The 72,089-nt window shown below is 31.5% G+C and overlaps 1 protein-coding gene, 1 long non-coding RNA gene and 2 pseudogenes across 3 annotated transcripts; 3 read left to right on the forward strand and 1 right to left on the reverse strand.

The window, feature by feature from the left end:
* Window positions 1–13,558: 13,558 nt before the first annotated feature.
* On the reverse strand, window positions 13,559–28,276 carry LOC120215281. The gene is made up of 2 exons (XR_005524928.1): window positions 28,246–28,276; window positions 13,559–13,757 (listed from the first exon to the last, which is right to left on the reverse strand). It is a non-coding gene; the product is annotated as an uncharacterized LOC120215281 (long non-coding RNA).
* LOC120215278 lies at window positions 13,640–14,955 on the forward strand (annotated as a pseudogene).
* On the forward strand, window positions 21,487–24,626 carry LOC120215279 (annotated as a pseudogene).
* A 20,108-nt stretch (window positions 28,277–48,384) lies between the features above and the next one.
* LOC120215386 (homeobox protein knotted-1-like 6) lies at window positions 48,385–55,769 on the forward strand. Of its 2 annotated transcripts, XM_039213103.1 has the most exons (6): window positions 48,385–48,693; window positions 49,200–49,319; window positions 49,426–49,561; window positions 55,085–55,326; window positions 55,455–55,617; window positions 55,696–55,769. In XM_039213103.1, the coding sequence occupies exons 1-5, from the start codon at window positions 48,400–48,402 to the stop codon at window positions 55,614–55,616; spliced, it is 954 nt and encodes a 317-aa protein (XP_039069034.1). In that variant the 5' UTR covers window positions 48,385–48,399; the 3' UTR covers window position 55,617; window positions 55,696–55,769. The 2 variants fall into 2 exon arrangements, with proteins under 2 accessions (XP_039069034.1, XP_039069033.1); XM_039213102.1 differs by having other exon boundaries at window positions 55,455–55,769.
* The last annotated feature ends 16,320 nt before the right edge of the window (window positions 55,770–72,089 follow it).

Here is a 72,089-nt window from a genome sequence, read left to right on the forward strand (position 1 = left end):
CATCATCTGATCGACCCGACTATACACCTCCACAACGACAGCCATCACATATTCTGTCACATCATCGAGCTCTTCTCCACCATCACCGCAAATAGGCGACCGACAAAGATGCCACGAAGTTTATCTCCCTGTTCTCCACCTCCACCTCAACGGGATGAGTTAGGGGAGTTACGTATGAGGTCAATGCCTTGCGTGAGGATGTCGATACTTTACGCAAAGACGATGGTGCATGGCGTGTTGAGGTGTCTACATTACGCGGTGAGGTAGCCTACGTGAGATGGTAGCACGTTGCAGAATGAGGTTCATACTCTACGCAACGAGGTAAGTTTAAGATTTTTCATACTCGTAATTCATTCGGTTGCTGCCAATACTGCTAACTAGTTTTGTTAGTATTTGTTTTTGGTTTTGTTTTTGTCTTTTGGTTGAAGTAATGCAATCCATTCAAGTTTCAATTTGCAGAAGAAGAATAGTTTACTTTCGCAACACGAAAATGACTATCGCAACGCGGAAATGGCTATCGTAATGCGAATTGAAAATCGCAACGACAAATCGCAATGCGAAATGAAATCGCAACGACAAATCGCAACGCGAAATGAAAATCGCAATGCGATTTGTGTTTCGCGTTGCGATTTTGTCGTTGCGATTTCATTTCGCATTGCGATTTTGTCGTTGCGATTTTCATTTCGCATTGCGATTTTGTCATTGCGATTTTCATTTCGCATTGCGATAGCCATTTCCGCGTTGCGATAGTCATTTTCGCGTTGCGATTTTAAGTTTCGTGTTGCGAAAGTAAACTATTCTTCTTCTGGAATGTTTATATATGTTGTCCTTTTAAATGTTTATATAAGTGTTTACTTCTGGAATGTTATCTGAGCATTTTGTGAACTATGATAGAATAATGACTTGGGTGAATACAATGCTAGTTTGAAACATATTTGTCTTTGTTTAATATCATGTCTATTTATTTACTGATTTATGTATTAATTTTTTTTAGCGGCCCGATAAGGTGATGCTTTACGTCGGGTTTTCCTTGCACGACGAGTTCATGCATCAGACGGTGTGGACGTGCTATTACGTCTCCGTTCACCCCAATGGTACGAAAACTCCGCAAGAAGAAGCCCGACTCACCTGTCATCCCTCAAGAGTCCCTCCAATCGTTCAAGAGGCCCCTATCCTCCCTCAAGAGTCCCCCCACCGTTCAAGAGGCCACTGTCATCGTTGAAGATGTCCTTCCCACCATTTCAGAGTCCGATTCACATGGGGTAATATATCGAAGTATTGAGAAACCCCCACCGGTTCCGGACATGATGGATGAGAGTTGGCTCTCGTATGAGTTACCGGCTAGTACCCTTCCGGTATCTGAAGTGGAGAGGAGACAACTACCGGAAACAATTGTGGATAATACCGATCGGTCTTGGTGGGGTGTGCTATTAGGGGTTGAAGACAGTGGCTATTTCGATGGGGAGGTAAGTCTTATATTTGTCTTATATATGATTTTGATTAATTTTTTTAAAAATTAATGTAATTCACTAATATGTATTTTTTTGTAAAACTCATATCGATGTGTGGGTGTCACGTCTACTAATAATAAGGAAGCTTAGGAAAAATAAAAAAAATTCGTGATATACAATAATGCCGGCGACTTTTCACGCAGTTCACTTGAAGAATCAACGAGATGAATCATTTTCGTTGGGCAATGGACAAGCTAAACTTTATCCTGCATGGTGAGAGGTCGATAAGGTTAGTGTTTATTTTTTAAATTTTTTAAAGGTGTTCATAAATAAGTGCGCAAATAAATGAATTATTACTTATGATTGCAGGTGTTTATCCCTGTTTTGGAACGTCGTCATTGGCTTCTGTCCAACTTCAGCTCCCATCCCTGAAGATAATAGTGTTGACAGCATGATAAATTACATATCACTGTCTGATTTGAGAGATATGATCAAGGGATGGAGCTCTCATTGGCTAAATTCTTGGATAGGATTAATTATTGGACTCATTCTGGACACAAGAAGCCAAAGAAGTTCAATGGCACAGTTGTCAGAGACGAGACCGCGCCACAACAATCGCCGGGAGCCAGAGGGGATTGTGGTCCTCTCGTATGCTTGTGCTTGGCGCGTTTGACGACGGGAAGCACAGAGTTTCTACCTCCCACCGATAGAGATAGAGCTGCAGTAGGCTTGTGGTTTCGGTATTATATGGCTAGAGCAATATATTCGAGATGCTGCCTACCTGCATCCGCCTTATGAAAGTTTTCATTGTTAATTGGTAAGTCAAATGCAAGTTTTGTTAACATATATACTCCTTTTGGTTTGAAAATGTTTGGTTAAGTACCTAGAATTCAATAATTTGATGTTTGTAGGTTTTAGATGTGTAGGAAGTCTTGTTTGAGCAAATGTTTGGTTTCTGCAGGTTAATCCTTAAGTGAGCTGCGTGAAATGGATGTACGGGGTCACAAAGTTGTTGATTCATTGATTCAATTATTTATGAAGAAATAAGAATTATTATTATTTTTTGATTGTTTAATTGATTTGTAAAAAATGATTTGTAAATGTTGATTGTTTAATTGATGTGTACATAATTCTTATTTGTGCTTGTTTAATTGATTGAAATGTAATAGTGATTTGTTGATTTTCAATCTGCATTATGTTGAAGGCAAAACAGACTATCGCAACACGAAACTGACTATCGCAACGAGAAAATCGCACGTGAATGAAAAAATCGCAATGCGAAATGAAAATCGCAACAATCGCAATGCGATTTTCATTTCGCATTGCGATTTCTAGTTGCGATAGCCATTTCGCGTTGCGATTTTTCATTTCGAATTGCGATAGCCATTTTCGCGTTGCGGTAGCCATTTTCGCGTTGCGATTTCCCCGTTGCGATAGTCAAATGAATGTCTAATAAGTGATAACAACTGAACATATCATAGCAATGTTCAAACTCAAGTTACTAATACATGCCTAACTAAAAATGTTAAAAGTGCACACATAAAATACACATAATACAACGTTTGCATTTAAAATCACCTAAGTTAACAGTCCCAAAAGGTGAAGCCGGTTTTGATTGGGATTTTGAAGATGATTGCGATTTTCAGAATCTCGTTGCGAAATTCAGAATCTCGTTGCGATTTTGTATTATCTTGTTGCGATAGTCAGTATCGCATTGCGATTTTCCAAATTCGCATTGCGATTTACTTATTCGCATGCGAATTAGGAAAATCGCAACGCGATACTTACTTTCGCAACGAGATAATACAGAATCGCAATGCGATTTTCAAAGTTCGCAATAGGTTTTAGTTTCAACACAAATTTTTTGTGTATATCTACGCAGAAGCAATAACTCATAACATAATCCCTAAACCGCAACTCATTCCATCTCCATCTATCACTCTCTCCGGCGACATCCGTTCCTATATCCGTTCCTACATCCTTCCCCATCCGGCAACAGGTCTTAGTTTCGCAGCTCGTTTGTTAGTAAATTAATTACAACCATGAAATCATCTAATGTTGATCATGTTTGGATAGATTTGTGTTTAGAGGGTCATGGGAGAATGTTCATGGTGTTTTACAAATATATGCCTTTACCCATGAATCTTCAACTAAAACTGTCATTAAAAAAGTTAACTTATGAAACTCTAATGTTACGTGTTTCAAAGAATTGAATTTAGAGCCCCTACGTGGATTTAGGCTATCTTATCAGGAATGGTAAAGTTATTTGTTACGACAATGAAGATGTTGAACGATTCATTGCTTACATTAGTGTTTCAAGTGATGATGTCACATTGTATGTGTTGAACCTAGAAGTAGTATTGTTGGGTCAGTAGCGGGTAGTAATCAACTAAGTTTTTCTCAAACCCACAACCTTTCTCTAATCCAAATCCCAATCAACTTTCAGCACCAAATTCCGGTTTTCGTATTAACCAATTAGACGATGATGAGCCAAGAGAAAAAATTGTGAGTACTAGTCAGTATTCGAAATTTGATCTGGTCAATACCCGGACTTTGATATTGGTCAATACTCGGATTTTGATGATGTTTCAGAAGAAAGAAACAGACCCTGCGTGTAATTTTGATATTGATCAATACCCAAATTTTGATGATGAAACAACCGTTGCCGAGGAAGATGTTGTTGATGATAATGAGGAGAATTGGAGGCTGTGAATGAACATGTTGAACATCCATTTGTAATTCATATAATCCTGAAGAAGAAAAAGAAGAAGAAAAAAGTCCCCGAAGAAAAGAAAATGTCACGGGAGTATAATGGAATATGCCAGAATTACTTCAGATACCGGAAGAAGAGTTGGTAAAGAAAGCAGTTGATTGTTACACAAAAGTTATTCGTATCAAGAAAGATGATTGTTTTGATACAAAGAAAGACTTGATAGCTTTGTATACGAAATGTGTGGAAGATGGCTATCAACTAAAAGTTAACAAATCAAGCAAAGATCGTTTCGAAACAAGGTGTATGATTGACAAAAACTGTACGTGCGTATGATTGCAAAGAGGATAAAAGATTGGAAATGTTTCAAGTTAGGACTTTTATTGATAAACATACATATTCAAGAACCCAAGTTTTTCCTAACCATAGACAGGCAAACAAAAAGGTGTTGGGTGGTTTTCTGGCTGAGTTAATGTTTTGAATGGCAGGGTATATCGGGGACATGAAATATGATGACATGAATGCTCGGTTCAAGATTAGTATATCATATTCTCAAGCTTGGAGAGCAAATGTTATGCCTTGGAATTGTTGAGGGGGGTCGCCAGAAGCATCGTTTGCCCAACTGCCGGCTTATTGTCACAATTTAAAGCTGAAAAATCTGGGTCGGTAACTCATATCAAAAACAGATAGAGATGGACGCTTTGAGTTGTGTTTAGCGCTATTGGTCTTGCGGTTAGTAAATCAATATACTTGTAACTCATTTTGTTAGTTACATGCATTTCACATTTAAATGATTATATTTCTTGTGTATATTATTTTGTAGATTCGTTCGTTATTACTATGCGCCCAGTATTATAGTTGACGGAGCACATTTGAAAGTCGATACCTGGAGTAAACTTATTAGCAGTAGCCATGGATGCTAACAATGGGTATTGCCAATAGCTTACGGGGTTGGCAAATCTGAAACCTCTGATTCATGGACATGGTTATGGGGCATCTTAGGGAATTGCATAGGTCTATTAGCAATCTGAAAATCATATCCGATAGGGCAAACTCAATGACACACTGTTAGAAGGTGTTTCCAGATGCTTTTCATGGACTTTGTGGTGTTCATTTGTATAGAAATCTAAAATCAAGGTTGCTGGTATAAAAAAGCACAAATGGACATACTGGAAGGTTGTAAAGGCTTATCCGGGAAGTGGATTTCAATAAGCATATAAACTGTTTAAGACGTGTTTGCCTCAGTGTGCTCAAACACTAGAGATGTCGTGTTTAAAGATGGTCAAGAGTACATAACTGGAGCAATATGGTTTCATGACGTCTAATAGTGCAGAATCAATCAACGCTCTAAGTCGTCATTCCCGGAAATTACCCATTACTATGTTAATGGAGTTTTTTCGAGCCTCTATTCAACAGTGGTACTACAAGAAAAGAAACCATGCAGGTATTATTCTTGAATTCGTAACTTATCATATATTTTACTAAGTATAGTTATTTAAATTTACAGGAAAATTGGAACATCGTGTTACACCATGGACTGAAAAAAAGATAACGAAACGTGTTGTGAAGTCAACGTCATGGAGAGTTGAACCATGTTCAAACACTTTGTTTGAAGTACTGGATAATAACTTAAATGGGTTGTCGTCTAAATGCAAGGACATGTAGTTGTATGAAATGGCAAACATCTGGTTATCCGTGTGGTCATGTTATAAAAGTTGCTCTTCATCTAAACCAAGATGATCAAGCACATACGCTATGGATTGCTACACTACAGAAGTATATCGACAGAGACTTATGCCGAGATTGTCTACCCTATTCCACAATCCTTCTGAGTGGGACATACCAGATGACTTACAAACAGTTTTGCCACCAGCCATGGACAGAAGGCTACCTGGCCGACCAAAAAGTCACGATCGTATACCGTCTAAGGGTGAAGAGAAGAAGAGATCGACATGTAGTCGGTGCAAGGAAAGTGGTCATACAAGGTTGACATGTGGATCACCAGTGCCATCACAATCATCTTTTCCTCTACCAAAATATGGATCATCATCAAAACCAAAGCTCATATGGTGTCAAGAAAAAGGCAATCAAATCACATCATCTTTAAAATCCAATCACAACTGGCTTCACCTTTTGGGACTGTTAACTTAGGTGATTTTTAAATGCAAACGTTGTATTATGTAGATTTTATGTGTAACTTTTAACATTTCAGTTAGGCATGTATTAGTAACTTGAGTTTGAAAATTGCTATGATCTGTTCAGTGTTATCACTAATAGGCAATCATCTTAATGTCTATCGCAACGCGGAAATTACTATCGCAATGCGAAATTTTGGGACTGTTAACTTAGGTGATTTTTAAATGCAAACGTTGTATTATGTAGATTTTATGTGTGAACTTTTAACATTTTCAGTTAGGCATGTATTAGTAACTTGAGTTTGAAAATTGCTATGATCTGTTCAGTTGTTACACTTAATAGGCAATCATCTTAATGTCTATCGCAACGCGGAAATTACTATCGCAATGCGAAATGAAAATCGCAACGAGAGAATCGCAATGCGAAATGAAAATCGCAACGCTAATTTCGCAATGCGAAATGAAAATCGCAACGAGGGAATCGCAAGCGAAATGAAAATCGCAACGCGAATTTAATTTCGCGTTGCGATTCTCTCGTTGCGATTTCATTTCGCGTTGCGATTCTCATTTCGCATGCGATAGTACTTTTTGCCTTCAACATAATGCAGATTGAAATCAACAAAATCAACCATTACATTTCAATCAATTAAACAAGCACAAATAAGAATTATGTTAACATCAATTAAACAAATCAACTTTTACAAATCACCTTTTACAATCAATTAAACAATTAAAAAATAAGCAATAATTATTAGAGAAAATAACACTTCTACTATTGAATCAACTTTTGCAGCCATACATCATTTTCACGCAGCTCACTTCTGAGATTAACCTGCATAAACCAAACATTTTCTCAAACAACACTTTCTACACATCTAAAACCTACAAACAGCAAATATGAATTCTAGGTACTTAACCAACATTTCAAACCACAAGCCTATAAACATACCAATTGTTTATGGACATTTTATAACGCGGATTCAGGTAGGCAGCGTCTCGTATATATCGATCTAGCCATATAATGTCGAAACCACAAGCCTACTGCAGCTCTATCTATATCGGTGGGAGGTAGATACTTTATACTTCCTGTGATCAAACGGTCCAACGCCAAGCTACGAGGAGACCACAATCCCTCTGGGTCCTTTCGTTTGTTGTGGTGCGGTCTCGTCTCTGCTAACTGTAATATTGAGCTTCTTTGGTTCTTGTTTCCAGAATGAGTCCAATAAGTTATCGCATCCAAGAATTTAGCCAAATAAGAGCTCCATCCCTTAATATATCTCTTAAATCAGCCAATGATATGTAATTATCATGCTGTCATATACTATGCCTTAAGGGATGGGATCTGAAGCTCGACGAGAAGCCAATGGTACGTTCCAACAGGGATAAACACCTGCAATCATAAGTAATAATTCATTCATTGCGCACTTATTTATGAATACCTTTAAACTCATCTAAATAAACACTAACCTTATCGACCTCCCACCATGCAGGATAAAGTTTTAGCTTGTCCATTGCCAACGCAAATGATTCATCTCGTTGATTCTTCAAGTGAACGGCGTGAAAAGACGTCGGCATAATTGTATATCGTGTATTTCTTTTATTTTCCTTAAGTTTCCTAATTATTAGAAGAACACCCACGCATCGATATGCTGTTTTACAAAAAAGACATATATTAGTAACTTACATAAATTTACAAAAAAATAATAAAATATAACTTACCCCTCCATCGAAATAGCCTGTCTTCGACCCTAATAATTACGCCCCACCAAGACCGATCAAGCAACAAATAGATATCATCATTGAGCTTGCATATGTCAGTGAAACACCCTGGCTTCGCTCATGTAGATAAAAATCAACTGCGGTCTTGCCCAAAGGGTGTTATCAGAATTGTGTCGGTAGTTGTTTCCTCTCCACTTCAGATACCGGTATGGTACTGGCCGGTAACTCATACGAGATCCAACTTGAATCCATCATGTCCGGCACGTCAGAGGGTTTCTCAAGAATCCTACATATGACGCCATGTGAATCGGGCTCTTGAATGGTGGGAGGGACCTCTTCAACGATGACAGTGGCCTCTTGAACGGTGGGAGGGGACTCTCGAGGAATGATAGGGGCCTCTTCACGATAGGAGTGGACTCTTGAGGGATGACAGTGGCCTCTTGAACGGTGGGAGGGGACTCTCGAGGAATGATAGGGGCCTCTTCAACGATAGGAGTGGACTCTTGAGGGATGACAGGCGAGTCGGGCTTCTTCTTGCGGTGTCTTCGCACTATTGGGGTATACGGAGACTTAATAGCACGTGCACGCCATCTGATGCGTGAACTCTGTCGTGCAAGAAAAACCCGACGTAAAGTATCCACCTTATCGGTCCGCTAAATAATTAAATACAGATATCAATAAATAAACAGACATGATATTTAAACAGTGAAAACAAAGACAAATATATTTCAAACTTTCAACCAAAGACAAAACAAAGACAAATACTAACTTCACAGTGTTAAAGAATACACAGTTTAGCAGAATTGGCAGCAACCGAATAAATTTACTTCAACCAAAAGACAAAACAAAAAGACAAATACTAACTTCACAGTGTAATAAACAGTTTAGCAGTATTGGCAGCAACCGAATAAATTTACTAAGCAATCTAGTGAAATGGTTAATTTAAGTGAAATTACGAGTAAATTTATCATCAAGTTAAATATGGAAAATCTTAAACTTACCTCGTTGCGTAGAGTATGAACCTCATTCTGCAACGATACTACCATCTCACGTAGAGCACCTCACCACGTAAAGTAGACACCTCCACACGCCATGCACCATCGTTATCGAGTAGAGTACCGATCTCCTCACGCAAGGCATTGACCTCATCACGTAACTCCCTGATCATCCCGTGGAGGTGGAGAACAGGGAGATAGAAGTCGTGGCATCTTTGTCGGTCGCCTATCATGAGGTGATGGTGGAGAAGAGGCTCGATGATGTGACGGGATAGGTGATGGCTCTCGTTGTAGAGGTGTGTAGTGGGTCAGGTGATGGCTCTGGGTGAGGTGATGGCTCTCGAAGTGGAGGAAGTGGAGGCTGCTCATTATTCGTGCCATCAAGAAAACGCTGACTAGCTTGCCACCAATCGGTGCAAGCAGCTCCGGGGTGTCAGTCTAATTAATGGAATGTTGGCCTCCTAAAAATATAAAAACTCAAACAAAGTTAAACGTCTACTATTAATAACTTGTTATATGATGTATTTGTGTAACTTACATTATTTATTGTCGCATATGGTATTAAGTCTTCCCAATCCAACAGACGTTCCTCTTCCAGGAAATAGCCCTGGGAATATCATTTGAAGTTTTTATTGCATTGTCTTCATGGCGGGAAAGGCCTCGAATATCCAAATCTACAAACAATAATAACAAACATTAGTAATTGTTAAATAATTAATTATAATTTTGAAACATATTATAGAAATTCTTACCTAAAGGCCAAACAAAGCTGACAAAGTGTATTTCGACCCATCGCCCCGTAAACTTTTGCGGTCATCAAAGGCAGACGACAACTTAGTCTAGGTAGCTTTCCATATACGAACCCCATGAAACAGATTCCATGCATTTAGGTCCTCTACCAATAATATAGCTCCTGAGGAATATGTTGTCTGGCCTCTCTGCCTAAAAAGCCGGCATACAAAGTAGTATAAGGCATACTCGGACAACATCGACGTCATTCATCCGAGTAAAACCATCTTTCTTATTAAACAATTTCTTCATGTCGTCGACGTGTAAGTTCGGCTTCTCTATTGACTCATCAGGAAAAACCCTGGATAACCATGATGGGGGGTGATATGACGAGTGTACTCTCAGCCATGGCCCGAAGCAGGTTTCTTCAAACAATTTTCTTTGTGCAGTTGAAAGCTTCGAAGCAATTGTAGTGGCTAGGGTAACTTTATTCCTTAATGTCAATGAAGCCGAAAAAAATTTCTACAAAAACAATAAACATACCAAGTTAGATATACCAAAAACTACACTGTCAAGATATACCAAAAACAATAAACATAAATAGTAGTTTATTCTTGAAACTAAAATTTGCAACACTGTTTTGTCTTTTGGTTGAAATGAAAATCGCAACGAGATAATGAGAATCGCAACGCGGAAATGACTATCGCAACGAGAGAATCGCAACGCGAAATGACTATCGCGACGAGAGAATCGCAACGCGAAATGAAAATCACAACGCGAAATGAAAATCGCAACGCGAAATGAAAATCGCAATGCGATTTTGGTTTCGCGTGCGATTTTTATTTCGCGTTGCGATAGTTATTTCCGCGTTGCGATTTTCATTCTCAAAACTATTCTTCTTCTGCATTACTTCAACCAAAAGCAAAACAAAGACAAATACTAACTTCACAGGCTAAACAGTTTAGCAATTGGCAGCAATCGAATGAATTTAATAAGAAATCTAAGTGAAATGGTTAATATTATTGAAATTACCAGTAAACTTATCATCAATCTCAATAAAAAACCTAAAAATGCAAAAATTTCAAAATAAAAATAAAAAGAACTAACCCTCGGAGGTTGATTTTCCATTTCTGAATGATTGTGAGGGATTTTTGACTGTGAATGGTTGTGAGGGATTTCGCCGGCGATGGGGACGGAAATCTTCGAAGATGGGGACGGATTTCGCCGTAGAGAGTGAGAGATGGAGATGGGACTGAGTGTTGTGATTTTGGGTTTGAGGTTATGAGTTGCGATTACTGTGGACGGTTCAGTTTCCGATTTATTAAGAAAAAATTCGTGTTTGGAATTTGAAAAAAAAAACGCGTTAATACGAAATGGCGCTATGTAAATCGCGTTGCGAAAGTCAGAATCGCGTTGCGAAAGTCAGTATCTCGTTGCGATTTTGTATTACGCATTGCGATATAAGTATCATTGCGATAGTCAGTATCGCATTGCGATTTTCCCAATTCGCGTTGCGATTTACTTATTCGCATTGCGAATTGGGAAAATCGCAACGACACTGTAGACCATCGCAACGCGATTTCCAACTATCGCAACGCGAAATGCAACGCGAATTTGCGATAATGGAGATCGCGTTGCGAATTAGCGATCGCATTGCGATTTTGTTGTTCATTTTGACAAATCCGGAAAAAATTGGTTAAAATCGTATATTATAAGGCATTTTTGGTCACTGAGGCGATTTTCTCTTTTATTTATTATTATATTATTTCACACTCCAAAAGGAAGTGTAAAAATTGTATATATTTTAGATTAATAATAAATTAAAAAATAAAAATCCATATCTTATTAACTAAATAATTTATAGAGAAAAATAGAGTTGATGTCCATTTTGCAAAATAACTTTATGTAAGTAAAGGTTTTGTCATATTTATAAATGAGAAATAAAATATCACTGTTAAATTTAATATGTAAAAAAATTATATTAACAAAGAGGCTAAACTTTGGTGCATGCTATGGCCTATGAATGTATGAATAACAAAATATCATATCATAATTAAGACTTTGAAAATAAAACAAATAAATTAAAATAAATCCTAAACAAAATAAAAAAAATCAATTGTATCTCAGTCTCTAAAATTATATTTCGTTATCAATCTGGTATTTAAAGAATTTTTATTCAATTTGATTTTTGAATAGGTAATTTGATCAATAATATATGTTAGATATGATTCTTTTAAAAAAAATTATAAGATTTTGAAAAAAGTTCTTAATATTTTAAAATTTGAAAGATATTTTATAATTTTTTTTTTAATTTAGTATATATATTATATCAGGTGATACGCTTTTAAGTGGTTACATGAAATTTTTGTAACAAATAAAATAAAACAACATGTATTACAATTTACAATCGAAAACAATAACGGATTTAGAAATATTTTTTAGGTTGGGCGCATATATATTAATAACAGAATTTTTTTCGTATGAAACAGACACAAATAAAATTTGAGGATGAATATCATTAATAAAATAAACAATTAATATGAAGAAATTTAGATTTCAATATCTATCACTTATTATTGAAAAGTTAAAAGATTAAATTAAATTAAAAATATAATTTAATCCTTAAAAAACTTATCAAAAGATTCTTAAATGAAAAAAAAATCTATTTGGATTTGAATAATTTTGCAGGAAAAAAACAAGCAACCAACTACCTGCCATCTTCATTAACTAATAAGTCCCTCCTCACGAAGGTAAATTCTAATGTGCTTTGCTTTGCTTTACTTTACTTTTGCCTTGTCTCTCTTACAGTACGATACAAAGAAGAAGCAAAGCATATTCCCATATATCAACGTGTACTTACTTGTTGGATAAATTCACTCCTCGCCATTCTTATTCGTAAATTGTACCCCATCTTTCTTTTTCATTGATTTCGACCTTCTTTCTCCCATTTTTAATCTCATCAAAGCTTTATGGCAATAACCCATCCAAAGTAAGGAATCTCTTCTCTGTTTTTCTTTATTTTCTTCATTTTTCATGTTGTTTGTACTTCTAGTACTCCTTCCTCTGCCTCTGCCTATGCCTACAGTTTTCCTTTAACATTTTTCTGAATTTTCTTGCTTTTCATTCTTAAAGAAATTATTATTTGATTTTGAGGATTGCCCTTTTTTAGCTTTCATGTCGTGTTTAGTTACTTAAGTTGATTTTTGGGTAGAGAGGCATTCACTTTCTTCATCTGTTCATAAAGAAACTATGATAATCAATGGAGAAAGTAAGAGTGATTTGTTGAGTTTCTTATCAGGATCTTCAACACATACTTGGCAGCCGATTATGGCTGCCGATACGGCCACCTTAAGTTACTGGTTGAATTGGAGGTTCACACTTTGTGCGTTGTTCATCTCACCACTATGAAGCTCCTGGATTTTATATGAGATGAAGCTTGGAATACATGTCTCAGAAGCATTCATCCAGCTTGGCTACTTAGTTTTAGAATGTTTGCTTTCTTCATGCTGTTGGCGTTGCTTCTTGCCAATGTCGCCGTTGATGGGACTGGCATATTTTTTTATACTCAGTGAGTAATGTATCTCTACACCTATCATGAGCTTTCTCATGATCCTTCTTGTTGCTGATTCTTTTGTAGTAACAGATGTGTTTTGTTCCTGAACAGGTGGACATTTACTTTGGTCAATATACTTTGGGTATGTCTCTTGTACCATTTTGATCATCTCTATTGATCGTTTCGAAATATGATGCTCCTTCGATTTCAAATTGCAAGAATGTCCTTTAATAACCTGTTGATATATCTGCTATAATTGTAGTTTGGATCTGCAATCTCCATATGGATGTCAAAAGCACTGGGAAAAGTTGGTGGCGATAGAACTGATCATATAAGTTCGGATTTTGAAGGCACCTACACACCTCCCATCCTTGGAGAAACTGCAAATGCGTCCAACCGGTCCAAACATTTTGATACCTATGGATCACCTTATTGTCCTCCCAGAGCAGGTGCATGGACTTATGCCTTCAAATCATATCGTATGTCCTAGATTTGCTTATCTGATTCCTGGTTTCTCTTCTGTGTTCCAATGGTAGCCAACTTCGTTATATTTCGTGTATTCGGTAGCAGTTATTATATAGTTTAGATACATAGATGAAGTCATCGTGATTTTACATACCTATGGATCACCTTATTGTCCTCCAGAGCAGGTGCATGGACTTATGCCTTCAAATCATATATCAGGCATGTCCTAGATTTGTTCTGATTAATGGTAGCCAACTTCGTATATTCGTGTATAGCAGTGTTTAGATACATAGATGAAGTCATCGTGATTTGCCTAATGATTATGACGCCCTGTGAAGCAGAGTTTTTGAAATTCTATGATTTCTCCTGATTTTTCGTTATTTCGGTGTCTACCGATAGATTCTGCAGGTGCAGTAATACTCACTGATTCAGTGTTTTGGCTCATTCTTTTTCCGGTCCTAACGGCCAAAGATTATGGTCTGAATTTCGTAAGTACGAGGCTGCCAACTCTAGTTTCCTGATATGTTTCTTCTTTTATTGTATGACATCCTTTTTATCTTGATTTATGTCCACAATGTCGACTGCAGCTGCTAGTCTGTATGCACTCGGTCAATGCCTTCTTTCTAGTTGGTGACACAATATTGAATTGCATGGTAAAGTTTCCTTTTGCTGATCCTCTTTGTGGCATCCCATTTATAGTATCTTCTGATCATACAAAGCTAATTTTAGCTTTTACTTGCAGCCGTTCCCGTTCTTCCGAATCACATACTTTGTTTTATTGACCGGCACATTCGTCGTCTTCCAGTGGACCATCCATGCTTTTATCAACCTCTGGTAATCTCATATTACCATTTTACCGTTTACCTCTCTGTTGTAGAAGGCTTTATTCACATTGCGGTTCCCATCTCTGTGCAGGTGGCCATATCCATTCCTTGACTTATCATCGTCATATGCCCTTATGGTACGCATTCAATCGTCTCGGTACTGCATTTAACTTGCTAGTACGTCCCGCTAATGTGCTACCATCTCCGTTGCCATGTACGTTTGAAACAGGTATATGGGAGTAGGACTGATGCACATCCCATGCTATGGCATCTTTGCTTTGATGATTAAACTCAAGGATTTTGCTTTGTGGAGGTCATCCCCGGAGTCGTTTCGAAAAAGGACATGAACAGAGGGATCGGCGGTTAAAATTATACCGAATACATAATCGAGTTTGTATAGAAACCATTGTCGACATGGTAAATACACAAGATACATAAACCCTGGCTCATTGTCCACTCTCAGAACTCACATATGTTAGAGTAAATGGAAGGCTAAGCTTTGTCAAGCCGTAGGATTCTAGTTAGGAATCTGTTAGTGGTTAGTTACAATTTGTTGGTGGGTCGTTATTGGTTTTGTCGGTTAGTTATCAGTATTTGGGATACGAAACATTGTACTGGGTCTGGTGCCAAACAACTATTGAATCCAATTTGTTTGTAATGAGATTTTCATTCAGGGGCACAGTTCTCCAACCCAGTAGCTTTAACATGGCATCAAATGTTTTATTTCTCAATTTAAAACCATTTCTAGAAAACAAGAAGTTACTTTTTCTAAATCAAATATAAAAATAAGCATTTATAAACTTGATTCAATTGTCATAAGCGATAAAAAGGAATATTATACTTAAATCTATAGTATAAGAACTCATTATATACCTTCTAAACGTAATTGCTCAAATTCATGATATTTAAAATTAATAATATTACTTTTTGTTCTGAAACCACTTTAATAAGTTCTTATACTATATAGATCTTAATTAATTTACTTAGGCACTTGAAACATTATAAACTTTTAATCATTTAATATAGAGTTATGGCACCATATGTCCCCAAACTATGAACTATATTCTAAATTAGTCCTCAAACTTTTGAATATTTTAATTTTCTCCTCAAATTATGACTCTCATTTTAAATTAGTCCTTGAACTTTTGAGCAATCCAATTTAATCCCCAAACTATGACCTTCATTTTAAATTGGTCTCCAAACTTTTGAACCTTCCAATTTCATCCCCAAATGCATCCAAATGTGTAACTGGTTTCAATCATAATTTAACCTGAATTTTATTTTTTAAAAACATATAATAATATAACTTGGCCTAACGATTTTATTAACAATGGATGTGATTAGTATACACATATAGTTAGGGATGCAATTGAAATGTTCAAAAAGTTTAGGGGCTAATTTAAAATGAAGGTCATATTTTGGGATGGAATTGCAATGTTCAAAAGTTTGAGAATTAGTTTAGAATGACGATCATAGTTTAAGGATGAAATTGAAATATTTAAAAGTTTAGAGACTAATTTAGAATGAAGATCATAATTTGAGGACATGAGATACAATTAACTCCTTAATATATCATACATACTTGACCTAGTGATTTTTTATGATTAATTAAACATTTACCCTTTTATAAATACAATTTCTATGTTTCTTTTTCACATGAGCATTATATATATATATGTACATATTACGATAAATGCAAGACTTTTAACTTTTTAAGAGCATAGAGGTTCATACCTTCAGGGGGTGTTTGGTTCAAGGATTGTGAGATTCCCATCCTATGGGAATCCCATATTCTCATGTTTGGTTGGTTGGGAATCTCATTCCCGGTAATGTTTTATTACCAATAGTAGATTTTTTTAGGTATATTACCGGGAATGCCATTATCTCCCTTCCCTTAGGTATTGTAACATTATCGGCGTTTTGGACTAGAATGCCCTTAAATTTTTATTTTTTTCAAAAATATTCTTCTTCTGTCATTGAATAATAAAAATTCTAAGAAGGTTAAATTATAAATTTATCCTTAAATTATTTTAGATTTACAAAAAAAAATCTATAATTAAAATTTTATATGAAGTTCAGGGGTAATCATTAAACCTTTTTTATATTTTTAATTTTGTAAAAAAAATTATATAAATATTATGAATTTAATTTTTTTTAAAGAAAATATATAAGTATTTTACAATTTGTAATATTATACAAATATATAATAAGGACAATTTAGTCAAATATACATTCCAATAATCTTTTATTCCTTTAACCAAACACGGTAATCTTACATTCCTGCTAAACCAACCAAACATAAAATACAACATTCCCAGTAATCCTATTACCTGGTAATCTTTTATTCCCACTGGTAATCTTACATTCCGTGAACCAAACGCACCCTCATAATTTATTAAGTTAATATCTGTTAATTTATCTATTTATATTTTTTAATAATTCCAAATTTATACTATATATAAGTTACGGATTCAATAATTTTTAGATTATGCACTTATCAAAATTAAAATTTTCTATTATAATCTAAACAGTAATTATAAAATCTGTTGAATTATTTTTTTCCATTTTCTATTATTCTATACATGTCATTGAGTTGTTAAATATTAAACAGTTTTCTGAAGTAGAATATTTTATTGAGATATGATTATTTTATTTCTTAAATTTAAGTTAATTTTAAAATGTTCCTTTTGGTTTTTTTGTTTGTTTCCTTATAAAATTGAAAGGAGAAAGGAAGAAAATAAATATTATAAATTTATTGGGAAACATTAACGAATAACCTAAAAATAATTACAAAATAAAACATTAAATACTTATTTTAACAACAACAAAAATTCGATGCCTAAAGTGAAAACCGGTATAACTTTAACACCTACTCCATAACTAATCCCTTAAATACAATAAGAATTAGTTGGGTTTGGCGTCTCGAGAATTGTAAGTGGGAATCCCTTTCCAAAAAGTATGTGTTAGGAGTAGGTAGGGACAACTCCAATGTTGATTTTCTCTTCCTAATTTATTAAAGGGTAAACTATATGTTTAGTATCCAAATTATAACTTCTATTCTGCTGTGGTACTTAAATTTTATTTTATTTTTCAAAAGTATATCTTACATTTAGTTGAAGTTTTAATTTGGTATGTCGCTGTTAAAAAAATAATAGAACGCCTGACATTGTATTTTGTTTTATTTTTCAGTGATGACATGACTTTACTTTATAATGTCACAGTAATATCATCGTTAAGTTTTTAACGACATGATATTAAAATGAAATATAAACTAAACGTTAAGTATTATTTTGAGAGAAAAATAAATAAAGTTCAGAAACCGAAATAGTTACTAAATCTTTAATGGGTAAATTAAACATTTAGTACTTCAACTATTAGTTTTGGTCCGAATTAGTACTTAAACGTTCATTTTTTTTTCAAAATCATACCTAACATTTAATTTTTATTTTATTTTGGTACCATTCGTTAAAAACTTATCGCGTTTAGTACCTGAACTAATAGTTTTGGTCTGTTTTAGTACCTACATTTTTATTTCTTTTTCAAAAATTAAGTATGATTTAGGTACTAAACGAGTGTTGGTACCTAAACTTTCAAAAAATTTAACAATTAAGTTTTTTGTACTAAAAATGAAACAAAAACTAAACTCTAGGTATGATTTTAAAAAAATTATAAGTTTAGGTATTAAAACATATCAAAACTGATAATTTAAATACTAAATAAGTAGTTTACCCATCTTTAATTTTTTTTAAACCAACTTATTGGGAGTATATTCGGTATTTTGAGTGCCCATTCTCCGATGCAACAAAAATGCTTTCGGGTTCCGGGTTATATTATACCACACTCTTTCTATTTACACATTCTTAACATTATTATTATACTAAATTATATATTTATAAATCCAATCATTCACGTGTTTATGTTTTACTCATTTAATTATTTTTTAAAATTATTTTGATCATTCTTTATTAAAAATTAACAAAATTATTGACATAATATTTTTTTAAATGATGATGTAATATTATTTTATAGTAACACATTATTATTAACGTTAATATTTTAATGATAAATAATTAAAATATAATGTAAAACACATTTTAAAAAATAATTAAATGATTAAATTGATAGTGATATTGTCAAGTAATGTTGATTTACCTTAGGAAATGGCTGATTTAATTCTATAGTATTTTTTAAAGAAAAAAACTTATTTTAAATTGAAAAATTTAAGCCGAAAACCAACAAAGGGTAGGACAAGCCAAGCACGTGACCTGTCAAGAAACTTGCCTGCAAAAAAAAAAAATAGTTGTCCCTTATTCTCATATGTAATGGGGTAAGGGAAGGTAAGATAGTAGGTTGTCTCCAACACCAAGTTGAGAACAACTTTCGTAGAAGACATCCGAATTATGAAATACCTTCCATGAGACTCGATTACACGACCTCAAAATTAAAAAACTTACCTATAAAATAAAATATATATTTTTTGTCCAAACCATGCATCTCTTCAGTCCAATCACGGAACTTTCAACAACCTTTTGAAAAATAGGATGAATAAAATTAAATTTTATTTTAAAAATAAAAAATTTAAATTACTTGAATTAAATTACTTAGTCAATTTAAATTATAAAATTAATTTTGAAATTTGAGTTGAGTTGAGTTTGTATTTTACTAATGCGAAATTAAGAATTGATATATAAATTTTAAAACCACGTTGTTTTGACTTTTAATTATGTAATTTGATTATTTTGTGATTTATTCTTTTAATTTTTTTAATTTTTCTTTTATTTTAAATATATTTTTAACTAAATTTAAATCATATGACTTTAAAACATTATAAAATATATATTGAAATTCAATTCATCTTTTTACTTAAATTTATTTTAAATCATAATTTTTTATTATTTTAATTCTTTTATTTAAATTAAATTAAATTTAAACTGCACAATCCTTTAAAATTTTAGAATATATATACAATTTCATTTTTTTTATTTTTAACAATAATTTTCCTTTCTAATTTTTTTAAAATTTGTGTTTTATTCAATTTAATTTTTTTAGTATAACTTTTTAAAACCATTTCTCATTATTAATTTCATAATTCTTTTATACTTTCCTCAATATTTTATCATCAAATTATATTCTTTAAAACATATAATATTATAAATATATTTTATAATTTTAAATAATATTTTATTTTATTATATTATTTTATAAATTTTACTTATATAGAAAATGGAAATATATATTTTATATGATTAAAAATTTTGTTTAAAATACCAACAACTAGTTGGTCTAATGGGGTAAGTCAGTAGGTCCCTTAAGTAAGATCAGATGTTTTAATCCTGACGTTTGTGAATGGAGAAAATTGGGTTGGGAAGGTCGCCCTCGCCTCTGCAATATTCGATCTGGATTATTCGATTAATAGGATTCGGATACCAGTGATTAATTCAAAAAAAATTGTTTAAATTAAAAATTCATATATAATAAAATCTTTTAAAAGCTCATTTTAAATTTTATAGAATTTAACTCAATTTAAAAATTCAAAAAAAACTTTAAAGATAATATATAACTAGCTCTACGTTTGCTTACTAAAAGAACAAAAAACCCAATATTCATACAATTTTTTCGTAATTCAAATGAACTTTTCATTTTCACTGTTTTGAAAAGAAAAGAGGAAGGAAACAGAAAAACTTGAAAAAATAGTGTTTTCTGTTACGGTGTCAGCTGCATCTGTATACGTGTCAACTTTGGCCTTTTTTGTTTTGGCCTCTGCTTGTTTGGTTCTTTCTTTCTTTGTTTGATTGATTTTCTTTTTATTTTTAGTTTTAATGGGAAATTAAAAAGATGAAAGCAAGAGAAAAAAAAATGGTTTGCTGAAAGATAACGGTGGTGGAATCAATAATAAAGAGCGAGGGAAAGCTAGGTGGGGATCATCCAAAATATTTAGTAATCAAATACCAGTATTATCAGATCTCTATGATCTCAGAAATTCAGGAAAAAGACGGCTGCTTGTTTCTCCAGAAAATTATCTCTTTTTCACTAGCTCTTTGTCTTAACTCATTTGGTGCTAATTCCACTACTTACCCTTTGATTTGTATTCTCTCCTGGGCTTAACTCATTCCCTAGAGAAAAGTCTTGTTAGCAATCTGGGTATTAATCAAGAACCAGTTTTGAGAAACTTTTTTTTATGTGAAAAGGTTGAAAAATAGAAAGTTGCTTTAAAGGGTAATGTTGGGTTCAACTTCTGTGGTTCTGATTACGAAAGAGACATTACAGCTTGTGCTTGGATAAGGCAAAGATAAAGACTTCAGCTTCATGAGAATGATGGCTGGTCATGGTTTTGTTGATCAGATGATAATTGGTTTTCAGATAAAGTAGGGTTTGAATGAACTGAGACTGTGGTTTTTAGCAGTGTGGAAATGAAGAGTTTGATGCTGTTTAAACTTGGCTTACTGTTTTTGGCAATGATGGGGATTTCTTCTGCTACTCTTTCTCCAACCGGTATAAACTATGAAGGTTAGTTTTTTCCTCAAAATGTTCCCTTTCTCCCTCCTCTCTTTCTGCATCCAATTCACTACCAAAAACTTCTGCTTGTAAACTTGAAACTTGAAACTCGGGGCTTTTTTGTTGTTTGTTTCTCAATCACTGTTCTTTTTGTAGTATTTATTGTTTCCAAGTTTACAGATTCTTTTTGTTTTTTCAAGAGTAAATGCTTTGAATGTCTGTCTGAACATTTACCATCATAATTACGTAGTGACACATTTGGCTTTTTCTTTTTCAAGTCTATTTTTAAAGAATGGAATGTTAATTCATTTTTTTTTTTGGATAAGTAATGTTAATTCATTTATTTTCCTTCTGCATGTGTATGATAAATTTTTGAGCAGTGGTTGCTTTAATGGGCATTGACTCTGGAGAATTGGGATTCAAATTCGGTTGATCCATGTAGTTGGAGGATGGTTACTTGCTATCCAGATGGCTATGTTTCTGCTTTGTAATTATTCTCTTCATATCTGGACTATTTCTAATAGACACTTCACACCGGTATAGGAAAATAAACCCAGTATTTGTGTAAACTCCTTGCTGTTCTATCTTGACCAGGGGACTTCCTAGTCAAAGCTTGTCTGGAACTTTATCTCCATTGATTGGGAACCTTAGTGAGTTGCAGTCAGTGTAAGTTAATTGCCTTTGTTGATTAAGTTGCATATAAATTTAGCTAATCTTTTCAAGTACTTTTGGGGTTTCCTTTTTTTGTGACTCAAATTTCCTGCATTTTTGTTAAGTAATTACTTGTTTGTTCCTTTTTCATGAGCAGGTTGCTTCAGAATAATGCTATTTCGGGTCCGATTCCGGCTACCATTGGGAAGTTAGAGAAGCTGCATACTCTTGATTTCTCCAACAATACTTTCAATGGCGAAATACCGACTTCCTTCAGAGACTTGAAAAGCCTCAACTATTTGTAAGTGTCCATATTTTTTACTGCTTTTGCATCATATTCATCTCCCTGTCGAGTTTCTTTCTAGTAGCTCTGTTTCTTATATGTATTTTCCCTTGTTCTTGCTGGACGTATCATACGGTTAAACAATAATAGCCTTACTGGACCCTGCCCGGATTCTTTGTCACAAATTGGAGGTCTTACTCTTGTGTATGTATCTGGACTCGTTTATCTTTTATTTTGATGTCTTGGAATTTGCAAATGCTATTTGTAATGCCTTAAGTTGACCTTGTTACTGTTATTTATGTTATTTCACTCGCCCGTCGTCTATAAAAAAACGTTTTTATAGGGACCTGTCTTACAATAATCTGAGTGGTTCCCTGCCAAAAATATCAGCAAGGACTTTCAAGTGAGCTATTTCTTTCCCTTGTTCTGTTAAGAGGTTATAATGCATGTAATAATGGTTTATTAGTCATGGTTTCCTTCCTTTTCCTTTCAGAGTTATCGGTAACCCTTTAATTTGTGGGACTAAAACGGGCAACGACTGTTCTGCCGTCTTTCCAGAGCCTCTTCCGCTCCCACCAGATGGTCCAAAAGGTGACTATCACCCTGTTAGAGATGCAGTTTCGTGTCAATCTTATGACATGTCTCTTCTGTATTACAGTTTAATTCATGTCTGAATATCTGGATCCTTGATTTCTTAGCTCAATCAGACTCTAGATCAAAAGGTCATCTTGTAGCTGTTGCTTTTGGTGCTAGCTCTGGAGCTCTTTCTTTCATCGTACTGTTTATAGGGTTTCTTGTTTGGTGGCGATATCGACACAACCAGCAGATTTTCTTTGATGTACATGGTCAGCTTCTTAAATTTCCCCTATCTTGTTGTATTATCCGTGATTCGGTATTATTGTATAAAGCTTTTTGCATCTATACGTGATTCGGTATTATTTCAAAACTCATCATGAGCAAGGGCTCCTAATTCACATGTAGTACTGCTGCCCGAAAATTGTCATTGCAGCTATGCTATCGATACGGCATCAGTTTTTGGGAGCTCTGGATGATGATATGGTTTTATATACATGAAATTAAAGGAAACATAGTTTATTTCCTTTCTTTATTTTCTCCAGTATCCTCTAATTACTAGCCCATACATGTTGCATGGCAGAACAATGCGACCAGGAAGTATGCTTGGGACATTTGAAAAGGAATGCTTTTAAGGAACTGAGGGCGGCTACCGACCATTTCAACTCGAAGAATATTCTTGGGAGAGGCGGATTTGGGATAGTGTACAAGGGTTGCTTGAATGATGGGACTTTGGTGGCTGTTAAAAGGCTGAAGGACTATAACATAGCTGGCGGTGAAATCCAATTTCAGACCGAAGTAGAGACAATAAGTTTAGCTATCCATCGCAATCTTCTCAGGCTTTCCGGATTCTGCACAACCGAGAACGAGAGGCTTCTGGTCTACCCCTATATGCCGAATGGCAGTGTAATGTCTAGATTAAGAGGTTAGTTTACTGAAGTTCATTAGTCTTTGATTACTATATGTCAATATGATCATCCTATTTGTCTTTAATTGCTATTCGAAGCGATAAATCTTGTTAGAATTTGGCATCTACACCTTACAAATAACTTTTTAAATTCGCGGTTTTGTTTTAGATCATATTAATGGTAGGCCAGCTTTAGACTGGGGAAGACGGAAGAGGATAGCCTTAGGTACAGCTAGGGGGCTTGTCTATTTGCATGAACAGTGTGACCCAAAAATCATTCATCGTGATGTCAAAGCTGCGAACATTTTGTTGGATGAAGACTTCGAGGCGGTGGTTGGAGATTTTGGGTTGGCAAAGCTTTTAGATCAGCGAGATTCTCATGTTACTAAAACGGTTCGTGGTACTGTTGGTCATATCGCTCCCGAGTATTTATCAACAGGTCAGTCATCTGAGAAGACAGACGTATTTGGGTTCGGGATCCTGCTGCTTGAGCTAATCACAGGTCAGAAGGCCTTGAATTTCGGACGAGGGTCAAACGAGAAGCACGTAATGCTTGATTGGGTACTCTCTTTCTCTCTATTTTAATGTACACTTTAAGTAACCATCACAAAAGTCTCATATTTGGTTAACTTGTCTTGCAGGTAAAGAAGCTACATCAGGAAGGTAAACTAAGCCTGCTGGTGGATAAGGATCTAAAAGGCAATTTTGACATCATTGAGTTAGAAGAAACGGTTCAAATTGCTCTTTTATGCACTTCCACACCGTCCGAAGATGTCTGAAGTATTAAGGATGCTTGAAGGTGATGGTCTGGTTGACAAATGGGAGGCTTCGCAAACGATTGAGACAGCAAGGTCCCGATCACGTGATAACCCTCCTCTGCAAAGGTACTCCGATTTTATAGAAGAATCTTCGCTCGTGGTGGAAGCCATGGAGCTTTCCGGTCCCAGGTAATGAATGTCGGCTTGAAACTTGGGTGCCTACACAATGGTTGCGCTGTGGATTGCAAAAAGAAGTGATTGGTGTTGAAATGGAAAAAAGAAACAAATGCATGGCTCTTGTTCTTTACTAAGAAAGAGATGAGCCAAGTTGAGCTTGTAGCTGCTGTCAATCAATTTTGGAAAATATGTTGTTTTCCCTAATGTTTCTTAACCATAGTCTGTAGTGATTATAAGATGATATCTATTCAAAATCTTTCTTAACCATCAATAGCTTTTTAGCCCCTAATGTTTTATTTTTAGGAAAAAAATTAAACACATAAATAAAAAAGATATATAGTTTAGATAATTATTTTATATTAAGCATATTTAATATTGTATGCATGACACATCTTTGTAATATTTATACAAATCATGTTTTCATGTTTTAAAGAGCAAGTTTTTCTTTTTTCCTATTCTGACTCAAGCCTTTGTCACCTTTACATAGGTTTTCGCCTGTACAACTGTTGGGCTTTTATTTCAGGTGGATTCTTTGTTCAAGTGGATTTTTTTCCCTAGATCGTTGAGGGTTTTATTAATTTTTTAAAATAAATAAATAAATTATATATTCAGAAAAAGAATAAATTTCTATTTAAAATATAATATTTGTCAAGTTGATATTTAATTTTTAATTAAAAATAGTAAATAAATTTTATTTTTAAGTTAACATTAATATTAGTTAATAGGGTAAAGTACACATATTGTCTTTCGATTATAGGGCGTGATTTTGTTGAGTCATTTAATTATTAAAAGTTATAAAATAATCATTCAATTATATGACGTTGTTTTGTTGAGTTCATGATTATTAAAAGTTATAATATGATCACTCGATAATTTATATATTACAAATTCATCCTTTTCGTTAAAAAATTAATAGTCGTTTGAGTTGGACGTTAACCTGCTAACTGAGATATGATAAAATCATATTTTATTAATGTCAATTGACACCGTTGTTGCTTTCAAGCACTGACTCAACGACATAATATAAACAGATAGTCAATCCACAAAATACAACTCAAATGGTTCTAATATCGTATTTTATCATATCAAGTCAACTAGTTAACATCCATCTCAGACAACCACCAATTTTTTAATAAAAAAAACGAGTTTGAAACATATAAATAGCAAGATGATCATTTTGTAACTTTTAATAGTAACTCAACAAAACAACGTCTTATAGCATGGGACCATTTGTGTACTTTATCCTAATTAATAATAACATGATTTTAGAGGCATAAGATGACATTTATATGATATTTTATGCTGCATGGCAAGTTACCGCTGGTTGAATGTAATGGTTTTTGCACCCACAGAAATCATAACGAAAAATTAGGCAGCAAAATGAATATATATATATATATATATATATAATTTAGAAACCAAATTGGAGTATCATTTAAGCCTTTTAATTCATAGAGAAAAATGACTGTATTTTTATTTTAAAAAAACTGTATACAGCAGTTTAAATGTCTTTCTTGTTGGGCTGGACTGTGTGTTCAATACAATCATCCCACACATATGAGAAGAATTAAATATTCAAAATTAGAATTTTATGTATAAAGTTATATAAAATCAAAAATTATATATTATCATGTATATTTAACTTAAGTTCATGTATAATATCATATATAAAAGTATTTTGATGAATTGATTTATAATATTGTAACTCCTCTTAAATTAGATAACTGTTTTTTTTTCTTTCTAAAATAAGTGTTATGATGTTTTACTAAACCAAATGGAAAAATAATATTATTTTGACAGAACCATTCTTTATAAAAAAAATCATGTTAATCATAAAAAACTACTGCTACTAATTAATTAATAATATCTTTGAGTTAGGTCTAAAGGTAATGAATATTATAGGAATTTTAATTTTGGGTTTAGGGTTGGACAACACACTTTCCAATTTCCAAGTTATTGCATTACTTTCCCTTTTGTGTCCTGGAATAACTCTGAGAGGAAAGGGAAAAAACAACCTTTTCTCCCCAAAAAAAGGTAAAATAATTACACAATCTTTGCCACTTTTGTCACCAAACAGATATTTTCTCTTTGAAACTGTCTTGAGCTCTATCACATGAATAAATATAGTATTAGTACTACTAATATATACGTGTATGTACTGTTGTGCTTTATACTTTTTCGTTCTCTTTACTGTTTTAATGTTTTGTACTAAAACTACTGTTCTTGAACTCTCTTTTATTACATGTAATCTACAGTTTTAGTGTACTTTTGGTTGTTGTTTTTTTTCTTTGTGTGGTGGAATCTTAAAATTTTTAGCTTTAATTAAAATTAATATTCTCAATGTACTAGTTCGAGAGATATGACCAAGTGGCTGACACTCATTTATACGGTAATATTTTCGTACTTTCGAGATATATAATCACATAATTAACGTGATATTAAAGATTATAATATTCTTTTAAATAAGATTAGAAGATTGAAATTTGATGTTTGTGAATGGAATAAATTGGGTTGAGAGAGTTGTCCTCATAATGAGTCTTTGTAAAACTTGATCCAAAATAATCGATTAATAGATCAGATACCGATAGTTAAAAAATTAGGATAAAGTACATAAATGATCCCTCGACTGTAAGGTATTACTTTATTGATTAATTCGACTATTAAAAGTTACAAAATGATCCTCTGACTATTCATATGTACTAAACTCGCCATTTTTCTTTAAAAAATTGGCGATAATATGAGTTGAATGCTAATCTGCTAACTAGGATATGATAAAATATGATCCAAGAATCTTAAATGATTATCATATCTTAGTTAACATGTTAACGTTTAGCTTAGACGAATGTCAATCTTTTAACGAAAGAAGATGAGTTTGAAACATATGAATAGTCGGATGACCATTTTGTAACTTTTAATAGTCGAGGGACTCAACATAGCAACATCCTATAATTAAAGGACCATTTTGTGATTTTTAATAGTCGGATGACTCAACAAAATAATATGCTATAGTTGGGGGACCATTTGTGTACTTTACCCAAAAATTATGATAATGTAATATAGTATTATCTTATCATATAAAGGTAATTAGAGTATAATTTTCTCTTTAATTGATTAAAAAAAATCTTTTGCTGTTTAGCCGTTCGAGTTCCAGAAAATGTAAAGCAAGTATACTTTTAATTATTTGTTTGTGCAATACTCTCTTTGTTGACTGTTTAATATTAATTTGCACTTTGCTTTGGGATTTGAGAAAGATAAACAGAAGTAAGAAAGACAACAATTATATAATTAATTAGTTGGAACACTTATATAGTATAGTTTAAACTTTAAAGGGAGTATTGTTCAGGTTTGAGACTTCGAGTAATTTTATCTACATAGTGTTTATATGTCATTAATGACTATAAAAGATATAAATAGATATTATCTTATAATAATTAAATAGTTAAAAATCTTTAAAGTGACAATAATGCCCAAAAAAAATAATGTTTTCTTAAATTCCAAATACAAAAAAGAGGGCAATAATGCAAAATATAGACCCGATTTAAAGAAAAATGTAAACTACAATGGATGTCACTTTTAATTGTTGTGATTCGATCACTTAAATTATCGATTAGTCATAATCTGATCAATGAATTGTTTACTCTAGTTACATTAATGATGTGACATGTTAACAAAAAAAAGTTAATTTCTATTTTAGTTCTTAAATTTTTGATAAAATATTAATTTTTACAAAATTTTAACTATAGTTCGATAAGAACCCTAACCGTCATCCTTTATTCCACCACCACTTGATCAGAATCAACACCAAAACCCAGAAAATCACCTCTAAAATTTTAAGAATCAAGTATGTCTTTTTATTTATTTTTCTTTTCTTTTGGGGTTCAAAACCAGTACGTACTTGGGTCAGCACCAAAATCAATATTATCATTTACTTCAAAACAAAACCGGTAACGTATTTTTTTAACCGTATATTAAGGCTGACACATATGATCATTTCCCGTTTTTAAAACCCTAAATGAAAGAAAATAAATAATAATAAAAACACTATTGGAGACATAAAAGTTTAGGGCTGATTTTTTTTGGGTGTTGGTTCCAATCGAAGAAGGTGATCGGCGAAGCAGCAATGGTGGAACCAAGGATGGCGGCCAAGGTTCTTATGAAATTATAATTAAAATATTATAAATGATATTAAATTGATATTTTATCTAAAATTTAGAGATCAAATTTTTTTGTTAACACCTCATATCATCAATGTCACCAACGTAAACGACTCAGTGATTAATTTGTAACTAATTAATAACATGATTGACTAAAATATAGTAATTAAACATTAAGTGTTCAAAATCGAAAGAGAACTAAAAAAGTGGTATCCGTGTGATTTAACCTTTTTTTTAATTAAAGAAAAAAATAGAGAATGACCTTTTGGGGCTTTTGATTATTATGTCCAAAAGTCAACTCATGTTATCCAATCTATTTAAGCCACTAGCCTATAATCTTTTCTGAGTTTTGACTAAAAATATTACTTAAATTCCAAAGTCAAATAACACGTAAGAAAATTTTCAGCATTTTTGTTGTGCTTTAATTAGACAAATTCTCCAACAACTTCAAAGCTTTAAAAAAGATAGCACTAGAAAATAAAAGAAAATTATCCCTCAAAATCAAACAAATCCTTTAATTAAGCGCGAATAAGTTACCTTAATCATTAAGAGATTTATCATTATCCCTTAAAATTTTGGATTCAATCATTGTATATACAGGGATAGATTGAGGGGATGCTAGGAGTATCCCTAGAAATTTTAAATTTCGGTATATTTTAGGTTTTTATTTGCTTTTTTAATTGATTATCTAATTTCACACCTCTTAAAATTTTATAACTTCACATCCCCTAAATTTTAAAATAATTTCGTATTTCGTATTTCTTGACATAAATTCCTACATCCGTCCCTAGATATAAACATTCATTGTTAAATAGTTAAAAGAGTTTTTAAACATATACTACATTATATTCACATCGGATTTATTTATAAAAAAAACCATTAACTCAATGTTTATTATGTTTGGAACTGCATTCATTTATGATTCATCATCGTCCATTGCCGGCGTTTATATATTCATTTTTACCCCAATAGTGAGCTAACATGAAAAGTTTATTCAAATTTTTTAAAAGGAAAATTATTTGATCTAAAATTTATACATGCAATTTGTATATTTTAATTTTAGAATCTAAATTAAGACACATGGCATTTAAGGGTAAATTACAAATTTCATTATTTAACTTCCTTCTCACTCTTATTTTAGTCACTAAATTTAAAAAAAAATCAATTTACTCATCGAACTTTTGATTTGCTCTTATTTTGGTCACTCGAGTGTTAAATCATAAATGAAATGATGACGTTATAGCCACTTATGGCAATGTGGGTTGCTTCCCCCTTCCTTTTTTTTTCTTTTTATTTTTTTTCTAAAGATGAAAGCTTTACAGTTTCATCCTTATGTCATGATGGTGTTGTAATTATTATTCTTCATCGTCTTCTCGAACCACTCAAGATATCGACAAATTCGTCTCATGCTCTCTTACCACTCTATCAATTTAGATTTAACCTATCACTTTTAAAAATTATATAATAGCCTCAAAACTAATACGGTGAGAAAAAAAGCAAGTGATGAAAATGACTTAAAAATAAAATTAAATAAGATTATACAAATTGAATTTTATATAGGATGTATCCAAAAAATTACTTTAAATAAGTAAACTAATTGCCCAAAATTTGAGCCTTCTTTATTTTTAACTTCTGGAACGTGGCTTAACTTAAATCGTAATAAGTGGTTTATAAGTCAAATGCTATAAAATTTCCGGTCTCCAATCGTTGAAAAGGCTTGTAATTTTACATGCTATGTATCTCACATGATGGGTATCTCTTGAAAACGACTAGGGTTTCATTTGGAGGGGTGATTTTGTGCCACATCTAATCTTTGTTATTACAACTTTCTAAAAGAATGGGCACCATTTAAGGTTGTGGTGTAATGACATATAAGCTTTTTGTTTGACCCTGTCTCATTGGAATTCCTTTTTTTGTAGTGCCTTTTGTTTTTGACTAATCCCGATTAGATGCCCAATACTAATTATCTCTTCTTCCCCAACACGTGTCCATCTTTAACTTGCTCAAGTATTCATCTCTAGTTCCTTCCAGTTGGCTTTTATCAACGTGATAATAATTTAATCAAGTTAAAAGCAACCTGAATTCAAATAGTGTTTTGATGGTAATTTTTTTTTAAATTATAGGTTCAAGCATATAGGTCGACAAGATGTACGTTGTAAATTAATTAATAAAATTCTAAATAAATATTACCTTATAATCGAGATTATTAAAAAAATTATATTGGACCTACACACTTGGTTTGTAGGTGCATCCCGGGAAAGTCGAGGCCTACGACCTCTCTTAGTTTAATGGTACAATAATTATGATTTTCTTTTAATATTATCTTGACCACGAAATTAATTTCTGATTTGAGATTTGGAATTTAGGGTATGTTTGTTTCCCGTAATTGGAATTACGGAATTGGTTTTCCCCGAATTCCCGTGTTTGTTTCACGTAATTCGTTTTCCGAAAAATGTTTTCCCGTGTTTGTTTCACGTAATTCGTTTTCCGGAAAACGTTTTCCCGTGTTTGTTTCACGTAATTCGTTTTCCGGAATGTAATTCATTTTCCTAGTAACAGAATTTCCTTTGTGTTTTCTGTAAAATGACTTACGGATTCATTTTCCGTAAGTCATTTTCCGAACTTTTCACTTCAAAGCAAAAATACTCAAAATAATTTTATTTTATGAATTTAATATTAATAAAATATTTTAATATCATTTTCATCAAAATATTAATTATTAAAATATTTAAAATATATTTATTAATATTTATAATAATATAATATTATATTTTTAATATTATATAAAATAATCAATTATATTATATTAATATAAGATATTATATTTTTATTTTAATAATATATAATAAATTTTTTTTATATATTTAATAATGAATAATAATATTTATATATTTCAATAATATTTTAGTAAAGATATTAAAATATACTAATTAATATTTTTAAAATATAATATAGTACTATTACTTTAATAAATAATTAATATAATTTATAAAATTTTATTTCACTAAAATATACCGAAAAAATGTTTAAATAACATCTTCCAAACATCATAAAACGTTTTCCAGATGTTTTTCAGAAATGTAATTCATTTTCCAGAAATGTAATTCATTTTACAGAAATGTAATTCATTTTCCAGAATTCAAATTCCAGTAATTCATTTTTCAGTAATTCAAATTCTAGTAATTCAAATTTCAGTAATTCATTTTCTGGAAAACCAATTACAGCTAAACAAACAGACACTTAGACAATGATATTCTTTAGACAAATGTGTTTGGTTTGAGATTTCAAAATCTTTTAAGTGAAGAAGTTAATGAATGCTATAGCCTAATGTTGATGATAATTAAATAAAAATCCTGAAGGAATCTCTTTATCGTGTTGTTCACTTGGCTTTTCGAGTTTCATCTAAATATAGAAGTAATGAGTCAAACAACTTTCGGTACTTGGAAAGCATAAATTATTGGAAGGGTAAATTACATAAATGATAACTCAATTTTCTTCTCACTCCTATTTTAATTACTAACATTTAAATTTTTAATTTATCATTGAACTTTCATATTATGTTTAGTTATTCGATCATTTATATATCTAGTTGTGTGTTGACATGATATTTTTATTAAAATTTTCAGTTGGTCATACAGTGATTGTCATTCAACGACTGTTAGACCCACAAAATTAGATTAACTTATTTTGATCCCCTAACTTCGAATTAAACATTTGTTTCACTTGAATCCAAAAACCTCAGCTAAACTTTAAACCCTGAATCTCAATCAAACTTTAAACCTTAACTCATAGTCAAAATATAAACCTCACAATTTGGGATGGGTATGGGTCGGATTTGAGTCATGTTTCGACCAACCCAACCCGACCTTTTGAGATAAAACTCGAACCCGATCCGACCGACCCGAAATAAAAAAATTATTTTTATTCAATAAAACAGTGATTTAATTAAAAATAATATATAGAGGGATATTATTATAATTATTCATAAATATATAAGGTAATTTTTTTTTTCTGGGTCAGGTCAGATCGAGTATTTTTCACCCGAAACTGACCCTACCCAAACATCACCTTTAAAAAATATGATACGACCTGACCCGAACCCAAAAAAAAAACTCCGATCCGAATCAAATCGTATCAGGTTAGAACCCATCAAATTCGGGTCTCATATCCATCCCTACTTACAATCCATTTTCAATTATAAATCTCATTTTCAACCTCAACATTCTAATGGTCGAATAGAGAATTGTGACATGCTCCTACCCGATGGGGGTACTTGAGAGATTATAAAGTGGTCAAATGAAGGGTAAATATCATAAGTTTATTATTATTATTTTAAAAAGAGGGTAAACCATATATATATATATATATATATATATATGATCGTTGAAGTATGAGTGAGTTGTTTAGCAATAAAGTTTCAAAAGTAACGAAACGATCATTGTCGTTATCGTTTTATAATAAATCAATCATTTTTTATAAAACAATCATTCCCTCAATATCAGAAGACTAAAGTGACATATTATACTAGTTTATTTGGCATCGTTTAACTATATGAGACAAAAATTAACTGATATTTAAATTTTTTTATAGAAAAAAATCTTTAAAGAAGAGCCTCAACCCCTAAAGAACCTTTATTCTCAAGCCCAAATATCTACAATATCTCTTCTCAGTTTTATTTTAATTTTTTTGAATTTTTTTTATTAGGGGTTGGGCCTCCTCCTTAAAGAGTATTGTTCTTATTAGATTCAAAGATCAATTAACTCTTATCTCACATAGCCAAACAATATCGAATATATTAGACTAACATGTCACATTAGTTTTTTTGTTGATGGGATAACAACAATTAATGATAAAGTGACCGGTTTATTATAAAATAATAATGTTAATAATTTCTTTATTATTTTTGAAACTTTAATGTTAAAAAAATACCTTACTTATAAATTACTGATTATTTATGTAATTTATCATATATATATATATATATATATATATATATATATATATATATATATATATAAAGCCGTGACATATTCCCATATTTGAGCGTTTTACGATATTTCAAGTACCCGATGGGGCAGGGGCGGCCAAGTGAAGCATTACATTAAACGCTGGAAAATTGAGAGATAATTGGGGAGATCGAATTGCTTTTCAAAGTTTTAATTAATTTTTTTATGAGAATCTTGTGTACAACAATGAACACAACAAAAGCAAAGCGCACGATTTTGTTAGCCAAGGAATGTGCACCCACACGTGGCTATATTTATTTATTCTTTGCACCCGACCTTCCCTTTTTAACCAATAAAACGAAATATTTTAGATTTAAACGTGTCAAATATTTTTCTAGTATTTTAAATTTTAAAATTTATTTTTAATAATTTTATTATATTTTTATTTAAAAAGTAATTTATTTTTATAGTAATATTTATACATTTTGTTATTAAAGTTTTCAATATAATTAACTTAACAAATTTTTAAAGATTTATGTTATAGTAGTACACATTACTGTAAATTTTATTTGTATGTGATGTAAATCATATAATATATAAAAGTAAAACATTATATTATATTATAAACATAAAAATAGGCCTGACGAGGTCAAATTAGGGCCTTGTAGACCCGATCCATACCTAATTTTAAACTAATTTTTATCAAAATTTCATTTTTTTTCAAATTTCATTTTTTATTATCAAATATTTAAATATCATTAACTTTAATATATTTTAAAAATATTTATAATATAGTAATATGCATTATTATATATTTATCTTTTATGTGATATAAATCATATAATACATAAACTAATAATATATTATATTACAAAAATAGAAAATGAACGAGTAGTTACTAGGCAGGGCCTTAAATATTTAAATTCAAGTATGAATTTTATTTCAAATGAGTATTTTTTTTGTTTGAACTTTCTTTTGTCTTCTGAACTTAAACCAGTGATTTAATTTGACTATAATATTTCTATTCAAATATTTCAAAGAAAATTTGGTATCAATACGTCAAATGCTTTCATTAGTAAAATATAAGTTTATTTACTTATTATCCTTAGAGATCTTAAGTTTGAACAATTACGTTTATTTTTAGGGTATATAAATTGTTGATAATAGATTAAAAAGCTTTGAATAAATATTATCTTATAATCACTTTAGTTTATAATAAGACAACTAATCTATAGACTGAATATTACATAAATTTTACGTGAGGTGACTCTTCTTATCCAAGTTACTTCCTTCACAAACATCAAAATTTCAACCTTAACCTTGTTCAGCTAATACACTAAAGCTTTATTATATTCCCTAATTGTTCAACTTCAGCATTCAATCATACTCTGGATTCTTCAACATTCAATAATAGTCTGGATTCTTCTTGATAATAGTAAATAACTTAATCTCTTTGTAAAAGGTTGTTCTTTGCAGTCCAACTCCGAAGGGTCATTTTTTATCCCACCCAATCATGCAAACTTTGTCATAAACCTATGTAGGACTAACCTCTTCTCTCCCTCTATATATTTGTGTCAACCCACAATTCAGAAACACTAAAAATGAACCACAAACACAATCAAAACACTAAACAAAATCTAATAAAGTTGAAGGTTCGAGCTTGACGAGCCCCAGGCAAGCTTCTGTGGCATTAGGGACTATGCCACAAGCTTCCAAGTTAATCTCTCTCAGGTACACACCGAAGATCTCTTTAATCAGTTTGCGTTGCTTTTGCATGCATTCCAATTGTATGCTAAGGTCATGTTTGTTTGCTTGAGAAAAAAAATGCTTCAAGGATTGAAATTACCATTAGAATTGATGGGTAGAATAGTAACGTGAGTGGTGGATTCCGGGTTTGTCAGTAATTTTATTTACCCAAAAGAAGATAGGAAATGGATGTTGATGCATCAATCAATCAAAAACATGGACCCCAAGCTGCTTCCCACTGCTCAGTCACAACTCATTACAAGCACTGAGATGTATATATTTTTTGAGTATATAGGTTTAGACTTTAGACCTAGCCTCAGACTATGTCACAATTATTTTTATTATTTATTGTTTTTTTTAGAATTTTTGGATAAAAATATCTGATTTTTAGGAAATACATTGATCTATATTTAACTAATAGTGACAAAGGTTTTGATTTTTAATTACACAATATTAAAATGGTTTCGAAAGCCTTCGAAAATTTTACAAGTGTCACATGAGCTGTTTATAAATTATGGGAGTATTTTGGCCAAATAACATCGTGATGTCTAACATCATTGAGGTTTAAAGTGGTCAATCAAGTTACTTATATCTTTATGGTATATATAATATCCTAAACCCGTATTATGCTTAATGTATCATATTGAATTACCAAAACGATCACTACTCTAAAACAAATTCAGTATAGTTCAAATTCATCATCAAATTTATAAAGCATTTAGAACAAGTTTACAAATTGAAACTCCATTAATAATAGTTCACAAAATAAAACTCAAAATAATTAAAGGGTTTACAGACCAAATAGAAAGTAAGTCTTATATATACATATACCCACTATAGTATTCGATAATTGTACCTTGAAGAACGAATGTTGGAATGTTGCGATGACAGTACTCCACGAATATATCAAATTCATTAACCTATGAATAGGAATATTCAAACATTAAACTTTAAAAGCTCAATAGTATATCACTAATCTAATGTAGCATCATGAATTCTATACACATACCAGCAGAATAAGCAATAAACATATAGTATACACATGATACATAACCCAATACATGCTTTACATAGATAGATATCGTAGGCTCAATTATATTAGTCTCATACTATCCTTAGTCTGTAATTATTGGGTCTAACCATGAACTCTCATATATAGTTGCCAATTAACAAGTCAATCGCATTATCAATGATACAACAATATCTCTTGGTCTTATATAACACCGAGTATAAATATATACAAGTGATCTTGGGTATATGTATAGATTTTACCATTAAAACTGCAATAATATACACGTATATTTATATCTCGCCGCTAATATCGTATTAGATAGATATTTATTCGCCACTAAAATCACACAATTATATATATCAATAGTCACTAAAATCGCTTATATAGATACATCATATATGTATATATAATAAATCATCACTAAGGCCACACAACAATCATGCTTACGCCACTAAGACCAGCATAGTAATCTTACTCATGCTTTTAAGTCCAACGACAACATTTTTATGCCACTAAGGCCAAATATTGCGACTCTATGCCCATATACTTTTTCTTAGATTAAGGGTACGTTTTTTTCACTAAAAATATTTTTAAAAAAATATTTTTGATAAAATGAATTATATTTTTTTGAAAATAATTTTACGATGTTTGAAAGATGTTGTTTAAACCCTTTTTTTTTACTAGTTGATGAATTTTTTTTAAAATTATTTATTACAAATATTAAATACAATAAATAATATTATTTATCATAAAATTTAATATTATTATTTTTAAAATATTAAAATAATTTATTTATTATTAAAATATTATTTTTATAATTTTATTAATAAAAATATTAATATTGGTATATTTTATTGAAATAAAAATATTATAAATTATATTAATTATTTATTAAAGTAATAGTGTTATATTATATTTTTAAATTATTTATTAATATATTTTAAATATCTTTATTAAAATATTATTAGATTATTATATTAATATTAAATATATAAATAAAATTATTCATTGTTGATAATTTAATAATATTATTTCTATGAAATTAATAAATAATATAAATTTTATTAATAATTTATTATATATTATTAAAATAAAAATATAATATCTTATATTATATTATTATAATATAATTGATTATTTTATTATATTATTAAAATATAATATAATATTATTTAAAAATATTAATAAATATATTTTAATATTTTAATAATTAATATTTTGATTAAAATGATATCAAAATATTTTATTAATATTAAATTCATAAAATAAAACTATTTTGAGTATTTATTCTTTGAATTGAAAAGTTCGGAAAATGACTTATGGAAATTTAGACCGTAAGTCATTTTTCAGAAAACGCAGAAAATTATGTTGACCAGGGAAATGTTTTACGTTGACAAACCAGTTTTCCTCCAACCAAACAATGAAAAATGAGGAAAACATTTTACGTGAAACAAACGAACCCTAAGACTAACTTTATTTGTCACTTAGTCAAATATGAACAAAATCGTAACTTTAGTTTTCCAATGGTAGTTCAATCATTTGAGAGGCTAAATACATCATATTAAAGTCAATTTAACAACTACACTCAAGTCCCACCTCAAACAAAATCTATACCTCATTTTCCCAGGTCGATGTCGATACTCCCCTTAATGTATCAAACCTTTACATATCGACATCATTTTGTGCTTCAAAATGGATTCGAATAAATGTGTATTGATACTCCCATATCAATATCAATATCAATACTACCCTTATGATATCAATACTCTAGTACCGATACTAATTCCAACTTCTATGCTTGAATAAATACTCTCGATATTGATACCCTATGAACATTATTGATACCGTGAAGAATATATTGATACTCAAGACCATTTTTACCCATATTTCAACACTCATTCAACTAGTATTGATATTGCATGAACATCATCGACACCAAAACCTAAAAAATAACCTTTAAAACTAGAAAATCCCTCCAAAATCCATCTACATGTTACCATTAAGGCTAAGCATCATTTGTAATGTTAAAAGGAATCTTATATGCTCATTTAGCAACTTATAAACACGTGTTTAACCACCATTTCATCTTCCAAGTCATCAATCATGCATAATACTCAAAACATGCTCAAATGTTATAAACTACACATAAGAAATTATCTTTATCAATGTCATGATAAAACAAAGGTTTAGAGATATACTAGGTAGTTCAAAATCACCCAATAGAGTCCTTGAATCAACTCACTCCAAGTTTTTCTTTATTTCTAGGTCTAGAGGGCTTTCATTTCTCTTTCACTAATCAACAAAATCAAAAACGGTTTCTAACCATTCACAACGATCAAACAAATCATATGAACAAATTTAGCTCATGCTTCCAAAACGAGTGATATTGAACTTATTAATATTGAGATTCTACTTCTAGGTTATTAATATTAAGGATTCAAGCTTTTGGGAGAGGGAGAGGGAGAGGGAGAAGAGAGAAGCCAATACGAGTAAAGAGGAAGGGTGCGTGAAAAAAATGCATTCTCCCCCTCTATGCCCAATGATGATATAGTCAAAATCAACCCCGAATCCTTTATAAAATCTTCAATGTGATTATGTTCTATTTTAGTCCCTCAACTTTTAAGTTATCACACAAATGAAACTTAATATCTCTTAAAGGTCCAATTAATGTCGTAAATCAGTTCAAAATTATCTCGAGTCAACTAATCTACTCTCATACTTCAACTCCAAATTCTGACGGTTACAATATAAATGTTAAATTGTGTACTTAGATATTATTAAATTATATGTTATTTTATTAAAAAGTGTCACGTAAATTTTGATGTGATACATAAGAACTTATATATTTAGGCAATATTATGATATCTTAAAAGATTGTTTATCAAGGTCTACTAAACTAATAATATTATATATAATTCTACAGTCAGAACTGAATCAGGTTAATTGATTGAATTAATAATAATAATAATAATATAATTAATGGCATCAAACTAGATAATTAGGTTATATTTGAGTAATGAAATATGATACAAACAAGCTTTAGTCCGATATATTAATTCCAAATACTTTGTGGGCATCTGCCGAATGCCAATTAATTGGTAATTTCAAAATTTAATTTCAATACTTTTCACCAAGTGGTAGCCCGCCACAACGATTAAGCCATTTTGAACCGTTGATATTGGCATCACTTCATTGATCAATGCTTGAGATTGTCTGACATATAGTATCATTTATTTATTTCAAGAAAAAGAAAAAGGTTAAATATCTATTTTTTGTCTTGATTAGATATTTAATTTAATATCTATTTTTTGTCATGATTAAATATATAAAATTAATATGTATATATATATATATATTCAAGATTAAATATCAAAATAACACATGTTGTTCTCGATTATTTATCGAAATAATATTATTCATATTTTGAAAATTTTAATTAGGTTAAACTACCATTGATCCTTGTACTAAATTCATAACTTACGCAAAACACTAGAACTTGTAAAAATTACCTTTTAGTACTTGAGTAATTTAAAATTAGTATCAATTTCCAATAGGTCACAAACCTTTAAGTTTATCAAATTAAACGTGAAAACTTAATATCAAGTTTAATGTAGGATAAAGAATTTTTATTTGATCAAATTACAACCATAAAATATTTACTATGAATAAATTATATCATTTTAATTGATTACGCTATATATACAGTGACAGACGCATGGATTTGTGTCAGGGGTGCAAATATAAAAAATTATATTAAAAACTTAAGGGGTGCGAGATTATAAAATCTCAAGGGGTGTGAAATCAAATAATTCATATAAAATACAAAAAAATACCTAATATATAAAGGAATTTAAAATTTCTAGACCCATCGGCCCATCTCTCTCTATATAAACTATTTTTAATGCTAAATACATCATATAACTAAATCAGGGTTTAGGCTAGATTAATTCTGGACTAAAAAATATTTGAAACTAGGTCACGATCAGGCCAACCCATTAACAAAGTAGCTTCAAACTAATAATTCAAACCTTAACATGTTTCTTTAGGGGGGAAATACCTCTTAAGTTTTTCTATATTTTAATATTGAATAAATTAATTATTCTAAAATTATAAGCTATTTAAGTCTATTAGTTTTAAAAATTAGTAGTTAAAAATAATTGTTGATTTATTTTTTTCTTTAATTATCCATCAAAAAATATTTTCCTTAATTTTACATATTTTGATTGACATCATAATAAAACTAGCCATGAAAATTTATACATTATGTTAAATTGATCGTGATTCTAAAATATAAACGCATAGTTTATATATTTTATAGATATTGAGGTCTAAATTTATTGTTTTTTAGAACTAAGTTAGCATAACCTATAAATATTAAGGGCTGAATTTATTGTTATTTTAGTCAAAATCATGAAAAAATAACGAAAAAACTAAAATTATGATTAATTTGTCCTTAATTGTCAACTTTTGAATTTCATCGTGACTAAATTACTCCACTCTTTTAGAGTAACCAATTTGAACATTTTAAAATTAGGAAGAACCTAAGAAGTTTTTTTACCCTAATGTGGGAAACTCATAGAAAGAAATAAGGGTAAAACGCATCTTAGGTCATTCAATTATTAATTTAATTACAAATGAATTATTTTTTAAAAAATCATAATTTTATAATTCAATTAAAATATTATTTTAAAAAATAAATGATATGTTTGTAACAATATATTAGTTAAATAATTAAAGAGTAAAGTATATAAATGGTTTATACTACATAATATTACTTTTTTGAATCATATAACTATTAAAAGTTATAAAATGGTCCCTTGACTATAGAGTGTTGTTTTATTGAGTCCCTTGACTATTAAAAGTTACAAAATAGTCATCAGATTGTCCATTATATTCCAAACTAGTCATTTTCTGTTAAAATATTTGACGCCAACTTAAACTGGACGTTAACTTGCTATTTGAGATATGATAAAATCTGATCTCATAATCTCAAACGACCATCATATCTCAGTTAACATGTTAACATCTATCTTAGATCATTATTAACTTTTTAATGAAAAAAACGAGTTTGAAACATAATAAATAATAATGTGATTATTTTGTAACTTTTAGTAGTCGATGGACTCAACAAAATAATGTCCTGTAATTGAGGGACTATTTTATAAGTGTTAATAATTTATGGACTAAAAAGTAATATCTTATAATCGGGGACCATTTGTGTACTTTACCCATAGTTAAATATCATTTTAAAACTAATAATTGACGTAGGTTCTATTTTACCCAGCAAACAAATGTTGTAGAGCCCAAAGTTCTGAGATTAAACGGTCCAAATTCGTCGGTCTGACATAGTTATAGTGGGTAGCGATGCAGCATATAATTGGAGGATTAATTAATGAATATGCTGTAGATCAAGGTTGTCGATCGGATCAGACAAGCAGAATCGTGTCGGCCACCGTTTAAAGGCATTAGGTATTTGTAAAAACAACCGTCACCCCAAGAACATTTTCACCCAAATTTTCCTTTTCTTCATCTTTTTCTCAGTTGCCAAACGGAGAACAATCAAAGAAGAAAATTACTTTCTACTTTTAAACCACGTGGAATCTTTCCATAATTGCAATTATTTAGAATATTCTCATATCTGACATAATAATAATAAATTGTTAAATTCCTTTCCTTCTACTATTTTTTACAATATTTTCCTTCTACTATTTAATTCACCTTTATAAAGTTAATTATTATATCACTATATATTTTTTATTTTTGCTAACAATTATTTTGGGTCGTAAGTTATTATATTCCCATAGTAATGGCATATTGGATAGAAAATATTTTTCTTTTCAATTAGTTTGATCGAATATATATACTGATATTACATAATTGATTATTTTTTGGTGTATTTAAGAGATTTTTTTAGTTTTACAAGCGGATCAAAGAATCATGTTGTCTTGTTTATTAAATACTAATATACTTTGGGCAACTTACAAATTTTATCATTTAATTTTCTTTCCACTTTTGTTTAGATCATTAAATTTATAAAAAATATTTATTAATTTATTTATTTACTCTTATTCTGGCCATCTCATTGTTAAATACTTAATCGTATTATGATTAGACAATTTTATTTTAAAAATTATGAAATGACATTACAATTTTACCCATTTTCATGAAAAAAACTCATAGTTTCGAATTCTCTTTAATTTCTCGTTGATGAAACATTTTCTTTCATACCCTAATAGTAGGGAGTGGAGAAGGTTAAGAACTTTGTGCTCTATCAACTGAGCTGGATGGTCATTTCTCATTTCACACTAATTAGATGTTGAATATTATAGATCGGTGTGGTTTATAATTTTAGGGGTTTTGGGTTTAAGGCTGATTTTTATTAATTTTAAAGTGGTTTAAGTAAAATTTCAAATGATAGAGTGGTAGAAAATAGTGAGACGAGTTCGTCGGTATATTGAGTGACCGAATAAGATGTCAGATAATGATAATTATAAATTTGCAATATCGATATGACACAATAAAACTACAAAATTTTAATCTTTAAAGGAAGAAGATAAAATTAAAAAGAAAATAAAATAAAATAACGTGGAAGACACATAGATTACATGTCAATAAAAAGCAACATACATCAACACATATGATTGCCATGTCATACTTTAATTTATGATTTAACACTCGAATGATTAACATAGGAGTAAATCGAAAATTCAATGGGTAAAAAATATAAAAGGAAGAAAACAAAAAATATTATGGGCACCAACGTACACAAGTCTTCAAAAATAGTTCCAAACACTCTGATTTAAAAAATTCATTTATAGGACAGTGAAATCAAACCTCAAACTCTAAAAAAATACTTCTAATTTTATTTATTTTGATTTAAGGAATCCAAAAAAACAAAGTTACATGATTGAATAATTTATCATTGAGAAATTAACATTTTTTTATAGACATATCAAATTTAAAATGATCACAAGATGAAACATCGTGTGTTTACTTTAATAGTTTGAATCAAGTTACCTTAGTGGTTAAATGAATTATTGTTATTCTTAGAGGTAGGGTTGTAAACGAGCCGAGTCGAGTTCGAGTATTGTTGAGCTCGACTCGACTCAAAAACTCTGAAATAAAGCTCGACTTAGCTCGAAAACTTGCAAGCCTAAAATTTTCAAGCTCGACCCGAATTTGAAACCATGAATTGAAACTCAAAAAAACTCGAAATAAAACAAAAAATCTTAAACTTAACCCGATTAAAGCTCAAACTCAAATTCGAACCTGAATCTTTTTTAAAAATCAACACATAAATGTTAATATTATTAATAATTTAATTTTTTTTATAAAAAATAATATATTATTATTTTCTAGTAGTTCGTGAGCTTTTCAAGTCGAGTATGAAGTAGCTCATTTCGAATCGTTAAAAACTCGAGTAGAGTATTTATCGAGCTTTGATCGAGTCAATCTCAAGTAGCTCGTGATTTGACTCGTCTCATTTACAGCCTTACTTAAATGTCTTAGACTCGAGCATCAGAGACTATACAAGATATTTGAGCGTTCATTGTTAAATGATTGAGAGTCTTGAGCGTTCATTGTTAAATAATTGAGAGGTTTTAGAACATATACTAATACTTGTAAGCATCATAAATTAATAAAAAAAAAGTATTTATTTTAATAACAAAAATTTTAAATACCTAAAATAAAAAGAATCTATAATTTTAGCATTTATTCTACAGTACAAAACTTTTAAATCGTGCCTTTCACTTTAATAGTTTAATCACTGTTTAAATCTTTATTAGTTTTAAAATTAATAAAATTAAGTTATAACCTCACCAACTTTTCGATTTAATTATATTTTAGTTCATATCATTTTTTGAAATTAGACAACCTAAACCTTAATCTTCCTTCACTTTTTTTTTTTAAAGTTAAGCACTATGATACCACAGCTTCATCCTAAATTTGTCATTGCATTAAATACACAAACCCTAAAATTTATTGATGGACCCACGTAAAACTTCAACCTCTTGCTCTTTGAAGATGTTGACACTTAAATAAAGTGTTGGAATTTTATATCATTTGATTTAATTTCCATTAAGATAATTAAAAATGACGGGAAACCTAAGTTCACATAAATCTTTGTCTTATCTAAGGTTTATTAGGTTAATTTAAGGTTTATTTGCTAACAATGGATTATTACCAATAGATTAGTTGGGAGTAGAATAGATTCTTTTAATCTTGCTTTACATTATGTTTAGGATAAAGGTGTGGTTAGGCCACTAGAACATAGATAACAACTTTTGAAAATGTGCTCAATTAATATATTAAGAATGAGGAGATTCGTGTTAAGCTGTTGTACAAATCCAAATCTTTGAGCCAAATGCATTTGATTAATTTCCACTTTTTATTAAAAGCAAATATCAAAGATTTATAGGTAAACAAAGATTTGTCGCCTCGGGATAGAGAAAAACAAGGGATTCAAATTATAAAAAAAAATTAGTTAACCCTTATTCCCATATGTAATGGGATAAGGGGAGGTAGGATAGTAGGTTGCCCTCAATGTCAAGTTAAGAGCAGCTTCCGTAAGAGACTTCCGAATTATGAAATGCCTTCCGTGGGACTCGATCCCACGACCCTAAGGTTAAGAACCTTGTATTCTACCAACTGAACTGGATGGTAAAGGTTAAGAACCTTATATTCTACCAACTGAGCTGGATAGTAAAAAGAAGAAAAAGAAGAAAAAGAAGAAGAAGAAAAAGACTCATTTTCCCTATGACCCGGTTCCGTACATTGTATTCGGCTGTTGACTTGCTTTTCCCCCTTCATCCACGAGCAATTTAAGCCCTTGTCCTTATTAAATTTAAGGTAGAGAACGTAAATGATTCACCGTTTATAACATACTATTTTGTTGAATTTCTCGATTGTTAAAAATTATAAAATAATCTTTTAATTATAGGGTGTTGTTTTGTTGAGTCTCTCGACTATTAAAAGTTACAAAATGATAATCTGACTATTCATTATGTTTCAAACTAGTATTTTTTAGTTAAAAAATTAACGGTAATATGAGCTAGATGTTAACATGTTGACTGAAATATGATAGTCGTTTGAGATTATGATGTCAGATTTTATCATATCTCAGTCAACAAGTTATCGTCAGACTCGGACTGTCATCAATCTTTTTAACATAAAAGGATGGGTTTGAAACACAATGAATAGTCAGGAGACCATTTTGTAACTTTTAATATTCGAATGACTCAACAAAGTAACACCCTATAATTAGGGGACCATTTTGTAACTTTTAATAATTGTAAGACTCGATAAAATAGTATGTTATAGTTAGAGGATCATTTTTGTACCTTACCCTAAATTTAAACTCATTAAACAGTTGGATTTGTAAGATATATGTATATTATTAATTATTAAAAAATCATTTACAAATATTATCTTATAATCATATTAGACAATTAAAAAAACTTAATTAAATTTCTTTACGAACAAAATTTAATCTTAGGAAATTCTAAAATATAATTTGTTAATATAGGACTAAAAATGACAGAAATCAATTACGACTGAAAATCTTATTAAGAGAGTAACTTTTTAGAAAGTACAAAATAACTTTTTAGGATGTATAGAGTAACTTTTTATGTTGGACAGTTTACAATCAAAAATATTACATTGTTTATAATATTTTTAGTTGTAAAATTTAAATCTCGTAATATAATTTTTTTATTACAATTGAAAATATTATAATTTATATAACTTTTTAAATTAAATATAATAATATTTTACGTTAAAACTGTCTTACATTAAATTCACTCATCTCAAAACTACCCTTTAATCTTTATTTTGATAAATAATAATTTACGCATATATTTTTCTTCTCTAATTCATGGGTGCAGAATAATTTATTTTTTATTTTGATTTATTTGAATTTAAATTATAAATATAATTTTAATCAGTGCTATTTAACATTGATTAAAGCGGCAATTATGTCTTAACACATCAGAATTGATTAGTTTTGCTTAACAAAAAAAAATTGTTTCCTTTTACATCAATACATTAAAAAAACATATAATAAGTTAATATGAGGAGTATAACTATGTAAAATTCCTAATAATTATATTATTATTTAATATACATTCTCCATATATAGCCATTAATATGTTTTCCTCGCAATAAAATGCATTATAAATATTAGGATAAACTATCTATATAAAAAAAAATTAGCTGATTATATTTCCATATGTAATGCGGTGAGAGGGGTGTAAGATAGTAGGCTGCCCCCAACGCCAGGTTGAGAGCAGCTTCCGTAGAATACATTCAGCAGTCAAAATTATGAATTGCCCACCATGGGACTCGATCCTACAACCACAAGGTTAAGAGTCTTGTAATCTACCAACTGAGCTGGACGGGCAATTGGATCTCTTGAATATAAAATATTATAAATTAGTTACTCAAGTTATATGAGGTTATAAAATGGTCACCAAATGTTAACTTTTAGAAGAAAAAAAATAATGTAATGATTAATAATATTGACACAACAATAAATTTAATCTTTAATCTTTATTCATTGTTATAATTTTATTTTAATTTTAAACATTTAGCCTTTAGGGTGCGTTTGGTTCACGGAATGTAAGATTATCAGTGGGAATAAAAGATTATAGGGGAATAGAATTACTTGGAATGTTGTACTTTGTGTTTGGTTGATTTAACATGAATGTAAGATTACCGTGTTTAGTTAAAGGAATAAAAGATTATTGGAATGTATATTTGACCAAATTGTCCTTATTATATATTTGTTTTTTTAACAAGTTGGAAAATATTTATATATTTTCTTTAAAAAATTTAAATTCATAAAATTTATATAATTTTTTTTACAAAATTGAAAAGATAAATAGATTTAATGAAATGATAAAATTTTATTTTAACCTCTGAACTTCATATAAAATTTTAATTATAGATTTTTTTTTTGTAAATCTAAAATACTTTAAGGATAAATTTGTTGGATAACATTCGTAGAATTTTTATTATTCAACGACAGAAGAATGATATTTTTGAAAAAAAAAAATAAAAATTTAAGGGCATTTTTGTCCAAAACGCTGGTAATTCAACAATACCTAAGGGAAGGGGTAATCACATTCCTGGTAATATACCCAAAAAAATCCACTGTTAGTAATAAAAGATTATCACGAATAGAATTATTGACCAACCAAACGGGGAATGAGGATTCTATTTCCCCGATAATCCCTTATGCCGTGAACCAAACATCCCCTTAATACTTAAATAATATACCCATCTAATTCATATTATAACATGTTTTCTATTTTTTTCTTCCTTTGTCATTCAATCTTCACACCGTTGTTTGCCACCACCGAGTGGCAGATACAGTTGTAAATTGAAGATTTAATTTTTTTATTAGTTATCTATTTTATTGATTGTGTTCATCCTATAATTTGATTTTTTAAAATAAATTTTATGTTGTGAATATATATATATATGTTTCTATCTCAAAAAATATTTTTGAATATGTCATTACCGTTGCCATTACCCCTTTTGATTTACTCCACGAGCCTTAAATGATAATTTGAATGATTAATTTCTAATTTTTTATACTCAAATGACTACATTAAAAATAACATGTAATCAAAAGATTGTGTGCATAATTTACCCTAAATAATACTCGTTTTCTAAATTGGAGGTGTTATAAACAATTAAATAAAAATTCTGAACAAGAAAAACAAAAATGGAATATAAAAAGGAAAAAAAAATCAAAGACAGCTCGTCCCTGAGCTCAGCTTAGCCTTTAGCTTGAGAGTTGAGCCTCAGAATCTGTCCTTTTTAAAAAAAAAAAAATATACACTCTCCAACACCACTCTCAGTTTCTCTCTGCCTTTCTAATTCCAGCAAATCCAATCGTTCAGTTTATATATTTATTCGGAAATTAAAACAAATTAGCTACATAATTACTATTATTCTTGCCCAAAATCCCAGAAATTCATGTTATTTCTTACTTGTTATACAAATACCTGTTTACTTCTCTTATCCCATTAATCATCAATATTCTCAACCTTCTTGTTCCTACTAAGTTCATCTTCTTTTCGGCTTTTGAAAGTTGAAAGACTCACTTTTTGATGGATGGAATGCACGGTTTCAATTCCACCACGGGAGAGTACGCTGACAAGGCGTTGATGTCACCGGAAAACCTGATCCTTCCATCGGATTACGATGCTTGGCTTTGCTCTTCGGGTCGGAGTCCGATGTTTGGATTCGACGAGTTATTCTCCGCCGCCTCTGCCATATCCGAAGCTGCTTCCATCACCCCTGAAATTCGACGAGAAGAGGACATCTCATGCGTCATCAAAGCCAAAATCGTTTCTCACCCTTATTACCATCGTTTGCTTCAAGCTTATATTGATTGCCAGAAGGTGGAAAAAATAAATGAACACACCGAATTCAAAGCCGTTTATCTTTTCTATTTATGGTGCAAACAAAACCAGTGAAATGATGTGGCTTTTACAGAAAATTTTAAAGACTGTTTTTCCCCCTTTTCCTCTTTACCGTCATTAAATAAGATGTTTATATAACTGTGTAGATGATATGTGCAGGAACACTTCAACATAAGTTTTTTTCTTTAAAAAATAAAGGAGAAAGCTTTCGCTACAGTTGTTTTGTTAGTTAGTTGAGTTTCAATTTTCCGCCTTAAATGAGGGTTTACTTTGGTATTCTTAAAGGTTGACGCCAAAGGTTTTACCATATACTTCGTACCCTTTCGTTTCCAAGATCGTACCCTTTCGTTTCCAAGATCCAACCCTTTTTCTTTCTCCATCAATTCCCATGATTTTATGGGAAATATCTGATGTAATTCATGACATACACATCAAGTGTTTGTTGAAAATTTCATGACAAGTTGTTTGGGTTTTTTCTACTCTAGGTTGGAGCAACACCGGAGATAGCGAGTATATTAGATGAAATTCTAAGAGAGAACGATGTTAACAGGCGGGAAATCGTGCCAACCTGCTTGGGAGCCGATCCTGAGCTGGACGAGTTCATGGTCTCATCTTTCTTTTTCCAGCACTTTCTTTGCTTTTTCTATTTTCGTTATATACATTTATATAATTCGATGGCTGTCTTTCCTTTATGTGTGTGTGTTTGTTCAGGAAACTTACTGCGATATGTTAGTGAAATTCAAATCCGATCTCTCAAGGCCATTTGATGAAGCAACTACGTTTCTAAACAAGATTGAAATGCAGCTTCGAAATCTCTGCACCGGTGCTTCCATTAGAGCTCATTCTGGTAAGTCCATCTCTCTCTCTCTCTCTCTTCCAATGTCTGAAATATATATATAAATTCCTTTATATTCTTTGTTTAATTTTTCCGTGTTCTTGGTTTCTGCGCTCTTCCAAAATCTGGCAATATCTGCTCCACCTACCGAAGAAATTTTAACCCCAAAACAACGAAACAAGCTAAAAATCAATCTATATAAAATTTCCAACGAAATCATCTCTGCGAGTAGCAGGCGAAACTCGAGTGTGTAGGTTTCCGGTGCATATGATAACAACAGGCATGGAAACCCCACAGGAGAGCGACAACCATTCCTTTCCTAGTCATAAATCATAGATATCAGCTATCATTTTCTGCAAAAGAACCCACTAATGGAGGCCACAACAGTTTTCAAGAGAACAAATTCAAAGTTTCGAGTATTTCAGCACTCAGTAATAATACTAACCACTAACAGACAACGGAAAACCCTAGAGATGAAATAGAACCGTGTCCCTTGCCCTTGGTTTACTTTCCATCATTCCTTTCTAAACCATTCCCCTTGTGTTTATAATCTGATTTTTTTTTCTTTTCCAACAATGTTGTGGTGGCGATGACTTCATGGTTTTCTTCAATTTTGATCTGTATTGTCCAAAACGAATGATAATATGAATGATCCGGGCGATTGCATCTGCCTGCTGATAATCTTTTTTTGTCATTTCTCTGCCTGAAATGTTAACACCTTTTGTGTTTTTGAGAGATTCTGAAATGACGTTTCGGGGGTTCAGTGATGCCATGCGCAATAGTTGCTTGGCTTGATGGTCCGAACATAATGATGTCTTATCAACAGTTTTTTTGTTTTTTGTTTTTGCAATGCCTTAGATGATGGAAATACATACGTATAGAGTACAAAAGCCCTTTGCTTTGAGTTGATTGAACGTTCGGACTAAAGAGTTTCTTTCTCTCCTGTTAAGAAGTATATTATCCGGATTAACCTTGTTTTGTTCTCAAAGTTATCTGTTTTGGTCTGATGTAATATACGCGGATTTGGTTCAATGAGATCTGTCTCCATTTGCCTACTAATTACAATTGCATGCTCCTTTTGATTGAGAATTTGAGTCCACAAGATTCACCAGTAATGAGCTAACCTTCTTGAAATTTGATCATAGCAATCTAGTTAACCAAAAGTTCTTATTTAAAAACGTGCCACTATACTTCTTTTATTAAGTTTATTGGTCAAATAAAAAAAATATAATCTGTCTAAGCACACTAATTGATTATGAGGATCACTTGATTTATCCTATCGTGTTCTGAATACCGTACTGTGGTCCTGGTGCATGCTGTACCTTATCTGTTATCAACACAATCTTTTTATTATAAGGTTACATGGAAGTCAATCAAACCCATCATTCGTGGAATAAAAAAGATATGAGATCCTTACCTATATAGAACTTTTCTCTTTGGTTATGTTGACTATCGAGTTTTCTATTCTCTTGTTAGTTTGTGTAAATATAAAATTAGCTGTGGAAGGGGCATTGGTGTTGTTTGGACCGATGATAGTGTTGTAGTAGTTGGTGTAACACAGATGAGCATTAATGTATAAGGTGCTATGATATTGTTAATCATGAATTTTTGGTAGGATTGAATATAGATGGTTGAGTTCTGGGGTCTAAACGAATTATTTTTTGGTTAAAAAGTTCATATTTATACCTGAATTTAAGAAGGAAAAAGAAGAAAACAAATACTGATAAAAGCAAGAAAGATCAAGTTAAATTTTTGTACACTGCATCAAGAAAGAAAGCATTTTTTGATGTAGCTATGTCTTGGTAGTTTAACAATAGTAATCCAATAGCATTTGCTTCATCTTATTACATAGTTTTCAAAGTTATGAGGGTCATTGCATGTGCCTTTGATTATTATATTTGTGTTGAACACGTGTGGATGAGAAATAGCATTGAATAAAGCTTATTATTCATATTCCGTGTATTATATATTGCATGCTTTTGATCCACTTCTTTAAAAATAAGATCTTTTGCCATAGTTTAGTGGAATGATAATGGTCTTTAATGATGTCCAGTCTGGTCTTTTGAATGAGTATCAAGTTCCAATGGAGCATTAGTTATTATGCATATGGATAGTGGAAAGTGTAGAACTTGAGGAATTGTCTACTTTGAGACTGGCTGGAATGTTGCTGAAGTAATATATATTTTTCGACATCTATATCTTCTTGAAAGTTGTTATGGATCGCCGAATTCTGAAAATATGTAAAGTTAATATAGTTAACTTTTTTATGCTTGAAAATTGTCAGTCAACCATTGATTTGCATAAGATTTTTCTGAGATCACGTGAGTGTTGATCATGCTGACTTTACGAAAAGGACTAGAACTGAGGTTTATGACTTGCAACCATCTTTTGTTTCTTCCCTATCTATTATTTTACTGTATATTGAGGTTGCTTTTTTGTCATTATGGCTGGAAACTGGATATGCTTGTACAAAAATTCAGTTATTGAATTTACTTTTTCTTTAATAAATCCTTTCTTTATGGAGTTGGGCTTAGAAATCTTAGGAATCCATCATGAGAAAAGCTGTCGACGTTTCCATTTGCACGGGGGGCAGGTGTTGGCTTGTGCAATCGGCATGTTTGTAGCAACCTTAGATGTTATATACATACTTTGAAAGAGAGATGACATTGTCTACTAAATTATATATTTGTTAAAGAATGGAAGTTGACAAAGGTTTTAAATCACTGCATTCTCAGGTTGTGAATAGTTGGCAACTATAATTGTTAATTGTTTCAAAATACAATTTACCTTTTTGATGATGCTCTCATCATTCTCTTTAATCACTTCATTGCCTTTTTCCCCCCCTTTGGTTTTGGTTGTTTGTGCTCGCTACTTTGCCAGAACTGTATTAACTTACCCATCCTTAGGTTGAAAAAGAAAAAAAATATGTAAAGAGCTAAGACATGTATCTATTGTAGTGTTGTCTTCAATAGGGATCGATTTGAGGATTCTGTTTGTATAAATTCACATGCTTTGTTTGTGTCTAAATGAATAGCTGCCGTGGCTTCTGCCATGCTGTAGGATATGCTATCTGCCTATGTGAAATTATATGTTGTTTGTAACGTTTTCCTTATTTATATAATTATCTTCCACTTAAGGACAGCTTTTATCCAAATTAACAGAATGATCTTCCAAATGAACACACTCATGTATATTACTGCAATAATCTGAAATATGGTAGATTTAATCTCTGTGGTTCCTTTTTCTTGTGAAATTCTTACTGTGCATCTTGTGAAGTGCTTGTGGTTCAAACTTTAGACATCATTCTGATTAGACAAATGCATAACATTTTTAAGCATTCTGCTTTAAAGCTTTTATATGAGAGCAGCACAATTAGTCCGTGATATATATATATATATATATATATATATATATATATATATGTATATGCCATTTTTAAGCAGACCATTATCGCAGCTACTCAATGTTAGGTCATTAGTAGCATCTGCTCAAGGTAAAGTGTTTAGCGTCAACCATAATGATTCTTGTATTCATTATTTTTTAAATATACCTAAGAAAATAAGAGATTGAAAGGAAGACTATAATGAAAAAGCTTTCTTTCTGTTAAGTGAATCAAACTAACATCTTTTTTGCAATATAATCCTTTTTGAAGTGTTTATGTTAAAATTTCAGCCATTACAGAATTTATATTATCAATATCTTTATAAACTAGGTTTATTCTTCAGACTTGGTTTTCAACATGTTGTTTTCTTGGTGTCAAGCCTGCATATAGTACATCAGTGTCTCTCTATGTTGAAATATGGTCACTTTGCAGTTAATTTAACTCCATGAATGCAATGCTATATGATAATATTTCCAGTTCCTATCATATTCAATATCTTTGATCATTTTGTTCTTTTGTTCTGAGATTAAATCAAGTGACTCATGCACACAAATGTGAAGTTGGTTCATCAAAGAGAATGATGAAAGAAGACGGACACTATAATGGAGCTTCTTTCCATGGTTATATAAATATATGTTTATTTATTCTAGGAATAGTAAGTTGAGATTTGCAAAGCACATGGTTGATGGTTACAAGAAATATTATTGTCTGTACTTCAAGTGTTGAATGTTCAATGGCTATTAGATCCTGAAGGCATAGTTGTCTGTTCTTCGTAGGGGAATCCGCAAAGTACATAATGGTTAGTTCATCTACATCTGTTATAGGGGTCCAATCGAAATCAGGTTTACTTTGAAAAGGAAATAGAAAACCAATTTGGTTATAGGAAAAAGCCATGGATTTGATTCTACTGGTCGGAGTTATCACATGGACCCCCGTAGATTTCGCTGAGATCCCATCAAACTTTTTGAAAAAAATGATTCATTCAATTGTTGAATGCTCTCTTATCTTCCTCTCTGCTGGCTCTGGTTCGGTGCTTGTCATATCCAGTGACCATTGTTGTTTCCTTGGTGGATCTCTCTCTCCCATGGTAGTCTCTTTCTCTGCATTCATTACCATGCAACACTCGTGTCTGCATGATATTATCAGGCCCCATTCTTTCCCTTATTTTGTTAGACATTTTCCCTTGAACCCACATCTCCTCCATGCTTTTTCTCTCACAACTTGTGGTACTGATTTCCATCTTAAACATCTAAACAATCCATCAAATGAAAATATATCCAATCGTTACTCTCAAAAGGGTATTTAAAAATGTATCCTTTTTAAAAAACTGATAAATGAAAATAGAAAAAAAAATAGACCAACATTGGTGGCTGATATGGGAGAGACCTTCAATAATTGGGGGCCCGTAGCTCTCGGGGGTTTCTTTAACCTTCTGAAAGAAAGGGGGTTTGTTTACCTTGTTACCATCTCTTTCTATCTCCTTGACTTTTCTGGCAAATGTATTATTTGACATGATGGCCGTACTGACAGTCCACTAGGACTCCTAGTGTGACTGACAATGGACATAACCAGACATCTTTTCTTTGCCCAAATCGTCACGTCTTTGCGCTTTGGGTCACCCTGTTTGCTAATGCTCACTGTGCACTGTATGTAAATCCTGCAGTTGCTCAGTCTGCTCTCTAAAACTCTTTGAACTACACGATCATCGCATAATTTTATTGAAAATCTGTCGCATATATTTATGTCAACTTTATTACTACTAGTTTTTATAATTAAGCCGTATAACTTTCAGCCATATTGCTTAAGCTGGCTGCTTGGTTAGCTCCATTCACTTTCAACCACATAAATTTATATCATCTGCTTCAATCTTAAAGTGCAGAAAAATGCATTTTGTAGTATAAAATAAAATAAAATTCTTAAAAGATTTGTATTTCTTGGTACATGGAATCCTATTCCTAGCGTGGAATGATTTTTTTTTATATTTTTTGTGTGATAGTGGTGTTTCTGGTGGGGGATGCAAATCTTGTTATGGCAATTCTTTCCATACATACACGTTTTTTTTTGGCAATTTGATTGGTTATTGTTTATTCTTAAATCTTGAAACAAAAGGATTGGACTTTGATGTTTGTGTGTGATTTCTTTTTGATTGGCAGATGAAGGTGGGGCATCATCGGATGAAGATGGTAGTGGTGAGGAAGTAGAAGTGCACGTAGGGCAGTCGAGAAGCGAAGACCGAGGACTGAAAGATAGGCTGCTCCAGAGATTCGGCAGTCATATTAGCAGCTTGAAGTTGGAGTTCTTGAAGAAGAAGAAGAAGAAAGGGAAACTACCGAGGGAAGCACGGCAAATGTTGCTCGAATGGTGGAATGTTCACTACAAATGGCCATATCCAACGGTAATTTCTTCCAAATTCGCTTATGTTATAGCGGCATTGAATCATAAACCATAGCCGTATTGAATGGACACGATTAGTATGGTTTAGGGTGGTTATGATATAACATTTTGGTTAATGAAATCATTCAGGAAGCTGATAAGATAGCATTGGCTGTATCAACCGGACTAGACCAAAAGCAAATCAATAACTGGTTTATAAACCAAAGAAAGCGGCACTGGAAACCATCAGAGAGCATGCAATTCGCGGTGATGGATAACCTGTCGGGACAATTCTTTTCCGAGGAGGACTGAGGTGAACCGGGAAATGGCATTCACAAGTCAAATGTATATCCCCAGATCAGTAGTTGATTATAGTTTTAAAAGTAAGTAGCTTTGTTTTGCATATGCCTTGAAGGCCATGTATATTTTGAATGCAAAATGTATCGTGGACTTCACTCAAAATTTCACTTTATCCCTAAGTACTGACTATTTGGATTATCTATGTGTGTTTATCTTCTTAATTAAAAATTATGTTCAAATTTGGTTTATATTTTAGTTTATTTATCTTCTATCTTGTGCCTAATCAGATGATAGCATAATTGGAAAATCATCCGTTTTTATTATCTTTCTTTGTAAATATTAAGGCTTACTTTTCCTTTAAATAGGTTTAATGAGATTTTTTAATGAGATTCATGGGATGGGGTGTGGTGGTATACCTTGTATATTTCCAATACAAAGTACTCATTTTACAAAAAAAAAATATTAAGGCTTACTTTTTAAGGCTTCAGCCTTTATTAAATTAATCATTTTAGTTTATTTTTGTGGGAGTATTTTGTTGTCTCATTGTTTTATTTTGGGTTAAAAAGGTTAAAAATCGTTGGTTAATATACGAGTAACGTTTCTAAATAGGGAATTTGTATACAAATAATCAATTTATTTATAGTTATTTAATTTTATAGAGTAGACACAAAATTAAGAAATTTATATACAAATCATCAATTTATTTATGATTACTCAATTTTTATATAAATTAAGGGATTTGTATGCTTTATAAAATATCTTTGAGGAAATAGGTGGTTGAGGGAGAGCATTTTGATTCTTGCAGTTTCAACTACCACGGTTGTTATAATCTTCAGTTTATTTTATTTATTCCATAAACATTTTAATTTTTAAATATTTAAATTAAAACTTATAATAAATCAAAATTAATTTTAATTAAGAATTAAAGTAAATTAATTATAATAAATTAATTTTATATCATTAAATATTTTCACATTGTTCAATTTTAATTCTATTAAAATTATGGTGATTTTATCATATTAGAATATATATAAAACTTATTTAATTTTTAGTTTAATTTTAAATTTCTTAAGCTATATATTGATTTATTCATTTAAAATTTTATTTTAGACTCATTTAAATGATAATACAAATTTACTAAACTAATTCTTAAACCTATCAATTATTGAGAAAACATTATTATTAATTTATTATAATCTATATCTCAAAAATAATTTATTCAATTGTTCATAATGTATCATTCATGTTACATTAAGCGAGCAAGAGATTATTGAAATTATATCAATCATCAACTTATACCTTGAGATGCACCAATTATTGATATATCAAAGCATGCATCAAGTCATACACATGTAGTTTTATATTTATTTAATATTAAACGATAGAATAGTCCTAACATGAATTAGTTATTGAAGATAATTCAATAAACTCGTATAGATTATCAACTAATATAAATCGTCTTCACATCATAAATAATCTTATGAATGTAATTTATAACTTAATTAAATCTTCAAGTAATTAACGAGTTAATATTTTCGTTCACTTGTTATTTTACATGGCATATTAACTATAATTACTTTAGTTAATGTTAATATTAATTACCGTTGAGCCCAAATATTTCAGTTCACCGCTACCTATTAGCTAGTTGCTGCTTCTCATTGCTTTCTACAATCATTGATAATTTTAGGGTATTCCAGAGCCAGCTGAATGTTCCACTCGTGGCCCGTTGCCCTGTGGTTGGGCAAACATATAACCCTCAAGCTCAACTTCAACAGCCTGCTCAAAGCATTAGCTGTTCCCACGAGCAGACCCAATGCAAATTGCAAATCCATTAGACCTTTCCCCCCAAGCATGTTTATATACAGTAAAAATTTGTTAAACATTAACTTGATGGGTCCATTCTTGATACAGGGCCTTCTCAACATGGGTTCAGGTGGTGCACTGGTGCAGAGGCAGCCACTATTCATTTCTTACGCAACACTTATGTCTCTCTCTTCATGTAAACTCCTACCTACAGTGCACTAATTTTGCCTTTATCTCTCACTTTACGAGCAAAGGTGCAGGCCAACCCCCAAATATTGCAGGTTATTCTCTCATCTGTTTTTTTTTTCTGCTAGTCGTGTGCTTTCATTTTCCTTTTTATCCTCAACCTTTTGTGAATGGTTTCGGCAGCCTATGCTTCAAAAGTTGGGGAAGGGAAACCCTCATCTAATGAGACTTGTTCAAGAGCATCAGGCTGATTGTCTCCGCTTGATCAATGAACCTGCAGAAGGTGGAGAGGGGTATGTCCTATAACAGTGGTAGAATTGCATTCACTATTGGGTTATGTTCCATCGTTATGCATGTTTGCTTTGGAACACGATTACGTTTAGGTCATATTCATAATGTTCGGTTTGTAATGGCAGGAAATTTGCAGTACCAAGTAATCATGTACTGTACAAACAAACTCTTAAGCTGCCAATTAATTTTGTAAGGCATTCATTTGTGCTGCAACTACGAGTATGTTTGTAAGACATTCATTTACTCAAAACTTTGGGTTTAAAGGTCATCAGCGATGACCGTCGGAAATGATCAGCGAGATGGTGAGTGATGGCTAGCAAAGGAGATTTTAGTCAAATTCATTAGTTAAATTAATATTTTATCTAATGTTCAGAGGTCAAATTAGTATTTTATTTAAAGCTCACGCAATAGTTTTTGTTTGAATCTTTAATCATTTTCTTACATGGTTTTTTTATTTTAATTTTTAAGTGACTTTTTTAATTGTGAACTAATATCCGACTTGTGTGACTAGTTAACTTTTGCTTTTACAGACTCTTGTAATTTTAAATATTTTGTTTTTATTTTAGAATGAAGCCGCACGTTATCATGCACACATACAACATTTTTCAAGCTATGAGAATGAAGCACTTTAAACCTTGCATGAAACCTCACTGTCATGAGAAACTCCATGTTTGAAAATATCAATCCCTTGAACTCATGCAGAGGGAACAATTAGTCCAATCCGATAGCAAAAGCATATACGAAGAATCTCCGGTGATGGCGAAGGATAGTCATCAGCGGATCTACATGGGGTTAAGGGTTTTATCTGCTATTAATTTAAAATTTTCTTGTTAGTGATATATTTTATAAATTGTGTTCACACTAAAATTTTGTTTGTGCCTATCCATAAATAAAAAAAATTATGTTGTTAATATATGTATGCTCACCCTAAAAAATATTTTTAGACCCGTCACTAAACATAATAACTAGAAGAACTCTTTCGATGTTATGTTCAATGTCATGTTTTAAATTTTTTTCTCATGTTATTGGGCTTGTAAGTAGTTGTAGTGATAACCTTAGAATGAATTAATCTTGTAAGATTGTACCGACTTGATATGATTTGATATAATCCGATTCTTAATCCAAACAAACTCCCACTGCACTTCTTAGATCTATTGGGCCTAATAGATCTCTTAAAAGATTTCATTTGTCCGAAAATTTCGTAGAGACCTCTACATATTTATTCCCATGTTGGCCTAAATCAAGATTTTGTGAAACATGTGAGAGGCTTAGATCAAGCTGCATGTGCAAAGTAATATTTACATGAAGTGGATAAAGTACTACTAAGGATAACAATTGGGTTACGGAAGTTATAGACGATTTAATTTTTTTATTTTAATGGATAATCATGATCGGTGTGATTAATAGTGGAGTTCCATACAATTAACGTCACATGATTTTTTTTAAGATTTTGAGTAGTAGAAGTAGAAGAAGTTTCCTTTAATCTTAGTTGAATCCTGAGGGTTTTACAATGATTTTTTTTTATGTTAGTGTCAGATTTAAGATCACGATGACTACTTGTAGACTGATAGGTTGAATGGTTACATGACAATAAATTGAGTTCTAGTGAATCATATAGACTTTCCTTTAATCATGTTAAGATTCTTGCTAAAAGAATGATTGGTCGGGGATATGAGATTCTTGAATCTATGATCGACAGAGGGAAACCCTTCGGAGGATTCTTCTTGTTTCGAGAACTTCAATTTTTGACAAAATTATTTGTGGAGAAGGTATAACGAGCATGATTAAATGTCATTATGTACTTAATTACCCACCATCATCATAATGGTCCATGAGATGATGACTTAAGCAAGCCAGCAGCATGTCTGTTTGTAAACCCCATTTCGAGGGTTTTATTACAACCTTGGTTTAGCTTTACGGTAAACCAGACATGCATGTTGTCTATCTCAGACAAAATCATTGCTCAACATCGATGTGTCATATGCTTCAAAGCCTTTTTTCCCCATCCCCTCGTTTTCCACCATTTCAAGAGCCCTTTAGGGGGTATTTTAAAAGTGATATATCCTACACAGAAATATATAGTAGAAATTGGGGATACATTGGTTTTTGAATTGATGATTTAACATCATGAGCTTTAAACCACTACCACTCTTCCTCATGATTCTATTCACTTCTTTTCATGCGCTAGTCCAAGTGGAATTCACTTTATTGTTATTTTTTATTCCACTTTTTAACTATTATTCTAAACATCCATTTCTCTTAAATGCTATTCTACTATATATTCTTCTTCCTCGTGGATTTAATGGATTGATTATGCCAAGAATGAGGGGAAATTTTATAATTATATAAAAAACATTTAAGGCTTGTAATTGAGTGTATTTGAATAACTATCATAATTTACGAGTCTAGTTATATTAAGTGTAGTTGGAGACTTCTAATACTATTCTTTAATTCTTAGAAAGATAGGTAAAAATCGATATAGGTTTAATTTTATAATTAATATTCTTTTAAAATTAAATTTATATAATTTTGTAATTATAATTTATAATGTTAAACCTTAATTACACTCCATTATTCAAATAAAACATGGTGAAGTCACAGCAAACTTAATTTTTAGTTTTCATTTGACACTAATTCAAAGTTTGATATTGGTCTCTTTGACTCATTTAAACATTTTAGGATTTTTTAAATATTTTCATATTGAAAATTTGATATAAAAACATTTCAAAATTATATAATTTGGCTGTCTATCAACATAAAATTCTTGGTTTCACATTGCCAAAAGAATTTTTATTCTTTTGTTGAAGACCTTATGTTATGGTGTTGAAGTGGGATGGAATATATAATAATGTCAAAGTTTGCAAAGGCATACTTTAAGACTTGATTTGATGGGCTTGCTGACAAACTCCCTTAAATTCCTTGAACACTGCATTTTTGTCAACCAGCTGCCCAGTACTAAGTTTGTGGAGTTAAACCTTACATTCTTTGCTCAAATTCTACGCCCATTAACTCCGTTTTCGAGATTTTCAAGGGTTTTCCTTTTCCCCTAAAAATAATTTGGTTGAAAAATGAGAGAGTATATGTTATAATTGGGGTGAGAAAAACATATTTTAAGAATTTTATCATACGATACATCGATAACGACAAGTAGAAATAGTCATAAAGTAAAAAGAGAAAAAAAATTTTACATGAAAAATTATAATAAAAAAAGATAATAAATGAAAGAAGATAAATTTTATTGAAGTTGAAAAACAAGAATACAAGAGGATTTGTAACTTTGCGTTAATTATTTTAACTCTCAACTATAATCCCTATTATTTATTTACATGGATAATTTCTTGATTACAAATGAAACTTTCATGAAAGAAATTAACTAAAATTAGTTTTCTTACTCTTAATCAACGTCTAATAGTAGATGTATAATCTTGTATGGACTCAAACAAAATTCAAGTACCAAAATTTTTAATAATCTCCATCTTGACAAAAAACTGAAAGAAGAAATTCAAGACAAAAAGTCTAAATTCGATAAAAAGTTTAATGTTGAAAACATTTTGATGTTTCGATATAACAAATTAAGTTAAATGAATTTTAAGATTTTACAAAAGATTTTCTAAGTATATTTGATATAATTATTCGAATATCAAAATATTACTCAAAGTCTTTCAAAGTTCATTTTAATCCTTACTAAAGTGTAAAAATATGTTTTAATCTTCTAAACAAATTTACAAAGTATTTCGAGCCTTAATCGAGTAAAAAAAAATTTCTTAATAAATCTCAAACCAAAATGGCAGATTGCCCAGAGGGAACCAATCCCCCTGAATGGTTTGACTCCGAGAAATAACAGATTGCTCGGAGGGAACTGATTTCCCCCAGGGGTACCGATTCCCCCCTTGTATAACGGTCGAAATATTTGAATTTTTACACTGCAGGAACCGATTCCCTATAAGGGGGTACCGATTCCCCCCACGCTCCAAGTAGTTTTATTAATTATTTTCACACTTAAACGACTCTATTGACTCCACTAATCATCCCCAATGTTCAGAATCAATTAAAGGAGCATTTAAACAAGCTTAGAAGCTATTGATCATATACAAGAAACAACAATCAACAAGAATCAAAGAGAAAGCATCAAACCTCAAGTTTGAGCATTTTCAAGCCTATTTCATTCAATATTTATTTTTGCTTTCAAGAACACTTATTGTGCTCAATTGTATTATTCTTGAGTGTTCTTTCTTTGTTCTAGAATTGTGCAAACATCTTGCCTTGTGAAGATTTCCTTGTAAGTTTGCAAAATTTGTATTGTTCTCTTTGGGAGAGAGTGTTCTCAAGAATTTGGGGTATAATTCTTAAAGGAGTTGTAAGGTTACTCTTTTTCCTCAAAAGAAAGACAAATTAGTGAATTTTTGGAAAATCCTTAGTGTAAATAGCTAAGGTAGTGGACGTAGACTTTGGTTGAGAAAGTCGAACCACTCTAAATCGCTGTGCAAATATTTTCAATTTTCTGCAAAAGCTTCCACCAAAATTTTTATTGCCAATTCACCCACCTCTTGGCCTATTCCGTCGATCGATTGACTCAACAATTGGTATCAGAGCCTCACTCATTTGAAGGTTTAATCACCTCTTGATTCGATTCGGGAAGAGTTACATCGATATTCAAGTCATCAATGGCCGACGCTTCAAACTCCGACTTCGTTCTCGATTGAATGCTCGTTAACAAGCCTCATTTCTTCAATGGAGCTAACTATGCCTATTGGAAGAATAGAATGATGTATTTCATTCAAGCAAGTGACATGGGAGCATAGAATGTCATAGAAGATGGATACATCAAACCTTCCACTCACCCAAGATTGTGGGGTGAAGGAGAGACAAGAATGTTCCAGCTCAACTCCAAAGCCATCCATATTATTTTTTGTGCTCTTGTACCAGATGAATATGGAAGAGTTTCATATTGTACAACCGCCAAAGAAATATGGGACAAACTACAAGTCACTCATGAAGGCACCGACGAGGTAAAAGAATCTAAAATTAGTCTTCTAACTCATAGGTATGAAAATTTCAGGATGAAACCGGATGAAGACATTAAAGCTATGACAGATAGATTTTCCACTATTTTCAATGGTCTCAAATCATATGGAAAGATCATTCCAAATGAAAAGCTTGTGAGGAAGTTGGTTTACTCACTTCCAAAATCGTGGCAATCAAAGAAGACGTCAATTATCGAGGCTAAAAACTTAAAGTCCTTAACCCTTGAAGAACTAATCGGTTCACTCCTCACTCATGAAATGATGCTTCAAGATGAGTTAGACCTCGATAAGATTGATGAGACACCAAAGGAGAATGAGAAGAAAAAGAACATTGGAGTTGCTCTCAAATCCACAAAAGTTGAGAGTGATTCGGAAGAAGATGATGATGACGTGGAAATGAAATTATTTGCCAAACAGTTCAGAAGATTAATGAGGCCCAACCGATGAAGAAAATTCAAACAAAAAGAAGGTTTCAAAATTGAACCAAAGGAGAAGGACTCGATAATTTGCTACGAATGCGAAAAGCCAGGGCATGTCAAATACGATTACCCTCAATTAAAGAAAAATAACCAATTAAAGAAGAAGTACAAGGGTCATGTAGCTACATGGAGCGATGAACAAGGCTTTGAGGAAGAGGAACAAGAAGTAGCAAACTTATGCTTGATGGCTATCGGGGAAAACACTCAAGTAACCTCTAACTCATTCGATTTGGATGATTTATCTTATGATGAGTTATTAAAGGATTATAATGGGTTGGCTTTGGATTATAAGACTCTATTTTCAAAATACAAAAATGATATTTCAAAATTGAAAAATGAAAACATTCTTATGTCCAAAACCAACAAGGAGCTTGAAAGTAAGATTAAAGAATTGCAAATCAAAATTGATGATTTTGAAAAGAAAAATAATGATTTGTATAACTTACTTTCAAAAGTTCATGATGATCATCAAAAGAAAATTGATGATCTTAAAGCTTCTTTTGATAAAGTTGGAACAAAACATTTTGGAAATAGAGAAAGTTCAAACTCCAACTTTGTTAGAAAAAGTTTTAAAAACTATAATCATAGAGGTCCCCGAAGAACCTCTAATGGAAAAATTATTAGAAGTATATGGGTTCCTAAAGAACTCATTACTACTAAAGATAAGGATATCCTACACAAATGGATACCAAAGGGGACTATGATTTTGGAAACTAATGAATATGGACCCAAAAGAATTTGGGTACTAAAAATAAAAAATTAATCTATGTTTGTAGGAAAAGGAGCATTACTACTAGGCACGGGAAACAAACTCAAACTCATGATACCTTGATAGTGTATGCTCAAGACACATGACCGGAGACAAGAGCCGGTTCATAGAGCTTAACCCCAAAAAGGGAGGAGAAGTGACTTGTGGTGATAATTCAAAAGGTCACATTGAAGGTATAAGCACTATATGTAATACTTCTTCCATACAAATTAATAATGTTTTATATGTGAATGGATTAAAGCATAATTTATTGAGTATTAGTCAATTGTGCGATAAGGGATTCAATGTCATGTTTGAAACTAATGGTTGTAAAGTCATTGACATTGCATCTAATCGGATTATACTTGTTGGTCATAGAATATGAAATATTTACATGGTGCATTTAGATTCTATAGATATGACTAATTTATGCCTAGTTGCTAAGGATGAGCATGATAGTTGGTTATGGTATAGGAGACTAGGACATGCTAGTATGAGTGTTTTGCAACGACTAATTCAAGGAGACTTAGTTAGAGGGTTGCCAAAGCTAAAATTTGATAATGATAAAATCTGTGATGCTTGTGCTAAAGGAAAACAAAAGCGAGTTTCTTTTAAATCCATTAATGACATATCCACTAGTAAAGTATTACAATTGATCAATTTAGATATTTTTGGGCCATCTAGAACTACTAGCTTGGGTGGAAAACAATATGCATTTGTATTGGTAGATGACTATTCTAGATATACTTGGGTTCTATTCTTAAGTACTAAAGATGAAACATTAGAAAAATTCATCACGTTTTCAAAAGTAATCCAAAACGAAAAAGGTTACTCTATAACTAGTGTTAGGAGTGATCATGGAACTGAATTTAAAAATCTTGGATTTACTGAATTTTGTAATTCTAACGGTATTAGCCATAATTTTTCAGCACCTAGAACCCCTCAACAAAATGGAGTTGTTGAGAGAAAAAATTGAACTTTAGAAGAAATGACTAGAATCATGCTTTGTGAAAATAATTTGCCAAAATATTTTTGGGCGGAAGCCACAAATACCGCTTGTTATGTTATTAATCGAGTAATGATTAGGCATATTTTAAAGAAAACTCTATATGAATTTTTTAAAAATAAAAAGCCTAACATTAGCTATTTTCATCCTTTTGGATGTAAATGTTTTGTTTTAAACAACAATAAAGACAATCTTGACAAATTTGATGCTAAAAGTGATGAAAGAATTTTTCTGGGTTATTCCTTAAATTCTAAAGCTTATCGAGTATTTAATAAAAGAACTTTAGTTGTAGAAAAGTCTATACATGTTGTTTTCGATGATAATCTCCTTCCGAGGAAGGATTCTTGTGTGAATGATGATGTAGGTATTATAAACATAAATGATGTTGGACATGACGTTGGAGAACCATCATCAAAGAAAGAAACGAAAGATGAGGAAACTCAAGATCCTCTCGAAAATCCAACCATTGAAGAAAGGGAAGTCTCTTACCCAAGGGAATATAATTATGTTACGGATGGTGAAATAATAAGGGACCCATCCAAAGGGGTAACAATTCGATCTTCTCTTAGAAATATTTGTAATTATGTTGCATTTATCTCATGCATAGAGCCTAAGAATATTAAAGAAGCATTAAATGATGAACATTGGATTATGGCTATGCAAGAAGAGTTAAATCAATTTGAGAGAAGTAAAGTATGGACATTAGTTGAAAGGCCTAGTAATAAGTCTACTGTAGGTACTAGATGGGTATTTAGAAATAAGCTTGATGAAAGTGGCAATATAGTGAGAAACAAGGCTAGACTTGTTGCTCAAGGGTATACTCAAGAAGAGGGCATAAACTATGATGAGACATACGCTCCCGTAGCTAGGATGGAAGCAATTAGAATGTTATTAACATTTGCATGTTTCAATGAATTCAAATTATATCAAATGGATGTTAAAAGTGCATTTTTAAATGGTTTTATAAAAGAAGAAGTGTATGTGGAACAACCTCCTGGTTTTGAAGATTCAAAATTTCCAAATCATGTTTTTAAATTGACAAAAACACTTTATGGTTTAAAACAAGCTCCTAGAGCTTGGTATGAAAGATTGTCAATTTTTTTAATTGAGAAAGGTTTTTCAAAAGGGAAGGTTGACACTACATTGTTTTTAAAGCATAAAGGTAAAGATTTATTAGTAGTTTAAATTTATTTTGATGATATAATATTTGGTTCTACTAATGATGTTCTTTGCCAATAATTTTCTAAGCTAATGCAAAGTGAATTTGAGATGAGCATGATGGGGAGCTCTCATTTTTCTTGGGACTCCAAATCAAGCAAAGAAAATATGACATCTTCATAAATCAAGCTAAGTATGTCAAGGATATGCTCAAGAAGTTTGGACTGGAAAATGGGAAACCTCATGTCACTCCAATGAGCTCATCAACAAAGCTTGACAAAGATGAAGGAGGTAAATGTGTGGATGTTAAATTGTATAGGTCAATGATTGGCTCTTTGCTTTATCTAATCGCAAGTAGACCAGACATTATGTTTAGTGTTTGCTTATGTGCTAGATTTCAATCATGCCCTAAGGAATCACATTTACTAGTTGTTAAGAGAATCTTTAGATACCTTAAGGACACTCATAGTTTAGGACTTTGGTATCCTAGAGACTCTAGTTTTAGCTTGCATGCCTTCTCTGATGTGGATTATGGAGGATGCAAATTAGATAGGAAAAGCACCTCCGGTACTTGTCAATTCCTTGGAAATATGCTGATTTCGTGGTTTTCAAAGAAACAAAATTGTGTTGCATTATCTACCACTGAAGCGGAATACATTTCAGCCGGTAGTTGGCACAAGTTTTATGGATAAAATAATAACTTTTTGATTATGGAATTGAAGTAGGTACCATTCCTATCAAGTGTGACAATACTAGTGCTATTTGTCTCACTAAAAATCTCATCCAACACTCTAGAACTAAGCACATTGAAATTAGACATCACTTCATTAGAGACCATGTCACTAAGGAAGATGTAGTTCTAGAATTTGTTGATACTTTGCACCAATTAGTAGATATTTTTGCAAAACCTTTAGACAAAAAAAGATTTTAGACACTTAGGAGAGAATTAGGTTTAACTGACCTATCTTCACTTAGTGTTTAAAATAATTTTTAGCATTTTAAAAAAATGCTTATAACTATTTTGATTGCATTCTTTGCTATTAGTTGGGAGTTTATGATTCTTAGTAAAAATTAATTATATGTTCACATGTTGTTTAAGGATAAAATTGATTGATTGAACATGATTAATTTTCAATATATGAGTTGCCAATACCACTTGAGCAAATTAATTTAGCATTTTGAGTGTTTAAAATACATATTTTTAAATTTTAGTGCAGGAGGAATCGATACCCCTTGCAGGGGAACCGTTTCCCCTCGTAGGGAATCGATACCCCCCACGGGCTCTGTTAATAAACGCCCAAATACCCTATTTTCTGAAAACCTTTTCTCTCTTATCTCTTGCCGTTCACCTCTCCTCTCTCACCCTATCGGTACATTGCTTCAAAACAACGTTTTCTAGTCAGAATTACTTCAAATATCATCTACTAAATCTGCTAGCATCATTAAAATCGTGCAAACAACATCAAAATCTGCTCAATCTTCAATTTTCAAGGTAATTTTTCTAAACCCTCTACTTTATTGATTTTGAACATAGGTCTAGTTTTGATTAGTTCTAGGTTGAAATAAATATTGGGCATTGCTTATATATTGATTTAGAACTATAATCTAAAACTAATTTCATCAAAAACACAAAATTGATCAAAATTTTGAGATTTTCGAAATAAAAAAAAATTATTTTGTTTTTCAAATTGTTGTGTTTTGATTTAATTAAGAAAACTAAACGTATATTGATTTTCAAACCTTGTTTTCAAACTTAGTTTTCAAAATTTCCCATTAGGATTATTTTAAAGAACCTTGAAATATTGCGGACTCAATTGAGTTTTGGGATTGATTATATTGTATACATGTGTTTAAAATTACATGTTACTCTTTCTATTCTGATTTTCTTAAGTCATGTCTCACAAACGTTCTAGGCCATCCTCTAGTCGATCAAACCAACCACCAATCTCACCTCCAAATCCACCTCCTATCCAACAATTTCCTAATCTTAATCCCGATGATCCAAATATGACCAATCTTAATTCGTGCTTCAATGAACCAGATCGTAGACAAAATCTTCTCTTTAGGTATTCTCAATATTTTGAATCATACAAAATTCAGGAAGAAAGAATCCCATCTCTCAAAGCTATGTTAGACATACATTTTTTATATCTTCCTACCCTACAAGAGTGGAAATTTGATCAACTCTTCGAACTTGAACCAATAGTTTATCATCAACGCGTTCGAATCTTCTATTCTAATGCCATTTGTGTTCAAAACCGGGCTAAAACCGCAACCATAGGAATTCAATCCTATCTTCTAGGAAAATTCTTTTATATTGACCTGGGATACATAGCCAATGCTTTAGGATTAGATAATGACGTCTTAAAAAATGAAAAACAAACTGTAGGTTCTATTTATAAAAGAAGGGATAGTGCGAGTGTATTAGATATCCATGATCGTTTCCTTCATTTAATGATCTCTTGGTGGTTTCGACCATCCGGAGGCAAATACTCCACTCTTCGAGCTTTGGATCTTTGGTGGCTACATTGTGTCCAAAATAATCTTAAAGTAAACCTACCTCAGATTATCTTTGCCAAAATTGTCGAAACAGTAAACCTTGTTCCTAACAAGAAACTCTGTTCATCTCTAGTTTACGGTTGTATTCTGAGTAATTTGTTCTCTAAAGCCGAGCTTAGGGTTGGCATTGATGCCGCTTTTCCACTAAAAAATCAAATCAATCTCTTGTCATTAACAAAATCGGGATGGAAGATAAATGAAGAAATTGGTCCATGGATTCGTACCAGTGAGCAACCTCCGGAAGCTGACGAAGCCGACGATGAGCCAGAGCAGCACAAGGAACAAGTACAACAAGAAGATCAAGTGCCTCCATACTTCCGATCATTTATGGAGAATCTTGATATGAGGTTTGCATCCATCGAATCACATTTGACTGCTAACAACGAAACGATGAATCGTCGTTTCGACACTTTAGACGAGAGGGTCGATGCACTTTCACGTGATGTGGCCAACATTTGGACACACTTATCTCTTCCTGATCCACCGATGAACGATTAGGCCTTGTTTTCTTACTTAGCTCAGACCTTATTGTTTTAACATTTAGAATGTTTTTTGGATGTTTGAATTTAATATGAATGTTGGATTTTTATGTTTTGGATATTTTTGAATGGTTTGAACTTATTATATATTTTTGGTCTTTTTTGAATTTTATTTTGTGCATCATTTACATCATGTTAGATATATGACCAATTTTACCATGTCACATTTGTTTATGAAACTAATGGCTAATATATCTTTTGATTGTGATCTTAGCAGCTTAAAGCTTTAATTTTTCTAATTCAATTGGCTAAAGTTTTCAAAACCTTGTTTAAAAACGTTTTAGAGTCCTTTTGATTTAACAAAAAGGGGGAGAAGTGTAAAGTAAGGAGGAGTAATTTCAAAACTTGATTTCAAAATTTATTATCAAATCTTAAAATTACTAAAATGTTTTGTTATATCAAAAAGGGGGAGATTGTTGAAAACATTTTGATGTTTCGATATAACAAATTAAGTTAAATGAATTTTAAGATTTTACAAAAGATTTTCTAAGTATATTCGATATAATTATTTGAATATCAAAATATTACTCCAAGTCTTTCAAAGTTCATTTTAATCCTTACTAAAGTGTAAAAATATGTTTTAATCTTCTAAACAAATTTACAAAGTATTTCGAGCCTTAATCGAGCCAAAAACATTTCTTAATAAATCTCAAACCAAAATGGGCAGATTGCCCAGAGGGAATCGATTCCCCCCAGGGGGTACCGATTCCCCCTGAATGGTTTGGCTCCAAGAAATAACAGATTACTCAGAGGGAACCAATTCCCCCCCAAGGGGTTCCGATTCCCCTCTTGTATAACGATTGAAATATTTGAATTTTTACACTGTAGGAACTGATTTTCTATGAGGGGGTACCAATTCCCCCCACGCTCCAAGCAGTTTTATTAATTGTTTTCACACTTAAACGACTCTATTGACTCCACTAATCATCCCCAACGTTCATAATCAAATAAATGAGTATTTAAACAAGCTTAGAAGCTATTAATCATATACAAGAAACAACAATCAACAAGAATCAAGAGAGAATCAAAGAGAAAGCATCAAACCTCAAGTTTGAGCATTTTCAAGCCTATTTCATTCAATATTCATTTTTTCTTTCAAGAACACTTATTATTCTCAATTGTATTATTCTTGAGTGTTCTTTCTTTGTTCTATAATTGTGCAAACATCTTGCCTTGTGAGGATTTTCTTGTAAGTTTGCAAAATTTGTATTGTTATCTTTGGGAGATAGTGTTCTCAAGAATTTGGGGTATAATTCTTGAGGGAGTTGTATGGTTACTATTTGTCCTCAAAAGAAAGACAAATTAGTGAATTTTTAGAAAATCCTTAGTGTGGATAGCTAAGGTAGTGGACGTAGACTTTGGTTGAGAAAGTCGAACCACTCTAAATCGCTGTGCAAATATTTTCAATTTTCTGCAAAAGCTTCCTCCAAAATTTTTATTGCCAATTTACCCCCTCTTGGCCTATTCCGTCGATCGATTAACTCAACATTTAATCTAAAAGCAATTAATTCTTCACATAGACAAACAAATTCTCTACCTTAAGAATATATTCTCCACCTCTTTCACGAAACCTCTTAAAGGGCATTAATCAATAATGAATGCCAACAAAATCCAAGTCATGCTCAGGCTTAGATGTAAGAAATAACTTAGTCTTAGCATTAGTAAGATCATCATAAGTGTTGTAACCCTGTCAGACCAAAACGGGTGATCCAATCTAGGAAGTCACATTAGGGTCACTGGAGCGACCCAAATCGAAAATGCTAGAAAAATTTATTTTTCTTTTTATTAATCCATTTAAAATAGTAAAATAATTTATAGATAACATTGAAGTTCAGAAAATGATTTATATATTAAAAATATAATTAAAAAATATCCAATAATAAAACAAGTTCCAGAATTGAATACAAAAATAGAATACAACCTACATGCCCCTAATTACAAGCATCGTACTCCACAAGCAACACCGGCGGAACTCCTTTACTGATGTTGAAGAAAGCACATTGTCAAACTCTTCAACCTGAAAAGGTAAGTAACAGAGTGAGCTTTGGAAAGCTCAATAATACATAACTACTAGATGAATGCAATATGCCATTGAGTATAAGGTAAAGCATAAATTTCTTATCGATACTGACAACATTAGGTTATAGCGACGAGCGCAGATTTCATTAACTATTTTTTTGGGTAACAATAAGGAAATATTCAGAGAGATAGATTTAGGAGTTTAAGATGAGGAGTCTAGTGTGTTCCAACCAAAACTAGCAAAAATGTACAGATCTTTTTAAAACAATATTAGTTTTAAAAAATATCTTTAAGACCATTGTAATACCCTCCAACCAAACATCAAACTGCATCCATAAGGACTTACCCTATGCCTAATGGGCATAGGTGCCAACCTAAGGGAGTATCTTGGGGCTTGAGAACCTACCCAAGGAAATGCCTTGGGGCCTCGAGCCTAACCAAGGTCACCTTAGGTCCGTAAAGAATTATCAGTTGATTGGTGCTGAACCTATATAAGAAATTACCAGCCGATTGATGCTGAAGCTATATAAGGAATTACTAACTTGATCAGAGATGAACCCCCATACTCCATAATCCTACCCATACAATATCCCAATACTCGGTTAATACAACAATCAGTAGATTCCATGATTTCATAAATCAAGACTGATTATATTTTCCTATGAAAATAGGT

This window comes from Hibiscus syriacus, unplaced genomic scaffold (assembly GCF_006381635.1).
Source record: "Hibiscus syriacus cultivar Baekdansim isolate YM2019G1 unplaced genomic scaffold, ASM638163v2 tig00110114_pilon, whole genome shotgun sequence".
Classification (NCBI taxonomy): domain Eukaryota; kingdom Viridiplantae; phylum Streptophyta; class Magnoliopsida; order Malvales; family Malvaceae; genus Hibiscus; species Hibiscus syriacus.

What these genes read in the sequence shown, in the direction of transcription:
- LOC120215386 (XM_039213102.1), top strand. Translation starts at nt 48,400, where the DNA reads ATGGATGGAATGCACGGTTTCAATTCCACCACGGGAGAGTACGCTGAC. An exon ending in CTTATATTGATTGCCAGAAG is followed by an intron (nt 48,694 to 49,199) that starts GTGGAAAAAATA and finishes TTTCTACTCTAG; the next exon opens with GTTGGAGCAACACCGGAGAT. An exon ending in CTGAGCTGGACGAGTTCATG is followed by an intron (nt 49,320 to 49,425) that starts GTCTCATCTTTC and finishes GTGTTTGTTCAG; the next exon opens with GAAACTTACTGCGATATGTT.